The 72089-nt window shown below is 39.4% G+C and overlaps 1 protein-coding gene and 1 long non-coding RNA gene across 3 annotated transcripts; one reads left to right on the top strand and one right to left on the bottom strand.

Moving 5' to 3' along the window:
• Positions 1-22687: 22687 nt before the first annotated feature.
• On the bottom strand, positions 22688-26698 carry LOC112971013. 2 transcript variants are annotated; one of them, XR_003255223.1, is made up of 4 exons: positions 26545-26698; positions 25847-25954; positions 25323-25437; positions 22688-22872 (listed from the first exon to the last, which is right to left on the bottom strand). It is a non-coding gene; the product is annotated as an uncharacterized LOC112971013 (long non-coding RNA). The 2 variants fall into 2 exon arrangements; XR_003255224.1 differs by lacking the exon at positions 22688-22872 and adding an exon at positions 25080-25165.
• Positions 26699-30358: 3660 nt separating this feature from the next.
• SAMSN1 (SAM domain, SH3 domain and nuclear localization signals 1) lies at positions 30359-67893 on the top strand. Its single transcript, XM_026076018.1, has 8 exons — positions 30359-30550; positions 48699-48770; positions 49345-49500; positions 51629-51749; positions 53120-53271; positions 55651-55857; positions 56904-57054; positions 66648-67893. Exons 1-8 carry the CDS (start codon positions 30494-30496, stop codon positions 66851-66853), a joined length of 1122 nt encoding a protein of 373 aa, XP_025931803.1. The 5' UTR covers positions 30359-30493; the 3' UTR covers positions 66854-67893.
• Positions 67894-72089: the final 4196 nt, after the last annotated feature.

Below are 72089 nucleotides of genomic sequence, written 5' to 3'. Positions count from 1 at the left end.
ACAGTGTATTTCTTGTTTCCATTCAGTGTGGATTTGCCAAGGCTTGACTTCACACTCAACTTGCCTATATATTTGAGAAGCTAAGTTTGAAAGAAGACTCTGGTGACTACCTGGGTGTACATCATTTTCATTATGCAAACCATGTGGATTTTAATACTTAGAAACCTTTTTATTTTCATGAGCAAATGCAGTTAATCTTGCTAGATAAAATTCTAGCATATCTGTGCTGTTTAGATCAGTTTTGCATGATACGCATTGGCCAATGGATTCTAATGCTTTCTGAATTTATATAAACATTTACTGTGTCTCCTGACACTCCTCTTCRTAAGACTACATTAATTATCCCACTAGTATGAGCAATTAAGGAATTCTGACCCTTGGGTTTGCATAATAATAATAACATCAAAGTATTTAAGATCCCATCAGCTGGTGAGCACTGAGCAACAGAGAGGCAGAGGAGAAAGACAGTTGTAGCTGAGGATCTGGAGTGACTGGCATTTTCTTTTCACTTCCAGTCCAACGTTTGTCCTGGTAATATGTTACTTAAAGGGCCAGCTCTTATCTGTTGCAAATCAGCTTAGCTCTGCTGATTTTGGTGGCATGATACAGCAATTTACCCAGTTTGGGAGTCTGATTAAACATGCATAACCAACACCTATGTGTGTGTGTGAGGGGGGTGCCTAAATGAGGAATTAATAGAATAAATTATTTAAAAGCTGTAAATCTGGTAAATATTGCTTTATAGAAGTATATTATATTCAAGGTGAATATTAAACTTTATAAAAGGCTCCAAGCTGAGCTTCCTATGCTCTTTTTGTACAACGTCAGGAAGCCCTTTGGATGTCCAGGTTAAAAGCAAGAACAATTGTACACGCATTGTACTGAAGGCATCTGAGATGAGACAGAGCTGTGTAGGCCCAGGCTTTAGGCTGTGCTCAACTCCAGTGTAGGCCACAGATGCAATCTGGCATTAAAGAGAAAACATGTCAAAGCATTTGTGTTTTGAGAGCAGACAACAATATGGGAAACTGGTGACTGGAAAACCAGTATGTTCCTGGCTTCTGCTTTCCTTCAGGGTTTTATTAATTTTTGTCTTGTTAATTTATTCCCATTAGTGCCTCCTCTCCCTGCCCTCAAAAAGTAGGTGGGGAGAGAGAAGAAGAGGAAAGACCTCTTTTCTCTTCTGCCTCTCTTTTTCTTTCTCTGTTCTCTTCCTTTCCTGCTAAGTATCAAGAAGTCACATTTTTATCTGATTTCCCACAGCAGTGGAGAAGGATTTTGTCTTTGTTCCATGATTTTCCCCTGTTCCATGTGCTTCCTTTAATTTAAGTGATCTCTGGGAATGCCCCGTTCTGCCACAGCAGCCTTTGGGATGACTCTTGGTCAAGGTTCTGAAGGTTCTTCCTAGGCAGGGCAGAACAAGGGGGGAAAAGGAGGAGGGTATAATAAGGAATAAGGCCCATTATTGAAGGGATGTGAAGGGATTTCTTTAAAACCTCTTAAAGCATTTCCCCAGTAACTGTTGGCCCAACTTTAAAAGCAAAATTCTATTTTCAACTTCCCTAATTATTCAAAGACTTTCTTTTGGGCCACATCACTAAGAATCTGTAGAGACTTTGATACCTCTGAGCTTTGGTACCAGTTTAGGACTTACTGAGCCTAATTCTTACAGCTTTCTTTTTAGAAATGTCATTTCTTTATGATACTATTTTGGCTTTTGGCAATTATTGTCTTTGGCTTTTGTCATAATCAAGGTAACATTGATAAAATGGCCTTTTAAGCTTACAAAATATTCTGATTATTTTCACTTGCTCTACTGCATTATGCACAGAAATAAGGAAGTGCCTACAGGACAGCGTGGTGGAGGAAGCTTTCATACCTTTTCTGAGAAATCAGCATGACTGGATGCCCCTATAAATCGCTTGTACACTAATGCACACAGCATGGGTAACAAAGAGGAGAAATTAGAGGTCTCCACTGCAGAGCTGCAATCTCACAGAGATCACAGGGACATGATGGGCTAGCTCACATGACCAAATTGTAGCCATGGATGAATACAGTCTCTTTAGGAAGGACGGGCTGGGAAGGCAAGGGAGGAAGTTGCCCTTTATGCAAGAGAGCAGCGGGAATGCACAGAGTTCTGCCTAGGGGTGGATGACGAGCCAGTTGAGAGGTCCTGGGTCAGGATTGGTGGGCAGACCAAGATGGGAGACTTGTGGTGAGTGTCTGCTACAGACCCACCTGTTCAGGAAGATGTAGTAGATGAGGCCKYCTTCAGACAACTGGAAGAAGCCTCACATTTGCAGGACCTGGTCCTCATAGGGAACCACCCTGGTATCTGCTGGCAGGACAACACAGCAGGGCACAAGCAACCCAGGAGGTTTTGGGAGTGTGTTGATGACAACCTCCTGACACAGATGATCGAGGAACTGACGAGGGGAGATACTCCACTGGGCCTGATGCTTACAAACAAGGAAGGACTGATCAGGGTTGTTAATGTCAGGGGCAGCCTAGGCTGTAGTGACCATGAGAAGGTGGCAGTCAGGAGCCTGAGAGAAGGGAACAAGACAAAAAGCAGGATCACAACCCTGGACTTCAGGATAGCAGACTTTGGCCTGTTCGGGAACTTGTTTGGAAGGATCCCGTGGGATACAGGCCTGGAGAAAACGGGGTGCAGGAGAGGTGGTTGATTTTTCAAAGATCACCAAACTCAAGAACAGTCCATCTCCACATGCAGGAATCAAGCAAAGGTGGTAGGAGTCCTACATGGATAAACAAGGAGTTCCTGATGGAATTCAAACATTAAAAAAAAAAAGTATACAAGAGGTGGAAGCAGGTGGGACAGGTGGGCTGGGAGAAATATAGAGATGTTGTCCAAGAGTGCGAGGACGGGTTTAGGAAAGCCAAAGCCCACCTGGCATTGAATCTGGTGAGGGTGACATGAAGGGCAGCAAGAAGGACTTCCACAGGTACGTCAGCAGCAAAAAGAAGGCTAGAGAAAATGTGGACCCATGGCTGAATGGGGCAGGTGACAAAGGACATGGGAAAGGTCGAGGTACTCGATGCTTTCTTCACCTTAGTCTTTACTGGATGGATTTGCCCTCAGGAATCCCAGGCCCCTGAGACCTGTGGGGAAAGTCTGGAGCAAAGAAGACTTAGCCTCGGTGGAGGAGGATCAGGTTAGGGAACATTTAAACAACCTGGACATATACAAATCCATGAGACCTGACGGGATGCACCCACGAGTGCTGTGGGAGTTGGATGATGTTTTTGTGAAGACACTGTCAATATTTCTGAAAGATGGTGGCAATCAGGGAGGTTCTTGAGAACTAGAAGAAAACAAATGTCACCCCTAGGTGAGAGGGGAACTACAGGTTGACCGGCCTCACACTTATCCCTGGGAAGGTGATGGAACAAACCCTCCTGGAAACCATTTCCAAACATATGAAGGACAAGAATGTGATTGGGAGTAGTCAGGGTGGATTTATGAAGGCGAAGTCCTGCCTGACCAACCTCATAGCCTTCTATGATGAAACGACTAGCTCAGTGGAGCAGGGAAGAGGAGTGGATGTTGATTATCTTGCCTTTAGCAAGACTTTTCACACAGTCTCACATGACATCCTCGTAAACAAACTGATGAAGTTCAGCTTAGATAATGGATAGTGAGGTGGATTGTAAACTGGCAGAACTGTTGAGACTCAGAGGGTTGTGATTAGCAGCACAAAGTCCAGCTGGAGGCCAGTCACCAGTGGTTCACGCTGGGGGTCAATCCAATGGCCAATACTGTTTAACATTAATGAGCTGGGTGATAGGGCAGCTGGAGCTGGACATACTGGAGTGAGTCCAGCAAAGGATCATGGAGGTGATGAAGAGACTGAAACATCTCTGATATGAGGAGCAACTGGGAGAGCTGGGACTGCTCAGCCTCAAGCACAGAAGGCTCAGGGGGATCTTATCAATGTGTGTAAATACTTGATGGGGAGGGTGAAGGAGATGGAGCCAGACTCTTCTCAGTGGTGCCCAGTGACAGGATGAGAGGCAATAGGCACAAACTGAAACACAGGGACTCCTTTTTAAACATCAGAAAACACTTTTTTACTGTGAGGGTGGTCAATCCCTGGAACAGGTTGCCCAGAGAGGTTATGGAGTTTCCATTCTTGGAGATGCTCAAAACCCTGAGCACCTACTCTAGCTGACCATGCTCTGAGAAGGGGGATTGAACTAGATGACCTCCAGAAGTGCTTTCCAACCTCAACTGTTCTATGCTTCTGAGACATGGAAGAGCCAATCTCCAAGAAAAAGTCAATAGAATAAATGAAAATTTGGGTTTTTTTTCTCTCTCAAAATAAAAATATGTAAATAAGCTTCTTTGAATCCTTCAAGAAAATTTTAATCCCCCTCCATTTCCTAACCAGATGCTCATTTCATTCCATTCAGCCTATAAGTACTTGAAAACAGGGGCTTGGATTGGAAGTATAGCATTGGAACGGAAGTATAGTTTGAGGGACACAGCATAAGCAAACTGTAATAATTGTATGTTATCATAAAAAAATAGCTTTACTTTCCGCACTTATTTTCATATCCTTGTTCTTGTTTGTTCATCTCTAGCAGGGCTCTCTTGATGGCTCAAACCCTTTGTAACATATTGGGAAGGACATAAAATATGAAGTAATACAGTCTTTGGGCTAATATATTTTCAAAAATGTTTCATGCCTCATTTCTCACATAAATTCTTAGGTTGCATTCAGCCTTCCAAGTGTCATTCATATTCATGAAGAAAAAAGGCTGGTGTTCATTACTTTCATTGGTAAGCTATAAGCACTTGTCAGGCTTGCCCACCAGAGACTGCATCAGTGCCGCAGGGATTCTCATGGTGTTCCTACCACGAGGACATTGTGACCAAGAAATGGATTGTGGGCAAATGATGAAAGTGTATATAGCCTTGTCTTTGCTTAGTTTTGAGGATCCTCCCATTTTCTCTGCATTGTTAATCCAATTCAAACTCTCACCCTCGGGGCTCAACATCCCAAGCAAAATGAGGTGAACTGAACAAGGGCCTCTTTAGCAATCCATTAGTGACACTTGCTCCTCAGCTGGGCAGTCACTGCTGGGGAAAGACTTCTGTGGCTTTCCTGCTCACAGAGAGATGAAAACCTCTGTCTTTCAAGATCCAGGATGAGACCCAAGTATCCCCCCATATATGGTTCTGCCACTACACTATGTATGCTGTGATGCCTTCAGGATGTGACCAAGTCCCACACAACCAAAGTAATTAACACAGCATGATATCAAACTGATTTCTGATATATCAACGGGTGTCAGCTAGTATAYGACAGCCATTGCTTTTATATACACACAGTTCTGTGTTGAAAGATTGCTGAGCTCTCAAACTGTATTCAATGACATGCTGCTAATTATATTTATTCATCATGCTTATGTTGGGTTTTGCTTACTTTTCTTGCCATCTAGGTGATAAATTATGAGCAGTGTATTCCACCACAAGTTCAGAATCCAAGTGTGGCTGGTAATGGTGAAATGGTATGTTGCCATGAAAACTTCATTTTTTTCATCAGTGGCTAGCAGCCTGGAAGAACACACAGTTTTAATAGCATTTCCTTTACTATATGTTACTTCCCCAAAAACTGGTCTCTATCGAGGTCCATATTGAGGTATTCATCATGATATTTCTTTATCTCTTGTAGAATGTCTTATTATTTGCTGTGGGATTCCCAGGAGCAAATCTTCTTATAATCTTACCCTGGTTAGTTTGGCTCTGGAGTCATTTTTGAGTAGATGGACTACCAGACTAAAATAATGGCAACAGTGGAAGGTCAGACTAATATATATGGGCAGGAGCATGTGAAAGAAGTTTGCACAGTACTTGTCTACACACTGGTTGACTGTGGCTGTAGTGACATTTTTAACATAAAATTTATTCAAATTCAGTGCATTTTACAGAACTAACTCTCAGTATAAATAGAGCAGAAAGTTCTCTGTCCTATACTATTTTAATATATTCACAGTGTGCAAGAATATTACTGAAACTTTCTAAATATTTATGTGGTGCAATCATAATAGCACTATAGACCCAGTAAACATACAGTAATTTTTGTCTTCTCAGTATACACTGTAGTCTGAACTTAACTGCATAGCTAATCATGATAAAATCATTGCAGTTCTTTGGGACAGGCAAACCAGTTCAGGGAAAATCACAGAGATTAGACTCTGCCATGACTGAATTCTTTATGCTGAGAAGTGACATGCTGTGCAAGTACTTCTGTTGAAATTAATGCAGCTACACCCAGGAAAGGGAGTGCTCAACAGGAGTGAGATTGCTGGAAGCTGGCCAACAGTGTTTTACACTTATTTTTTGAATTCTTGTCTTTCTGTCACCAGATTAATCTTTGCAGTATCTCAGTGAGCAAGACTTCTAAGGTATTTGGAATATCTTAGAATAAACTGGAAACAGATCATCAGACATGATTTAACTCTCTTTTTCTGTTCATGCATTTTTGTAAGCACATTTCTTAAATGTGTATTTTTTTGCCCATAAGTATTCAAAGTCTTCATGCAAATTATTTGCAGCTAATGGACAGCCTGTGATTTATTTTCTTACACAATTCATTTTTTATTTGTGGTGTGTCACCATTTTGCATGACTATGACCCCTTAAAGCAGGGAAACAAAGAATACTCCTGTTTGTGAAGGAATTCTTTGCTCATTGATAGTAAAACAGAATCATACCTGTAATGTTAAAGTGAGCAAATTCTCATTCCCTGAAACAYAGAGATAAAAAAGTCTTTAAATGTGCTTGAAATGAACAGTTGTATGAGTGGAGACATATTGCTCTGTGCACTGGTTTTTAGTATTTCCACAGTGCTGCTTGTTCAGTAACATTCCTGTTCCACAGAGAGGAAAGATACTGGACAGTAGCATACTCCAAATTAGTGTACATTACTATTCCAAACAGTAGCACCGTGCACCTTCTATGTGTACCTCGTTCATACACAAGTGTACCACACTTCCTTCTGTCATATTCTGGACCGTGGCAACTAGAGGTACTAGCTCCCAGGTAACAGAAGCAGCAAGTAGAAAATTGCTTGAAACTAGAGCATAACATCTAACAGTTTTTCTCACTTTTATGCATGCTTTCAGTAGTTGTGGCTAAGGGTTGCAAGTACAATACAATCTATCTGATTTCTACACCAAAGAATGTTTTACCTCTGTTTGGATATGCAGCTAAACTTCTGGATTTGAATATTTAGGTAAACCAAAATAAAATGCTGTAAATTTAAAAGCTGTCCCATCACTAATTGATATTGCATGAGCTTTTTTTCTCCATAAAAGATGGTTACTGTATTTATTATTTAGGCACATATGACATTTAACTAACAATAGATTCTCCCCAATGAGTGCTTTTAAAGCAAAGAGGATTAGAGTTTACCATTAATAAAAATTATCTGAATAGATTATCTTCTGTTTCATCTTGATGTCTCCATGATGGAAATCCAGATTATAGCTCAAAGTCCTCCTGTTGCCTTTGTGTAGTTACTTATAAATGAACAAATGATTATTACTACAAGAGTTCTCATCTAACAGAGCAATGTTAGCATTTTTCACCCACTGTGATTCATTTTGCAATGGCATATCACAACAGGAGACTGAAAAAATTACACCTCCATTTCTGTCTTTAGATAAGCCAAAACTCTGCAGTCTTACTATCCTCAGTTTGGAGGGGAGGAGGACGAGCCTGAAATTTCAATCAGAACATGCCTAATTTACGGACATTTGGATTTGGCCCACAGTTGATGTTGAGCAGTCAGGTACAAGCTGTGAAAGGACCCTAAGCTGACTAGAGTTATAAGGTGGATCTGCTTAGACCTTAGCCTGCAGTAAGCTCCCCAAGAAGACTGAAAGGGTTTTAAACTCAAAAAAGCTATATCTTATTGGTTTATAAATCAAAATATTTAACTCTCCAAATGGCAAAAACTGAAAGCACCTATTTTTGTCTGCACTAGTAACTAGTGCAGAATAATATGTGAGGATCTGCACAGCAGAATGCTTGGTGCGTTATGGGAGGTCTACCTGTGTTCAAGTCCTCTGTACTAAGCACACATTAGTAGCTGGAGCTCATCAGTTGATGATCAGTTGACTTCTGGAGAGCATCTTTCATCTTAATTTCTTCTGAAAGGAATCCAGTTCGTGGCATTTTGAAACCAAATTGCACTGTATGGGGATGACTGTGAGATTTACTTCAAATACACACTCCTGATGATAGAAACTAAAATACTAACATTGCTATAACTTATGAAGGACAGCAGAGATGTATAAAGGTGTTTACATACAACTCTCCCACTTCCTGCTATTTCACTGTGGGAGAGTCCTTGTTTCCAGGAGAGTCTGCAGGCTGTCTTTTCTGGCCCCTAGGAAAGTCTACTCTCCTAGCATTGCTGGTGTTCACCACTCCTTACTGCAGTCACTGTCCCTCTGCTGAGTTGCAGGCTGCCAGCTGCTTCCCGGGACTCCCTTGTCTGCTTTTACTGCCCACAGCACCTATGGAGAGCAGGCTCAGCAGCCCCTCTTGAGAGGGTTATATCCCATCTGCTCTTCTTAAAGGAACGTAACATGCTGCTGAGAACAGGAGAGCGTAAGCCCAAGTGCTACACGCTGTGTGAGCTTCTGGATCATTCACTGTATTTATCATGGGGAGGATTTCTAAGGTCCTATCTTTAGCTAAGGAAGGAATCCAGAATAACTCCATCAAAATCAATGGAATAATGCTAATTTATTTCAGCCATGAAGGAGGCCAGTAATGGTGTATCTAGAGATAGATTAAAAATAAGATTTTACAAAGCTAAGAACATTTCATCAGAACAGGGCCTGAAAAATAAAAATAACTTCAAATTTTTTGTATGAAATTATAGAGATATGGGTATGTGTATATATTTATTTCACAAGGCCATGCTTGGTTCAACACAATTTCTCATATTCTGTTACACCTCAATATCCTTTCTACCTTGTAATCTTTATTCTGCTGTCTTCTTTTCACTCTTCTACCCTGTCCATTACCTATAAACTCCATACTGGTTTGCAGTGTAAGAAAGAGCTCTGTTTAAGCATGCAGATGATCCTCTGTTGTCAAAAAGTCCAAAATTTAACTGAGTATAAATGGTGCATTGGTCTTACATGAGGAAGACATACCAAAATCTGTAGGCTGTTAAATCCTGAGACCAGTTTATAGCTGGACCAAGAAGTTTTGGTCGTGCAAATACTTTGTTACAAATCCTTACAAGTTTTGAAATCAAACATCTGATTATGCGGGGGGACATCTCACCTATTCTTCCTTATCTTTCACTATAACTCTGCTTCACTTACTACAGTTTCAACAACTTACACAATTGTCTAGCAATGTAAAGCTAACTAAATACATATAAAAATGCCCTTTGCCTTTCTCCTGGACCTCTGTTTCTGCTTACAGAGCTCTTGTGTCTTTATAGAAAAATATCTGAACCTTTAGTATGCGCCCTCTCCCTTATCATTGTGACTGGGATGTATGTAACTTGCAGTACATGAATGCTGGGGCTTCAGAAGTGCTTCATGCTAAGACTTTGTGAAAAGCCTTTAACCCAACTAGCTGAGGAGTTCAGAATCTCTTGAGATCAAGCCCTGAGTAACCTACCCAGCATACATTAGGCTGTGCTGGCAAACCTTCCTGGTGACTTTGTTTCAAAGGATTATGCATATGAGGAAGCAGGGAAGATCTATGATGTGTGATCTAGTTGTTGGGGAGAGTGCAATGAAGGTCTTTGCACTTCTACCTTCACTACCCCTTAATCACTTTTAATATCACCAAAGATGCATTGCCACAATAGGCCAAATTCTTTACTGGTGTAAACAGGTGAACATCCATCAAAGCCAGACAGTATTGTGGCAAAAAGTAGCCATCGTGAAACAGAGTGAATGATGGTTTTACTCATCTCAGATATTTACCTCTGTTGGTTTTTAATGAAAATCAGTTATCCTATGTAAAACACAGCACATTACTATGGAGATAGCTGTTGAAGTTTGAAATGTYTCTCTGATGTTCACAGGGAAATTCAGAGTCAGACTGGAAGAGAACTCAAGAATTTCTGGACTGGTTTGCAATATAACTACTACTGGTTTGATGTAATTCAATGTGTGGGAGATGGCTGCATATTCATGAAGTTCTTAGCTCTAGGAGACAAAACCCAAGCCTTGAGTTTCTCTAATAGGCTATTACTGGAATGTATAATAACAGTTTTGAATTATCATTCACATTACTGTCATTCAATCTAGGAAAGAAAATAAGGCCTTGATTTAAGGAAAGYGTCACTATTTCAGAACGCAGTCCCATATACCTCACCACATCTGGGACTTCTGTGCATACTTAAAATGCTCCTGATTAGTGTGATGTATGCATATATTTAAATGTTTTGGGGGGATTAAGTCTGGCATTAAGTAATATTGGGGTATTAAAGTAAAGTAATACGTAAACCACAATGCAAACACTGATCTAAATCTGATGCTTCTTGTGACTTGCCTTTTTCCTTTTTCATATCTATTGGTCACAAGCAAGCAAGTCCCTAACTTTTAAAGAATTATAGAGATGATTGATTCTCATCATCTCTCAATCACTAATCCGAACTGCTTGTCTTTGACGCTGAGCTTTTCTACTTCTCAAAATAAGCAGCATGTTACCCTTGTTTTTTATTTATGAGTTTTTAATACTTACTTTTTGTGTCTCTGTTTTTTGCCAGGGTACAGAACCAGATGATAAAGCAGAGTCCATGGGAACATTAAAACGATTGCAGAAATTGGTCCGAACCAAAAAAACTAGTACACATAGTCTGGAGGATGTCAAACATGTTTTGATCCCCCTCAGTAAGTGAAGCACTGTATTAGCATTCTTTCCAACATTTGGCAAATGGCACTGTATTGAACATAACTATAAACAATCCTGTCCTGGTCTGTCATTCACCACCTACGAGCTCCAAACCCCGATCGAGATGTTACTGTGATACCACTTCAGTGCTGACTTCCTCATAGTGTGAAAACCTGTTTCCTGTCACGCTAGCTTGAGTTTTGTAATAGTATATCTTGCAAGTGGGGATTTTAGCTAAATAGAATTGTATAACAGTGGGGCCTATGTGCTGTGGACAATTTGTTTTTAGAGTGACTCCCAGTTTTGTATCACATTTCATATGAGGAAGGCAAAACTCACAAATGCAAAGATAACATTCAGTATTAATCATTGAGTCAGTAGCAGCTGGGAGTGCAAGAAGGTCTGTGGTATGATAAGCAAGTCAGCCTTTCATCATACCTGACTGCCTCAGGCCATAAGACACAGGTATTTTTAACTGATGCTGAACTCAGGTTATTTTCATGAATCTCCTATAGATCACTGATCTGACTGTGCAGCAGTTCTTCTTCTGAACTCATTTTGCCAACATTAATTTAGCAGTGCATGCGTTTGATGTACAATGTATTTGTGTATATGAGTATTTTTAAACTAATACCCACAAAATGAGTTTAGACTGCCTAATGAACTGCTACTCCAGCCAAATCATTGTTGGAGCTGAAACATGAGGAAATTCAGAGTTCAGCAACTGCTTTAAAACTTCCACATACAGATTGGGAAGGGGGAGGAATTATTCAGAAAAACTTCCTAAACTTTTCCGGTATTTAAACCAAACTCATGCTCTCTGCAAATATTGCAGGAGTATGACATTTACTTAGCAAAATTTCATGTTCATTGCAGAACCAATGCAGTCTTCCAGGCTTTTGCAGGAACAACACAAATTTACCAAATAGAGAATAAATCTTGCTTTTGGCTCAGGTATCTGATCCAATACAAAATTCTTTCCATCTCCCTGATTATGATTATTATTTGTTTTTTATGAAGTCCTTGACTGTTTCATTGTTTAGAATGCAACAGACTACATTTAAGAAAAAAAATTCAGCTATTTTTGTATGAATTGCACCATTATTATAACAGAAGTATTTGCATTTTTAAAGATACATTGGAAGATGCTTATCTTCCTGAAGAGGATGAGGAAGCACTAACTTCTTGCATGAAACTGACAAAGCCTCAGGAAAAAAAGATCTGGAAAGACAACGTGAGGAGAAAAGAAGAGACTGAGACTAGGTCAGATTTTATTTCTGCTTCTTTGGGCCGATCTTACACTTCTAGACTGAACAATTTAGGAATGATTTCAATCCATTCAGAAACTGAATTTCACTTGTGGAGTGACTGGAAGCCATTTCCAGATAACCAGCTCTGTCCTTGTGATTTCTTGATTTCAAAAATAGAAGAATGGGAAAACTGTACTTGTTCTTCTCGTCACCCACATCTTACATACTCCTTAACTGATATGAATCTACAGTACTCCTGGGTAAGTGGTTTCTTTTGTGCTCAAATGACTAAAAACTGGAAACTTTTTTTGCTCTGATTTAGCATTAAAGAGATGCTGTCATTTTCCAAGTGGTTAGGAAATGCAATAAACCAAATTTAGATTTCAGGTGAATGGATGTGACTGTTGTACAGGCTAACACAAGGACTAACATATAGTCCTAGACAGTTCATTTTCAACCATGTAGATGCCAACAGCATGGAGCTGGAAGACTTTACACCATTCTGTTTCTCGTCAGATGCACTGAATTTTTTAATCTGTACATTAAATACTCATTAAATACTTTTTAAGCCTTCCGGTCTTAGAAAACTTTCTGAAAGTCTGGGATAAGGTGAAGTCGGTAAAGGTCGATGAAACCAGTGGACTTTGAACAGGCCCCTAGAGGTCACTGCAATGCTAATAAAGGACACTAGAGTTATTYAGAGAAATGTCAGAGGTTGAAGAGGTATTGATGTTTCTGCCTTCTTGAATCAGCTCAGCTGGTAGAGCCTATTTTTGCAATTATCTTTGTGGCAGCAAGAAGTTCTTGGGGCCACGTGCAAAGGGGCAGAGTTCAGTCTCGATCTGAAGTTATTTTTCTGGATAGCTATCTGGAGAAGGCTTTTCTGTTTTAATTGCTGGCTTTTTTAAAGGGCTAATTAAAACTAGAAAAGCAAAAACAAGAAAAGCCTTAGTTGGAGAGAGACACAAAGAATGAACACTGTGATGAGACTCTCCTCACTGGACACAGCAGGTCTTCTGGCACTCCACATAGTGGTATCCACATGGAGAGTGACTGACTGACTGAAGAAAACCAGAAAAGAGGTAAATATTAGCCTCTTTTCCCTTTACACCTGTTCCCTCATACTCTGATAAGGGACAAAGCTGGTTCTCACTGAACAAAAAGCCCAAGTCCCAGAAAAGTGAATATAAATCACAGGAGGAGAGAAGTCTGCAGACATCTGCCAGCAGAAGGAAACCTGAGTAACCGGAACGTTAGAGCAAAGATTCTCCTGTCCTGTTTTGGTATATGCTGAAAACAGGGCAGTTTTTTCACATTTTCTCTAATATATGCGTTCATTAGGAAAGGTACACACACCTGGAGCATTGTTGCGATGAAGAGAGTCAATATAGCAACCACATTTTTGAATACATGGAGGTAGTCATTCAGCCTTATTAAATGACTAGGTAGCTGGCATAGCAGAAGGCAATACCTGAAACATGGGATTTGGCTAGCTGAATATAACCCAGCAAATTTTCCCAGGAGTGGATATAGAAAACAGAAAGGCTAAAGCATTGACTGGTGGAACTGTAACTGAGGAAAGAGAAAAAGTGAACTACCCTTAAGAAAACTTGAGAAGGGTGCAGCAGTGAAACCCTGGAGAGCCACAGCACTGCAGACACTGAGAAGTCGTCCTTGGAGAGAGACCTTTGGGGCAGAGCGTTGGCAGAAAGAAGTTGGGAGCCATGAACAAAAAGGCTGTGCTCTGTTGGCTGAATCCTCCTGTCTCCAGTAGATAGGATTCTCTATAGAAACAGGATTGTGCTGGGAACAACTGAGCTCTGTCACAAGCCTGCTCCTAATGAAAGCAACTTTTAGCATCCCAAACAAAGGCTGAAACCCCAGGGCAAAATAGTAATAATATGGATTTGTGGGTCAGATTTAGAGGAACATAAGTGTCAATTCAAATAAAATTATTTCATTTTGTCACAAACAGTCTGTTAACGTTCTCTACCCTGGTGAGATTTGTCCTACCCATGTTAGTATTAAGTGCCAGCAAGAGCTTTAGTGCTTTTTTTTCCTGCATTATTGTTTATTTTGCCATCTGCTTTCCTGGCGGGCAGTTTGCTTCCTGACTTTAATTTATCTCTGTGGGCTTAGTCTCTTTAGATGTAGATTATAGGCAATGGCAAGACATCTCATTCTTTGTATTTGCATTCTACTGAATGGCTCAATTGAAGATTACAAAGACTGGATTTTCAGTTTTGCTTTTTAAGAATCAACGAAAGCCAACACTGCTGGTTTTGCTGTGAGGGGATCAGGCATAGAGGATGATGCAGATGTTCATTCTGATGTTGATTCACTTATTAGAGAAAAAACAGTCTATTCCATAATACTCTTTCTGATTCTATAACTAAAGCGTGATTTCATTTTCTTGGCTGATCTTCGCTTGGCTGCTTTCTATTGTCTTTGCTGCAACATGATGTGGAGATAGCCTGAAGTAGATATAGTATTGAAATGTTAGTAGATATCTCATGAACTGAGGCAAATGGGCAAAACTGGTGTATGTAAGACTAAGGTCCAAGACTTTCCCATTCCATCAATAAACAAACTGGAGCTGATCTGGTTTGGGGGACAGAGAAATCTCTAGTTTGGATGCGTATTATTCAGACTCATCTCAGCAACATATGCAAAGCTGAATGTAGCCTTAATTAAAGCTCGAATTGCAGATAGTTAATTAAGTAGTGCTCTCCCATTAATCACAAAGAAAAAGACCTGGATCTCTTTGTCATAGCTTACTGTTTAGAGAGAGAAAAACGAATGATCCTAATTCCCTTCTCCCAGTTTCTTCCCCTGACTTCTTTCCCTTCTTCCTTTCTTCCTCCTCAGCACTTTACATGGCTTCCCTTATGGCATTTCATATTGCCATTATTTATCATACCTAAATGAATAAAAAGGCTGACAGCGTTCAAGCTGGTCACCAAGCAAGAACTGAGAATAGATGACAAAAGCCACCCGTCTTCAGCTACAACAGACTGACCAAATTCCTCCAGCTAGCCTTCCTCCAACCCGACCCCCCCCCCAGTTAAGTACATGTCAGGCATCTGTGTTATTCAGACTGTCTCTGGGAAAAGGACATTAGGGGCAATTAGAATCTTACCCATCCTGCCCCCCTGCTTGTATTAGAAACATTTTACAATTCCATATTTCTGTCCTGTAATTAAATACAGAACTGAATGTGCTGCGTTACCATTTTATAGCCACTGTGCCACTGTTAGCAGCTCTGTGCAAAGTTAACTTAGACATAGGTCATACTTTTCTGCATTGCTCAGCTGTTTACAATATGATTAGTGGTTGGCCAAAGCTTTGCTAGGGGCAACACAAAGCATTGCTTTTTTTTTTTTTGGTCCGTCAAGATTGCCATGTGAAATTATTGTTACTGATATTCTTCCTAAGGAGATGTAATTTGTAGATAGTTTTTCCTTAGAAAATGGAATAATATGTGTAAGGAAATACTGACTACTTTAGCAAAAAAAAACCCAAAACAATTGCTCCTGGATAAAGAAACTACTCTGATGCATATAGCTGCATATTACCACAAAGAACACTGGGGAGAGAAATGAGTGATCCAGGTGTTTGTAATGTTATGAATCAGCTGAAAGTCGGGCAGGGGATGCATGAAAAAACTGTCCAGACACCACTTTGACAAGCACTTGACTATAATGTGAAAGGTTATTGGTTTTTATACTTCTTTTATTCCTCAAGCTATGCCCTGCAGAAAATAGGTCAGTTGTCTATGTCTCAGATTTCCTTTTTTTTTTTTAATTGTGGTTACTAGAAGCTGCTGTTTTGTTAATCGTATGCTAAGAGCATCACTACTCTAACAAAGTAGTATACTTAGAAATGCCACATCCATTTGACTTTTATACAAGCCATTTCAGCCTTCTGTTGCTTTTCTCAGTCTCTGCGATGAATAAGACTTTTGCATCCTTATGTAAGGCATTGAAATCTAGGGTTGGACACTTGGAAAGTACAGGAGCTTGACTGGGCTTGCCTGACCCTGAAAGAGGCACACAGTGGAGCACACAGTGGGGGTCCCAGCTGAGGGTTTCTCCTCAAAGAAAGGATTTCCACACTATCTTGGACAGGCTTGAGACGAAGCTAATTAGCCCTTACTCCTCTCCCTTAATATTTTAAACATTTAGGAACATGTTACTTCACTAGCTGATCCATCCACTCTCCCTATAACTGTGTAATATGGAAGTTGTGATTGTAGGATGCCACAATCATCCTTTAAAGGGAGGGAGGAAGAGAGGACTTGGGAAACACTTTCCTGTTGGAGACAGATAGGCAGAGATCTATAGGAAGTAGGTTTCTCTCTTCTCACAGTATCTTAGAAGCATGGTTAGGTTTAACAGAAGAAGGATTTAGTCATTAATACCATAAGAAWGTCTAGCTGTTGCAGCCTGTGTTTGGTATTCAGTGAGAATGAAAAGCTGAGTGTCATTTCCCAGAATTAGAGGAGATTTGGGATTTTGATGAGGAGGAAGAAAGGTCTTAGGGTGCTGCAGATCAAGGTACCTTTTTTCTCCCATTTGCAGGTAAGAGGAGAGTAGAAAGCTTCAAAAGATTGATCTGAATCCTATATGAATGAATTACATAGTAGTGGAATGGACAAAAAGTTGAGAAAATTGCAGGTGACTATCTRTGCCAAAGCCTGTGTTCATTTGCCCTATGTTCCTGTAAAGAATATATTATGGTCCTCTGATGGTTACATGAGCCCTGCTATTATGGCTATGGTTCTCTGCAGTTTCAGTGACCATGGRACATTTTGCTCTCCTCCTGGACTCACTTGCTTTCTTGCTGGACAAGCCATCTCTCAGTGTCTGCCTTTGACCGCTTAGTAGATGCATGTAGTTTGACACTTAGTTCTTTGTCAAAATGCTCTTCCCCTCAGCTCTTTTTATGGACATTTTTTTGTCCCAGCTTTTCCAGACATACTCTATATAATAGGTTCTGCTTCCCAGCTGCCCCACAACAGTCTTGTTTGATTGCTATGATTGCTTATATCCTACACTCTATATTGCCACTTGCTGTTCCTGATCATCTTGGTTCTCAGTTTAAGTGCTGTATATCGCCTAGAGGTTTGTGTGGGTTATTGAAGCTATTGTGGCACCAGTGATCAGTCACTGTTCTCTAGGTTAGCGGAGTGGGGATGGAAGCCTGTAATGAACAAACAGGATGGAGAATGCTCTTCTTCAGCAAAAGGTACTGCAAAACTGAAAGCTGCATTTGTCCAGTTCTGCTTTTTGCTCAGCCCAGAGAATGGTTAAGGGAAGATTTCTACATCATTTCAGATGGCAGTTGCTCGTGCACACTAGAATACACTGTGGGGTTTAATGGGCTTTCTGGCTGCTCAGTTTTCTTAAGCTGTTTGACTGTTTTCTGCATTTTTTTTCTTTCCTCAGCCTATGTCTTTCTGTTGAGAGAACCATGCACATGCTTTAAAAGAGCTTTGCCAATTATATGTAGAATTCTTATTTGGCACAAATATAGCACTAATAAGAAAGTTTGGAAATCCCCAGATTGGTTTTCTGAAACACCAATTTTCAAATGCTCTAATCACTCTAGCAGAGTTTCAGTAATAAGTGGTGCTTTTCAAAGCTGTAGCTGTTAGTTATTCCTATTTCAGTGACAGGATAGGGAGCTGGATCCTCACCTTGTATAAAACTCTTGTTCTACTGGTGTTAAGGAAGCCCTGCTCACCCATACCCAAGCTGAGGCCCAAAGTCTTTCCCCACAGAAGCAAAAGTCTGAAAAACATCCGATGTGAGGGGAAGAGCAGCTGAAAGGATGGCAGTAAACAAAGTAGTCAGGACCATGATGATGGGTATTCAGGTGATAAGCTGTGGCTGAGACATGAAGACAGGATTTGTTTTCTAAGAAATGAAAGCATCCCCAGCTGCCCCTCTGTCTCATCATATCTTGATTTACAAGCCCCAAAAGGGTTTCCTGTTGCTTTTTATAATATTCTAGCTAAGTTCACCTGTTGGTTGGATCTCCCCATGAGTCCACCAGCTCAGTCTTTCACCTTGCAGACTGACCACCTCTCCTGAGTGCAAGGAGATCACTATAAACCCCTTGATTGTTCCCCAGACTGCAGAGTGTGAAGCTACATGGATGGATAGGCAAGAAGGATCAGCAGTGTAGTTAAATCTAACATAAAGTTAAATTCAAAGGCACTCACTATTTCCCAGTTCAAACCCTGTCCTAGATCTTGTGAAAGCTTATTAAGAATTTTAAGCCCTGTGAGGGGATGGGGATTGAGATAAATTCATAAGCATTGTCTGTTGCAGACAAATGCTGTTGAAATTTGAATGGCTTTGGTTCTCAAACGGGTGAAAAGCCAAGAGCCATGACTGAACGTTCAGAGTTTACTCTCCCTTGAAATACCAAGCAAGGTATGAACTCAGCCAGACACATATGAAAACTAGTGAACTTAAGCTACAGAGCTCTCACTTTCCTGATGCTTCAGTGTCTGTAGAGTCTTACTTTGTCTCCTGTCACTGGGACCTTTATTTAAGAAACTATTATAGAAGGAAGTTGCTGACTGTTGTGTGGCTTGCTGCAGTTGAGTACATGAAACGAGTAAAAACCACCTCTTAAAGCACAAGCCCTCATCCCTCAAGTTTAATGCTTGGAAGAGAGGCACCTGGGAGGGTCTGATTCAATCTCCACTCTTCCAACCTCGCTGTTGTTGCACTGTTGAACTGTGTTGATACGGAATTCCCACCACTGCCCTTCTGTATCATGCAATGATTTTAGCTGCCTTCTGGCATCTTGTGGGCTGGATTTACATATCTCCACAAAAATTTATGTGATGCCGCTATTCTTCACCMTGCTAACTCTTGCCCTATAGTGTATTTTAACACCTCATTGGAATTTTTATAGCTGTCTAGGGAGTGGTATCACATTTTCTGTTAATCTTAGTGGCACACATACTGAACTCTACTAAACAGCTTAACAATTCCAAACTTTTCCTTCCAAACATTGCAGGACTGTTCTATACAGTTGGATTGCTAGTATTTGCTAGTATATATAAGGAAGAACAATATTTAAGGGAATTTATTTACAGTACAAGATATTTTAAAATGCAGCAGCAGCATTAATATGATTTCAGATAGCTGTAGAAGGACATTTCAGTTCCTCTAAGAAGATTTCATGGTTTTGTTTCTGACATAGTTGTTTGGTACTGCTGAGCTACAGATGGAAAGAGAAATGAATGGTTATTTTGCATTGCTGTTGTGAATGCAGTATGAAGGGATGCAACTGTTGAAAGCACAGAGAGAACTGTGCATTTCATATACTTACTCTTTGTAAATGGCATGTGAATTTGTAATAGAAAAAAGGAATCTACCTGCTTCACAAAACTTGACTAAGAGTCAAAATATAATTAAACTAAGTGCAGTTGTTGATAACAAGCTGTCTAATGGAAGGATGACTTCCTGTTAGCATCCTTTAGAATTGCCAAGATGATGCACTTTTGCATACCAAAAGAATATTAAATTGTATTGTCTGTCTGCTACTTTAGATACCTAATGCTTTGAAAATGCTACCCTTCAGGGGAATCTGTTGTCAGTCCAGTATTTTATAATTGACATTTTTCTTCTTTGTTTTTAATATTAACAAATTTATAAAATTTATAAATATATATTGTTTCTTCCCATACATCATGGAAAGCAACATGAAGTATCTGTAACTTTGGTTGAGCAGTGATCCCAATGAATGATTCAACTGTAACATAGCTGTGTTTTGATGCTGTGTGGCACTAGCATGTTAGCTCCTGGTGCTGCCAGGAAAGTTTTGACCAATTAAGCCATCATCAATGGCTTGAGATCTGCCTATCTGGGACTGCAACATTTTAAGTGCAATTTATCTCTGTACACAGAGTAATGCAGTTTTTCTTCTCTATAGATTCACTTTTGAAACTTAAATTTTGGCCTCATCTTATGCTTGTTGAGTCGGTGACAAGCTTTCCATTTATAGTCAAAATGTTTAATCTTCATTTTGCTTGCGTTAGCTCAGTATACCTTTTATGCGTGCTCATCTTTATTCAGGGATATAATTAAGCCCAGCTTCAGATTTCTTCAGTGTCCCTGATGATGCTGAAATTGAAGTGCTACCTACATTACTAATTCAGTAAGGATTTGATTGAATGTAGGGTTAAGGAAGCCACAGCCTAAAATGACTCAAGGATCCTTATTGCCAACCCTCTTAATTTACAGGAATATATAGGTGGTAGGTAGCAGGGCATACATCGAAGCCTTATATTCCTTGTCTTCTCCAAGTAATTTAAATTACTTTTCATTGAAGGAACATTCATTTTCTTGAGCTTCTGAGTTGGCTCAGGAGCCGTGTGTGCTTGCTTGTTTTGTGAGTGTAGATTGGGCTAACTATTCTCTCTGGTAAGTCATTTCTGTATGCTTTAAAGTGTTCCTGTAAAGCCTGTTCGTGAACTAAGTCTTTCATAAATCAGAAGAAATTAAAGTAGTGTTGTTTTCCTCTCCCTCACATAGAAATGTAGGAAAAGTCACATCGTATCAGTGCTCAGCAATGACATAAATGGAAGAGTGTGGATTTTCAGTGCCAGAAAGACATTAAGATTTTCAGCGCTGGAACATTATTATAATCAATGTGTTTTAAAGTCCAGTAAAAGAAGTACTTCTGTTATGACATTCTCCAAAAACAGGGCAAATATATTTTAAGCTAGAAGTGGGTGGGCATGTTTTGCATAATTTCAAACTTGTTTTTAGAAATTGGAAATTTAATTTGAATAGTGGGTTTTCATCCAGCTTTGAAAGAAGAATTGTAGACAAAATGAACAAGAATAGTGCTTGAAAAATAAGGTTATAAGTGAAACAATGGACGCACACCCTAATTCTGCTAGTTAAATACTTTCAAGTACATGAACAGATCATTAGAAGTCAGAGACCAGGGCTTTTCAGTAAGAACTGGGCAATGACTTGTGCCTTATTCCCTTTTGTTTTGAAAAAAATTCACCTATGGTAATGAAATTTCTGGACTGACTTTCTGTAGACATTTAACTGATTGAAAAAATTCACCTTCCCTAATACATGATCAAAGCAAATTGGAAACCTGAATGTAATTCTTGTTGGAAGTGCTTACACTGTAATCCATTTGAAGAAGTCTGGCTGAATATTTTTCATGAAGGAACCAAATTAATTAGGTTAAATGACATGAAACTTCTTGTTCACTTCCACTTACAACCTGCAGTTAAAAGTATACTACAAGAAATGACGACAAACAGTGCGTGGGAAGTGGGAAAATCGAAAGTTCAGATAGTTTAAGATCATGAGACAGACTTTATTGCGGATATTTTTGTGTCTTCTATATTTAGTTCTGGATTGTGTAGGTGTTTTAATAATACATGAATTTCCTTTCTCACAGATCATCCTTGCTTTCACATGACCCACCTAAAAATTAATCAGCATAGCAATGCAGCAGTACATGTGCCCTCAGTTATGACAGGAGACTAGGGCATTAGCTGCTATGCCAGCTGTGACAGTTCTTGTCCCCAGATACATACAGCTTATGTCCTACAGCTGGAAATGTACAAGTGGAAAAGGTCAAAATCAATTCATTTTGGATGACCATTTTAAAGTAGGCAGGATGTTCTTTTTTAGTCTGAAAGCCTTGAAAATGTTTAGAGTCCAGCTCCCCAAACTTCACTTGCAGCTACATGCACTCAAATTTTCTGCACATCTAACCGTGGGGTCAAAAACTGAGGAATACCTGCAGTCAGTGGTCAGCTGCAAAGCAAATATGTTTAAACACACTTTCTTAGTGTGCATTGACCATAACGAAGAAATACATCCTTATTCCCATACTCCGTAGCAGCAATCTGCTATCTTAACACTGCAAATCATGAACCAGTGATTAAGGATGTAGATAATGCAGATTCAATTCCCTACACTTTTGTAGACCTCCTATGTGATACTAGACAAATCACTTAACTTGTCTGCCTCAGGCCCCATTTGCAAGATGGGGATAGTGTGTTATTTTGCACATCAGATGGTTGTTGCAAGAACAAGAACACACGTTCCCGTTTGTGCCACAGGAGAGCAGGAGTTCAAACAGCTTATTTGCAGGCTCTGATGCCTCCATTCAGATTCATCCTTCACATTGAATGAATCAGAGATTCAGTGGATAAAATGTAGTAAATAATCACATAATTAAAACTGCATCATAAAACATACATGCAAAGGGGTGAGATTCAGGTTGCACAGATAGATAACATTAATTCTGCTTTCCCTAAGTCCTCGATCCTTGGTTTTAAAACTTTTTTTTTTTTTAATCTAATGAGTTTGTGTGTGTATGCTGCCTGAGAGTGATTTTATTTTATCATTTGAGTTTACAGGGGTGTTTGATCCCAAAGATGGTTCAAAGATTTTTGTGAACCTTGACCTCACAAACTAGAGGAGCTACCTCACAGATTTACCAGTCTTTACTTGTTTTTATGCATATAAACATTTTTATTTGCTGTAAACTAACAGATCTAAAGCTAACTTTCAGAGTTTTGCTACTCCTTGATGTGAGACTGTGTTCTCCAGTTTGCTCTTCCAGTCTGTAGCTCAGTAGAAGATCATGGAGCAGTTGGAGGGAAAAGCTTTGCAGCTTTTTCATCTACCTCTGCTTTCCTTGGCAGCAGCAAGGCAAGGACCTAGAAGAAACACAAGATAATGTGTGCGAAAGAAGTAACAARGATTAGATACGTAAGAGTAAGGTAATAAAAAATTCTCTAGAGAAGTGGTATGCAAGGACTGAGCCAAAACGCTCATATACTTTGTGGGGAAAAGAAAGGGAAAAGAGTTAGATAATACATTGCAAGTAATCAAGATTGGCAGAGGGGATTTAAGACAAAAGTAGAGTGTTTGTGAAGAGGCAAAGCATGCATCTGTCCTTCCACACAATGCAGATTTTGGATATAGGGGAGGCCCTTCCCATTCTACCCTCTCTGCCCCCCAAGACAGGTTACTGAAACATGGTTAATTATCTTAAACCTATTAAGTACTGTGACTGTCCCTGTGAGTGCTTTTAGCCCACAGTGAGCCTGAGATAAAACACGTTATCTTAAATCCTTAATGAAATAAATTTATTTGAATGTGTTTTACTTCATCTTTGTGATGGACTAAGGGCATGTTCCCAGTCAGTTAGTGAGGCACAGCTGACTTGAGGCAATTTATTCAATTCTGATTAGTCAGCCTGAGCCTGAAGCATCCCAGTGAAGCCCAAGGAGCCTGTTACCGTCAAGGTAAATGCTTCCTTTGAGCATAGCTAACCCTAAGGGCTTTTTTTTCAGGCCTGGATCTATCTTGATTCTTCCAAATCCCCTGAACCAAAGAGCTGCTCCCAGCTAGCTTCCATGTCGGGGAGCAGCAAAGACAGGCTGCCCCAAAAGGGGAGGCCAGCTGGGAGAAAAAAGTGATAGCGAGGCCAGCAGGGCAGCATCCTCACCGAGCAGGGCACGAACAGGGGCAGGACCCATGATCAGCGATGGGTGCAGTGACTGCCGGGCCAGCCCATGACAGCTAGGCTGCTGCATGATCAAACTGAGAAGTCAAGTCAGAGGACCAGGACCAGCAAGGTGCAAGACTAGCACAGGTAGAGCTGCCAAGTAGCTCAGGCAAAGGCCAAGGGTGAGAGCCTGAGCTTAAAAACAGCTCCTGAGTGAAGGAGGGGCAGGCTGCTGCTGAGCTCTCTTGCATCCAGATGCCTGCACCACCCTGAGCCCAGGCAGCCAGATCCAAACCCAAACATCAGGGCCCCAACGCTGCCTTCCTGCAGGCTGGGCAGGCGTCCCCCCTCCTGGCACGTCACGTGCGGGGAGCAGAGTCAGGGGAGGACTGGGTGCTGCACTCTGGTGGGCAATGCGCCTCCCCTTCTACATGAGGGAGCTCAGCACCACCTGCAGTCTGTCCATCCTCTGCGGCCTCATTCCCCGGCAGATCACAGGTTGGGCCAACCAGCTACATGTGCCAAGCGACTCAGCTCAGGAGAGAGACCTTCATACAGTGAGATTCAGGCCTAGAAATGCGCAAGTGTGAGATGCAGTTCAAATGCGTGAGTCCCGTTCTCAGTGTGTGCAATTTGGCAGGTCTGTTGATGGAACTAGTTTGATTCACATTATTGCTTGATTTTGAAGATACTGTCATTAATGTTAGTACCTGAATCAAGTGTTGCAGCTGGTGAGCCCAAAGCTTCTATACAGAGCATTTCAAGAAAAAGAAAATCAAATGTAAGATTGAAGCTAATCACGTGTGTTTGTCAATGAAGCATTTTTGTGTTTCTGCTGGCTATCAATCGACAATCACATCAACTAGATGGGTAGAAAGAAAATAAACAACTACAAATAAAGGCATCCTGTCCCCCCTCTGTCACTTCCCAATTTTGATTTTTACCCACTTGAAACCATGTTGAAGGAGAAAGGAAGAATAGCCTTTTCCACTATACGCAAAATGAAATTTTGGAGCCCTGCAAGTGAATACAGAGTGTACTACCCTTTATTCCTTTTCAAGTTAGCCTTTAAACAGCAGTTCTAATGCTACAGTGGTGCAGCAACTTGACATTCTGACATCAATGAAGAAATTCAGCAGGAGATGTTTACTGGTAAAAGATGGCTCAAACTAAAAAGAGTTTCCTGACAGCAGGCTGTGCATTAGAGTTAATCAAAATTTAGTTTTGTTGATCTTGATTCTAATCAGAGATAGGCAGGCAGACATCATGTAGAAAAAAATCCCTTGCTGTGTTGCCAGTGCTTGTGCGATCTTCAAAATGTCAAATGAAGCATGTCATGTTTTGCATGTAAGATTAACACAGAGAGCCTAAATATGTTTTTATATGAGTTCCCTTTATTGAAAATCTCATATTTGGGCTTTCTGAATAGATGTGCAAGGCAGCAATCACTCTTTATTTGTAAATGCATTTCAGGGAGGCTGAGCTGCAGCTGTATAAACCTGCAAATTAAATGGATAAAATGCTCTTGTTGCTGATTAGTAATCCCAGTGCTCACTAACAGAATCCAGTGAGATGTTCTAGGCATGAACATTGCAATGCAGCTTTTAACTACGTTTTAACATTCAGTCAGAGAAAGAGTGCTGTTCACATACATACCTGAACCCACAGCAGATTCATCCTGCCAGTTACTTTCTGTTATTCGTCACAGACAGTAAAATGTGTTCTGCTTACAATAAATTGTGCAGGAAAACCACCAGTGACGCACGTATATCTGTTGGAAATTATAACACAGATGCTGGATAAGCCTGTGGCTGTGTTTTACAGGACACCAACCTTGCTGACTTTGAGTTTTCCCAACAGGAATATCTAGAAGATATAAATACAACTTTGGCTCTTACTCTTCAAGGTAATAAGAAAGGGATTTGTTCAATAGGTGAAAGCCAATCTCCTTGAGAATCCTTCTGTCACAATAATATAGATTTTTATTAGTGTTAGTGCTAACCTGACATAGTGTAGGCATGACTGATCTGTTCATCTAAAGTTAATACAAGAGAATGAGTTGGGATCAAAGTTTGAGATAACTTTTTCGTACTTCATTTCCCCTTTAGGCCAGGAGATGTTGGAAGCATGCCAAGGACATATTCTGAGGGCCTGGCAAAGAGACACTTTTTCTTACTCACCCAGTAGCAACTGCTGTTTGTACCAGACATGCCTTTAAATTCAGTGGGAGCTTTGGTAGTACTGCTCAGTAGCCTGTCCCTGCTATATTTCACTGCAATTCCGTTGACCTTAGTGGCAAAGGATTAGCATAAAAGAAGAAAGAAACACAAAATTATTTTTTCAGGAAGAGAAGGAAGACTGAGAGTCTCTGAGAGGCTGAATCCAGAATTCCAGGGACTCTGCACAATGAGGGTATTCCTGCCACTCTGTGCCCTGACTGTGGCCTAAACAAGCTTAGACTCTACTCTGTTGTTGTTCCCTGATGATGTTTCAGTGAATGTATGACATGATTTTAAATTATTTAGAGAAGGTCAAATTTTTGATGCAAACTTGAGATATTTAGTTATTAGCTTTGCTGAATAGCCGGTTTCTGCAGGCTTTGTAAGAATTATACTTTGTACAAGAAAGGAGTCTTCTTGATATAGGGTGCAGACAAAGATGATTTTCAACTCTCAACTAAATCAAGGGTGTAGGCTTAAAATATTCTTTAATCCAGTCTTGCCTCTCAAAGATTCTGAGTTTCTGTAGCTTCTTCATTTTTTCTTCTGATAAAAAGTATATGGGTGCCTATTCAATAGGAAATTACACACTTTGGTGCATGAAAAAAAGCCCCTAAGCATTACAGACCAATCTGAAGTGCTAAGTACTGAATGCTTACCGTTTGCAGTGAGTTTGAAAGATGGGACCTTAAGCATCCAGCTCTGTTCCCCAGAAGCTTCATGGAAAATCACAGCCTCAGTCTCTGGAGTTGAAAGAGAAGAGTCAATGTTTAGTCTAAGTAGTTATAAGGACAGCCCAGCCTGCAATATCTGCTTCTTTCATGGGCTGCTGCAGGGGAGGAAGGGCTTAACTTCACTTTTTCACACTTGTTCCTTTTAGTTTCTGCAGTGTCTTTGCAATGGTCATTTGTGGAGAGAACAGAATCTGTGCTGGCAAGTAACAGCGACTGTAACTGTGGCTGACCCTTGCACAGATTAGACCAGGAGAGGGAAGTATCTAGCTATGTTCTGACCCATAATTAATACATTTGAGAAAATTGTGTTCTGCTCATGATCATTCCTTGAGGAAATAAGGACTGAATTTGTTGAGTAAATTATTCACTGCAAATTATTCACTTAGCTGTACTTGCTGTTCTGAGACTTCTGCAATATCTAAGCAAGCTAGATCACACAGTGAGAGGCATGGCTGTAAAAGTAGTGATTCCTTCTCCACTACAAAATGCAATTCTTACTTAGCTAAAGAAAAAAATAGAGCAACACAGTTTGGGACTGCCTAACATAAAGGAAAGCAATGTGCAGCCCCAAGGTATCTCTGAGTATCTGTTTAAACTATGGGCCAGATTTGTGTGATGGGCTATGAAAAAAATGAGTTGCTAATATGAAAAGAGTCTCATTTCATTTGCTTTTTGACAGGTGAGCACTGTGCTAAATCATTCCTTTTACTTTGCATTCTACTTTTAGTTTTATCAGAATATCCTTTTGAGTATATAAGTTTACAAGTTGATAAGTTTACACTTTCATTCCTGGAAGTGGCCTCTCCATTCAAGGCAAGGTAACTGGATGGAGCCACTGAGGCGATATGACACTGTTGCTGCATTTGATATTATGTGGGAGACACATAAAGCACTCAAGTGTCCAGGGCCATCCATGCACCATCTTTTAAAACAGAATACATGATAATAAATTATAATATATGTTGCCTCTTATAAATCTATTGACAGTGAGAATAATTCTCATGGGTTCTTCTTAATTATTTTTAAGTGGAAAACCTTTTTCCCCATAAGACTTTCCCGAGTGAAGAGTAGCATTGTCTGGGTATTTTAGGATGGAATTCAAGCCCCATCAAATTCAGCTGAAAAGCTTCTATTGATTTCACTGGGATTTGGATCAGGCTCAAAGAGCAGCAAGGAAAAGGAGCAAGTTCCATGTAATCATGTTCAACAGAAAACAGAATATGAGAATTTTTATTTTAATTTTACACAGACATTCATTCTTCTTTGAAAATCAGCTTGAAATACAGAGGATATAAGCACCAAGCTTATTATTAATTTTTAATTCAGAAGAGCCATCTTTGAAATGTGTTGGTTAACTAAATTAAGTGAACTTAGTGTTATATATGTTTGATTTTTCTTCACTTTGTTACTTTTTAAAACTAGTGTGTGGGTCAGCTTTTCAAGGGCAAGAACATAATCAGGTCAGCTTTCAAGCTGCTATAATTTTTCTGATATGTGGATGAGGAAAGGAAATAGATATGGGTGGGTACTATATCTCTTGAAATGGCCTCTTTCTTCCTGTTTAACAATAAATATTCTACAGAAAGGAAGCTCATATATTACTCTTCAGATGAGTTCCCATTTTATTAACCATGAAGATTTTAACAGTGGCCTGAGACAGGAAATCACAGTCTAATGATCAGCACAGTCTGATATAATCCCGATGTTTGGATCAGATTATAAAGAAAAGCAATATACTGCATTGTACATCTATGTAGATAAATAATCAGGTTTAATTACTATAAACATACATACAGCTTTTACAACAACATATGGCCCTGCTGAATTACCAAGGTTGATTAAATATCCATGGTAAAACCTCCTTATGGTATGAAATTTAAATGGACTTTTCAAATGTTATTATCAGATACATGAAAGAAACATACCCCTCACAGTTTTATTATTTTTATTATTATTATTATTAACAGAGCTGATTTTTATTATTATTATTAGTAATAATATTATTAGTAATAATTTATTATTAGTAATAATAATAATAATAATAAACCAACTCTGTTTTAAATGACTATAGCTCTGATTAAAATGTGAAATGAAACGTCTTGGTTGAAGGGTTAAGCTTCAACATGCACTCCATTGCAATCCAGCYAACCCAAAGAATAATCTTGCATTATATTTGGCAGTCTTTTTCCTTAACCCCAGTTTCTCCTCCCCTTACTACCCACGCAGTTCTTAGAAGGTCTGGGAAAGAAAACCTCATAATAATTATTTTTTCATTAGTCGGTCTCAGTCCATTCAGTTGCCCATCCATCAGAATCTAAGAAGGCCTCCAAAACTTTGCTTAAACATATAAATAGTAGTCCAAATAGCAAATTGGTATGGGAATTCATCTGATGAGTAGTGTCTTTTCCCTAGACTATTCAYATGGCAGAGGAAGAGAACTTTTCAGCAGAGGGACTATCTGCCTATCTAGCATTGTCACCTTCATTCATGTTTCAAAAAGTTAAAAGTGTTTATGGGACTGAGAAAGGCAACTTTAAGAAATAAGATCTGTGCATTTCTCACCATCTTTCAACTATCAATTCTTTTGGTTTTCAGTTCATATGGTTTTTTGTTTTAGCTTCCCTTGAAGTTTGATCTCACCCAGATCTAATATTAAAAGGATGACATGCAGATGAGTTTTACTAAGATACGTGCACTGAGTATTTGGACTCAGAACAGCTCGTGAGTCTTCATTCGGTGCAAGAGACCTCCACCGTGACTTTTTATAAAGAGTTTTTACCTGTCTGAAATTTATGAGTAAAAGATGCTTAAAGTAGATTTAGTCGAAAAAAATATGTATTTTCATTTTGGAAAAATGTTACCAGAATTTTGAAAAAAAAAAAGAAAGTTTACCAAAGATTTTCTTTTATTTTTTTCAGTAGCTCTTTCTACAGCTTACTTTGAAATCACTTTCTTCGTCCATTTGTAGAACATTAACTAATATTTAACTGAAGCTGTATGTGTGACTCAAAAGTTTTGGGTTTGAAATTGAGAATTCATCTCCCTCTTTCAGCAAAATGTAGGGAATTTTGGATGGTTTCAGGTTTTGTGGGCAACAGTTCACAATCAGATAAGTTATATTTAGGATATTCAAGACTTTTTTTGTTTGTTTGATTTTGGCAAATAATATCAAACAAAATGAAGCAGGAATTCAAAGCTAAGTAAATCTTAATACCTCCACTTTTTGTTTAGCCTCTTGGCTGTGTTTAAAGGCAGTATAAAGGACTTAAATTTGTTGTTCTCCTCTGACTCTTTGTTGTAAGTGCTCTGTAATACTGCCTGCTTCTCCCTCTAACTTTGCCATCAAATCGATGACAGTGGAGGACTGAGAAGTGCCATTTCAGGGTGTCCAAATTTTGTGATAAAAGGCCAAAAATTATTCCACTGTGGGAAAAAAAAAAAAAGATGGCTTTAGAAAGCATCCTTTCTCTCCCAAATAGTGTCCTTTAATCTCTTTGCAGTTAGGGCACTGAGGGGAAAAAATKAGAGAGGAGAAAAGGTGGATTTTCTTGAGATTGTGCAAAGTCTGAGTGAGGCCTGTTGGTGACACAGAAGGGAATACCCTTAGAGCATTTCTCACTCTGAACCCTGTCTCCATTTTCAACGAATCTCCTTAGTGCACTTTTCTTTTTCCTCGTCACTTCCTTCCTAACTCCCTCCCCGAACAAACATTTCAGCTTGCTCACCAGTTCTGCAAAGCAGCTGGTGAAGTCACATCCTGACAGAATAAGGAACTGCCGCAACTGATGTACACTTGTGCAGTACGTGTTGTTGTACTCAGTTTGGTTACAATCTAGAGGCAGTTGCCCATCAGTTGGATAAACCTGAATTAAACATGTTGAAAAGAAAACCATCCAACGTGTCTGATAAGGAGAAGAGTCAAAAGCCAAAGGTAGGAACGTTTGAGTTATATTAACAATAAAGGGAATTCTTCACAGTTATTAAGAGGAGTGTTTAAAAGGTGTTTGAAAGGGTCCAAGACTGGTCTTAATGCAGTGGAGTAGCTCTGAAGATTTTGCAGCCTCTACAGAAATGTGGAGCTGGAAAGTATGACCATGAGTACTTCAGGATTTCCTGATATGCTGGACAGTGCCTCACTGGTATAATATCAAGAATCTATTTGTATATACTCTGTTTAGAAATGTAATGATCCAATTCAAGGAATTATTTTTGTGAAGCTGCTATTGTTGTATTAAAGAGTCCTGGTAGTGGTCTTTGTCCATTGCGATATGCTCTGCGTCAGTGTTTTAACAGAGAGGCTCACAGAAATCCCCTATCTCCCTTTTCACCTGTGATAAACTGAGGATGTCCCAAGAAAGCTTGTGAGAATTAGTGAAGGATAAGAGACACTATTAAGTTTGTACCTTATTTTAATAAATTTGCTTTTTCATCATCWTAACAAAAAGAGGAGAGGGCCCTTGGCAATCAGTGTTCGTCATCTTCACTTTTCTGGAAATGCTTCTACTTTCAGCCTGAAAGAAATACTCTGAATAAATTGATAATGTGCTACAGTGGGCACTTTCTACAATCCAAGGTTGCAAGACAGAAAGTAAGGGTTTTCCAAGATGCATGAGGATGTGTCCTGCCTTGGGAATTTATCAAAATCCCTGGGACTAGGTGCAGAATGGCCTTTAAAAGTGTATTGTGAGCATGGAGAGAAATGACTACTGCTAGATCCAAACCCTTCAGTTTTCATTTCTATTTTGATTTGCCAGTGCTGAAAATTTAACTAAGATTAGAAAGCCCCTTTCAGCATCTCTCTGCTTTTAGTAACTCAGTGTTGCCTAGTTTATAGACCTATCTTCTCCTTGTCTGGGAATACACCTCACTTTTTGACTTCTGGGTACTGAAAGATTACTGCAGACTATTTCATCAAGAATCTTTTCTGATTTTAGCCAGCATTGGCTTTTATGTATCACACTTGCAGTTTTAGACTATGATTCATTAATGATTACAATTAATGTTTTTTTCCATGGATTTGAAACAGCTCTAGATTATTCTCTTGTATGTTTTTTAAGCATTTAAATTGTTTATATGGTATGTATTTTCTTCTGTTCAATTATCATGCTATATTTTATAAGTGGGGAAGCAGTATAAGTACTAGCTAATGAAACTATAGGTTAAGCAAGAAATGAGCATGAGACACTGTGTGGATGGGCTTTATTTTCTTTTCTGTTAAATATTTGCAAAATCCAGATTTGGTCATTCTCGTATTCCAGAGTAATACTTTCCTTAACAAACAGCCGATATTTTTTTTCCCACGGCTGGTTATTCATTCATGAATGCATGCCATGCTATTAAAATGCTGGCATTGTGGCTTCTCAAAAAATATATATATCAGGTTCACAGATTTGATTCACCATATGTGTAAAGCAGGGATAAAACGTGTCTAAACAGAATGCTGGATTGTCAAACCTGCTGACTTTGCTGTGCTGACTTTGTCTTATTGTAAATGTTTACAAAACATGAAAGGTCCCGGTGAAGTGGYTCAGGATTGAAACACTTCACCTCCTGTATGCCCACTTTTGCACAGAATTGTGTGAACTTTCCACAATGAGAATGTTTTGCTGAAGGTGCTATTCACAAAAAAGGTGTGGGAGGAGGGAGCCCCCGCCATCGCATAAAATATGTTATCTTAGTTCATTGAAGCATGTTTTGAAACATGCATCATTTAAGCAAGGCAAATACCTAACTTACTCAATGTAGAATTGGGTAACATGGGGTGCAGGTCTTTACCTCATGGCAGAAGTTACAGAATTTCACAAGTGACTTCCTTAGGTAATTTCCTGGCTACCCTGCCTTTACATAGGCAAAATCAGGTATCTCCTTATACTCCCAGGGCAGGATGTTGTTGTCACAGTGGGGGCCTTGGGATATCTTGCCTTGCCTTGCCTTTAGGTGGCCGTCTTAGGCGCCCTAGTGTATCCAAGACATCCACAGGGGGCTGGCAGATAGGACAGAAGACCTGTGGGAGAGCCATGGTCTGGAGTGTTGGATGAAAGTCAGGTTTGCTACCTTAGGCCCTCTAAGATGACCCCCAAACTATCTTTTTAGGCAACTGAATCTTACCCACAGTGACCAGCTGTGTTTACCATAATTGCATGAACTTCTGTGAATTAATTTAAGTGTTTCACCAGGTTTTTCTTTTTAAGCCTTTATTTTTGTATTACTTTCTAATGTGAAATTTAGATGTCCCGTGTATGTACCTGATGTCCATGAAGAGTGTCTGGCATCCAGTTATGCCCTTTGATGGGGATGAAGGAAAACCATGCAAGGCTGGTGTCAAAACCCCTCTTTAGGCAATCTGCTGTCCTTGTCTGTATAAAGTTTTTCGTAGTGGTGGGCAAGTCAATGGGCAGTGCAGGAGTAGTATAGATTTTCAGTATCTAGGTGCCAGTTCTCAGTGTGAAATGCATTTACTTTACCTTGTTTATTTCTGTAGTGCTTAAGGGACTTCTGCAGATGTGTTAGATGCTGGTTAGATAAAAAGTAGCATCTTGCAACTCAGTTTCTGCTATTGAAAGGTTGATACTTGTCCACTGCTATAAAATATCAATGTTCATAGTTATTACTGATAGAGTAATTATTCCTTATAGAGTATTTCTATAGTACCTCAGTAATAACCATTTCACATTTATGGCAGCTTATGCATATGCAGGGATATATATTATAGAACTAGTATATGTTTTATATAAAAACTAAATTTAAAAAAAATCATTTTTGAGCAAAAATTTTCTACACATGGCGTCATCCCAAAAGCATACTGTCTCATAAAATGTAAAGAAAAATTGTGTGTTTGCAGGGAGAGGGTTGTGACAATTTTTTATTTTTTAATCCATCTGGTTAAATTGACTACCAGGTTGTGCGAGATGTGTTTTCAAAAGAGGTTCTGGAGGGATTCTGACCTTTTGCTAATGTTTAACATTGTAGCTGCACTTCCTGCTGTGGAATTATCCATTTGTACCTTACACATCAGCTGAGGACCCAGACAGTTGAAATGTAAAGGAAAAGTCCTAAGGCTTAAAAATACCATGCATGTTATTGGAGAAATGCAATTTGACTGTAGGGTTCAGCTGTCTCTTTCAAGGCTGCCCTCTTTCTAATCTAACCTCTCTCTCTGTCCAGGTCCATAAGTGACTTTTCTATCCTGATGGAGCCTGAGCACCTCCCATCAATGCATCCAGCAAGAGGCAGCTCTTTCAGCACTTCCTTTCCTTCCTCTCCGGCCCCCCTTTCTTTGCAGTCAGATGGGACAGGACTTGGTTTACTTGGCGTAGTTCTTCTGAGCTGTGCTATTATTTGTGGGTTGGTGAGGTCAAACAAACTAGGTCTTGCACCTAGCCCTACGGTTCGTGGTCACACCGATCTCCCCGAGTCAGCTTCAGACCCGGCAGCTCGCTGCAGAGAGAGCCTGTGGCTCCTGTAAATGTGGAGCTTTAGTTGCAGAGTAGGAGATTGTTATAGCAAGCGGGGGGATGGATGCTTTTTCTAGATGTATTTCAGCTATGGGTTTGTGCAGTCTGTCCCACTGCTTCTTAGAGAGTAGAGGAGGAGAAGAGCAGTTGATTGAGAGAAGGAAACAACATCCTCTGAAATCACCTGAATTTTAGCCTTTGGTCCTTATGACATTACAGATTTCCATGTATCTATCTGGGGAGCAGCATGAAGCGGATTTAGAAAGGCGGTAAGAAAACCATTCTAAGAAACAGTACAGGATCAGGTCCTCTCTTTTATATCCTTTGGGTAGCACCATACCTTGGCACCACAAGAACAAAAAAGGTTAGTCCTCTTGTTAAAGCACTTTGCAGCTACTCTGCATTCCACTTTGCACTGTTTTACACCTTTGACCAGGTGTAAATGACAGTGGGAGGTGCAAATAATCTGTAAAACATTCGCTGCATTGGTCTTGCACACTTCACACAATGTAATGTGCTGAACAGGACCTATTCCTTTCTTTCTCTCTCTGAAACTTGAGAACTGCGTGATGATTCTCAACTTTAGTTCAAGCTGAAGCAAAGACAACTTTATGCCATTTTTTCCCGGCTCGATTGAAGAAAGTCTTGTGTCATTATTTTACGTGACAGCTGAGCTATGTTTATGTTAAAGGTTTGAGATGTTTTGGTTCTCTTAATCTGCTTCCAGATATGCTTAGTGCTTGACACTCAGCTTAGTTTGGGTGTTCAACAATTCAGGGTCAGTGTCAATGCATTTTGTTGAGGCAAAAATATGTTCAAGCTTCTAGTTACATCCATGTTAGTTTATTTAGGTATTAAACTATTGTTTATTTTCAGGGTTATGAGAATAAAGAGGCAATTCTGATGCAAGAAAATATTTTACTGTGCAGCTTTATTCCCTAGTACTATTTTATACCAATAATTTTACTTTTTATAAGCTTTAAATTAAACCTGCCTCCATAGAAATCATTGCACATTTTGCCATAGATGTAATAAGGCCAGGATTTCCCCTTTGCATATATTCTTCACAGAAGGCCTGATCCTGAAGACACTTAAATGAATAAATTAGCTGTGATCCCATTGATTTCAATGGGATTTGTCATCTGAGTAAAGTTTATCACTTGCCTAAGTGCTTGGAGCCTGTAGCACAGACAGATTCTATAAGCAAGTTTTCTGGTGCTGCTTTTTTCTCAGACTGTGGTTTGTGCAGCATTCTCTAATGGGGAATACATATTAAAGAAAAGAAACTAGAAAATAGGTACAGCAAACCTAAACACCAAAAATAATTCATGACATAATTAGATCTTCTGTAGGACAAGATCTGCACTGAAGAGATTGCTCAGTGTTAATGAATATTAAATAGGATTTATCCTTGAGTGGGGAAAGCTGAGGTTTTARTTTTATTTCAAAGTTATAGACTGGTACAGTTCTGAAAATAGCAAGTTTTATATTCTTTTCTTTCCCCCTGAAATTTTGAGTGCATAATAAATGAGCCACTGTTAATGTCACAGATGCTAATTTTCACAACCATGACTGAAGTGATGTTCGCTTCCATTTGCATTTCATTCTAACAATGATGAGAGGTGATGAGTTGATGATAAGCTGTTTTCACCGTACTGCCCGCTGTGCAAATTTATGCTCATAGGCAAAGATCACACATAGTTCTGTCAAAGGTCTTTACTGCATTGCCTCTTGAAGAAAGACTGTTTGTCAAAATACATTTGAACTCTGTTAAAATAACCAGACACAGATGACAACATCTGGGAAGTAGTTTTAAGAATCTGGTTTATAGTGGAAATACCTGTGGGCCTTTATCTGAAAAGATTTGGAGAAAGAAAAAAAGTGATACTAGAAATAACCATGTATGTGTAGATGGGGAAAAAAGGGATTGCAGGTGACTCTTCAGAAGCTGTTTCCTGTCTCCCTCAGGCTTCATAAAAAACTAGAACAAGGTTAGAGTTAACCTTGGATTATTTTTCTTGTGTGAGTGGAAGGCTTCACATCATACTACTGCTCCTCTTACATCTCTTTTTTCATTTGTATTAGGATGTTGTTTCTAACTATTGATCATCAGCCAAAATATATTAATTTTTGTTTTTTTCGTCAACAGCAGGCTCAGAAAGTTTCTTTTTCAGGCTATTTGTGTCTCAATATATATRTTAATGTATATCTTATAAAAGGTTCTAAAATTCCAGGTTTTTTGTGGTCTTGGGGGGAAAGAACAGTCTTCTGCCCCTTGCCAGTAGGTGGATGAGGATGTCCAGACTCCCCATTTTAGTGTTCAGATTGATACGTAGGTACATTGAGGGCCCACACAACTATTGACTACCTCACCTGTCAGAGGAAAAAGCCTGTGGCCTGGTCCAGTCCTTGCCTCTTTTGTGGCAGAGAATTCCCTTGATTATAGCACCTTCYAAATGTTGACCAACTTTATGGAAAAAATAATTCCTTGCCTTGATTCTGCGTCACTAGCCAGGCTTAAATCCTTAGATATTTGAGTATTTTAAAACAAGTGAAAGCAAATTTCCTGGAGGAAATATTTTCACAGAAATATAACTTTTGCTTACAGTAACAATCCCAGTTAAGTTTGTTGTTTGTTTCTCTAAGCAAGCAAAAGCATTTCAAGGAGCATGCCTGAACTCCCTTCTAGGGCCATTTTTGAAAACTGGACTATCAACCACACCAGCGTGTAACTGCACTCTCTGATAAATACTGCAACACATAATAAGGTGAAATAAATCAGCATGCATCCACTGAAACCTATTTATCTCCTAATTCTTTAAGTAGTTTTATAGAGCATTTGACTTGCTTCAGTATCATCTTTCTAGGAAACCAGAAAGACCCCAAATCAAACACTGGCCAGGAGACCCATCATTGCTTGAAAAACAGCAGTAGCTGTATAGGGACAGGAAAGGCAGAGGATGTGGCCTACAGTTCTTGGTAGGTTTTAAACATTCTTCTAGTAATCTATGTCAGAGTGTAAATCCATCTTTAAGTCATTATAAGGTAATTGTTGTCCAGCAGGTATAAGCAATTTGTGGATGGCTGCAAACACTTTAGCCAGAAGAATCACCCATTTGATGTGGGCTGGAATCACAGGTGTTAACTATTCTGGGAAAAGAAAACAAAAGTATTCTGGGCCTCTGTCCTCACAATATCCCTTGACCTTTATCTTCTGAAAGCTTGCAGCAGAGACATCAGAGTTACTTTCGATATTAGGAACAGTTGCACTGTTTTCCACAAATTAGCAATGTCAGTGTTTTTGCTCTGGATATTTTGCTGCTTTGCACGAGGCTGCAGATTACATACTCTCTGAATATTTAGTCATGTGCCATTTAAATAATTATAATGGAAAGCTGTGTTTCACACATCAGATGAAGGAGATGGTGTGCATGTGTGTTGGTATTCTAAAGAAAGATGAGTCATCAACAAACTTTTTCCAAGTGAAATCTCTCATGTATATCCACCTACTGTTACCTTTCTAGGGTTTTATATCTTCCTCCACTTACAGTGTGCCCAAGAGCGTATTCTTACTTTTTTTCCTCTTCCCAAATCTGAGGCTGAAATTCCAGCCTAGGGAAAAGTCTGGAGATTTTGAACTGCTTCAGCAAGCTTCTTCTTTGACTATACATATACACACCATACTGCCATTTTTTTCCTTGTATCTCTTTGGTTTATTCCATGGATATACAGAAAGATGGATAACGACTTCACCCATACACAGTCTTTAGGGTGCTTGGTTGCCAGTCCTAACAAGCACTGACATCTTTTTGGTAAGGTGAATGTCAACAGTGAAGAGTTTGCCATCTTTAACCATCATCCAGCATTGAGGCTGACAAGAAAGCCCTCCTCTGGGAAAAAGATCTGGAGATGCAACTGATGTTCTGCACCATTATGTCTTCTTTATGAATTCTTAGTCCCTTTTCTACCCTTTTATGCCTTCATCTCTTTTATCATCTCTTCACAAGAAAATCGATGTAATCTCACTCTCCTGACCTCAATTTCCATTGGATGCTGAATAGTTATTTGCTTGAGAACTGTAGAAAGTAGTAAGTTCCTCTACTTGGTTATACTGACTTCATTCAAAGGGTGTTGTGGGATTGCTCTTCTAGTATGTTGAAAGGTAAGTGAGATCTGGGGCTACTGAAATACCTGAGTACTTGGTTTGGGGTTTTTCTGTAGGGTTTCTCATGGCATCTTCAGGCAGAAGAATTACCACAGGAGTGTTGTTCAACCAGAAAGCAAGGAAAAACGATGGTGCATTGTCTTGTTTTCCCTTGTTTTCCCTCTTTCATTATGTTTGAGACTGAGATGGAGCTTTATCGCAGATAGCCTGCWGCAGTGAGATAAAGGAATCGGCTTTGCTTAGCAACAGCACAGCCAAAAGCAGATGTGCGAAGATGAGATGACGAGGTGGCCGAGACAGCTGAAAGAACTCACGAAGCTCAATTCTCTGCTGTCTTCACCTGTGCAAAGCGGATGTTGAGCTTTACCACTCATGAATTGCTTTCACTCTCCACAGCTGAGCTGTTTTTCTCTCATTATTCTGTCTGTCTGTCTCCTTTTCAAGGTCAGATGTGAAGCCCAGAAAGGGCTTTGTAGAGTCAAAGAGGGCATATGGTTCACTGATGGATGAACAGCTCAGAGCCTGTGAAGTGGGTGTGTAAAATGACTGTTGACAGTTGAGCAGGCAGTCAGTTGTAATCATAAGTATGAAGCAAGGCTGTTTTGATACTGTCTGGTGGGATATTTCCATGGTTTTCTTCCCTTCTCTGTAGTGGCTCTTACATTTGCTTGATGAATGTCCTTTTGTAGCGCTGGAGGATATTTTTGTCTATGTGGGTAAAGTATGTGAAAACCATGTGTATGGGATATTGGTTAGCATCTGAGGGTATGAGAAGAATGGAAGGCTTCCTATCTGGTCATAAAGGCTTAAAACCTTGTCGCTGGTGTAACTACCTTCGCAATCCCAGACCTGATCTGAATCCCTGTAGGGTTTGGAGTATGGCCTTGAGTGTGGACTTCACATATCAGCTAAAAGTGCTTACTGGTGTCTGTGCCTTGGTAGAATCATCTCATTTGTGTGGCTCTCTCAGTTACGCATGTTTTTCATGGAGGCTGGAGGAGCAGGAGGGGAAGAAAAGCTTAGTTTCAGTTTTGTCCTGCATCACAATGAAAATACAGTTCAAGTGTCTGGTTCTTTTGTCTTCCATGAAATGAAACTGTAGTTTTCCACTGAGCTGCAATCACAATAACCCCACTGCCACAGAGATAATTGAATGGCGAGAGGGGAGCTGATGCGCCAGTACTAGACTTATACCATTTGCTGTATCCAGCACCCCTGGGGAGCTGTTGCTTGTATTCATTCATTTCTGGTATAAAAATGTCCTGAACAGAATTAGGATGCTATCTTGTCTTCAGAAGACTAGATTTTTTTCTCCTGGAACTGAAGTTATGGAACTTATGTTAGAAAAGCAATAAACCCAGAATTTAACTTGTCATATCTCCTGTACTAAGAAGTATTTTTAGGCATTGTTAAATCACTAAGAAAGTCTGAGCTGGAAGCCTTCTTTCAGCTTAGTGGTCCCAATGCCAAAAGCTTATCAAATTTATTTTATGAATTCAAATTTCCAGTGAGCATGTTTTAGATTCTCAGGCATATGTTGTGCATGTATGTGCAGTTGGGAGGCTGCAATGAAGTGACAAGTGTGCCAGTACCTTCAACGGGATGGTGAGGACAACTTTGGCCTATTGATGGCAATAAGCAAACACAGGAAGTCAGCCTTTCTGACAGGGGAGCATAGATGAAGGAAAAAAAAAAGACAGTGACATTGGTCATCACTGTAAAGGAGTCAAGGATTAACCCACTGTAATAAGAGTAGTCTTTTGTTTTTGTTTTTTTTTAATTGTTCTCCAAGATAAAAATAATGTAAATAAATGGCAATATAAATTTGATGAAACGCTAAAATTCACAGTGACTAATGGCAGATAGTGTTCTGAATTTTGCTTCTCCACTATAGTGCATCTCCATTAAGGCAATTTCAGCTAATCTCGCTACAGATTCATTAATCAAAGGTAGTCAGGATGTCTGAAGGGAGATAATGAGGGGGAAAAATTGGCCTATTGTTTAGATCTTATTCTTCAGTTAGTTCTTGTTTATCATGCTCTGCAATATTTGTATTCCAATAAATAAGTTCCAGTTGCAATTAGCCATCATAACAGATGACTAACACGTCTTTATTTACTTACATTTTAAAATGATTCTATAAATACCTCAATTAACTTTGTGTTCTTGTTTACATTATGTGCTTATACATATTTCCAGCCTCCAGTATCAGYTGACAATAAAACGAAAACAAGATGAACCAGTAATATTTTAAGTAAATTTTCACAGCTTTTAGCCAAAGGTGGAAACGCATGGAGACAAAGTCCTTAATCCTACATCTTCTTCCCTAAGCACTAACATCTTAAATGCAAACTACAGTATCAGCAGTATCTTAATGGCTTCCAAAATTTCTCCTCTAAAGAGCCTAAGAAAAGATTTGTTCTTTTATTTTTACTCATTTAGGATTACATACAGTATATCTGTCCCAGATAAAACTGTCATTATATTACCCCCCCCCAAAAAAAAAAAAAAAAAAAAAGAATTTAGGTTCCAAAAGCTCAGTGGGGTTGGAGACTGCTGCAGATAGGAGTGTTTATAAGCTCTGCGATATTAACTGCAGCACTTGACCTCAGGTGACATAAAGCATGCAAAAAAGAACTTTCTGTCAGTTTTATTATTTCTAAAAAGGTTCTCCTTGAAAGAGAAGAGTGACCTTGCTCTGCTGAGCTGACATATGCCACTGAATTAATGGCTAAGCTTTGGTGTAGGGAAGCTTGCAGAAACATCACAACTCCAATGGCTGAGTTTGCTGTGAGCATTAATCAGGGGAACCAACATGATGTATCAAATACTCATTTAAAAGTAATAAAAACTAACTCTCCCTCTCCCCAATTTTCTTAAAATTAGCTTATTGTTGGTCATTACCTGTTGTCAAGGATAAGTCTGTAGGACTGCAGTAAAACTTGTGTAAGGGTTTTCCAAAGTTTGCTTACTCTTCAAAAACCAAACGAGCTTTCAGGACGGTCAGATTTAACGGTGACTTAGAGGTTACCTTTTAATCTTGGTTCCCTTTGCAAGGTCATTCAAAGGAGTATCTGGGCCTCTCCCTACCAAGGAATGTAGAAGCTGCATTTCATTCTCAGTGACCTCCCTGGGAGCAGGACCAGCTCCCATGTTGTGTGTGAATGGAGCATGAGATATGCAAGGAGGCTCACCCTGCCATGGAAATAACCTCTGTGAAGGGTCTTGTATGGCTGTGGTAAAACAGCCTCAGAGCTGCTGATCAAAACACTGTCATACCAGGCAGGAGGATTTTCTGCCTATCCCTTGCTGCTTTGCTCCGGGGTTGGCAGGCAAGTACACCGCAATTGGCAGCTGCGGCCACTTTTCAGCCTTGCAGAAGGGAACAGCAAAGCCCTCTGACATGCTGTGTTTCCCTGGACTATTCTGTGTACGGTCTAGCTATAGCACAACAAGGTGGTAGGTTCCTTATCGCTGCTTCTATTCTAGTGTGGGAGTATTCAGTAACAAACACATATAAGTGATTTCTGCCTTGGCTAGGAGAGTGCATTGGGCACAAACCCTGTCCTGCTCTGTGTGTGCTGGACAGGCCCTGGGTTCCCTTTAAAATGGAGTACTTTGGGAGTGCAATCTTCTTGGCTTCTCTTGGGTATACACATCTTCTTTTTGTGAAGCCTGTCCCGCAAACGTGCACGTGAGCGATTTTTCTCACATGAGAAATCCAATTGCACTCTGCAAGATCAGGGCCTAGATAACACACAGCACTAACAAAATCATGCTGTATAAGTAAGTAGTGGAAGGACTTTAATTAAAACAAGGTGATTCATTTAAAATATGGGAATTTGCATGTGAATTACTCTGGTTCAGGGAGGGGGACATTTCAGGAGAGAAAAGATGTTGGTATTTAAGGGGTTAAAGATCAAAGCCTGCAATTCTTATGTAGTGTTTAATCAGTCCTTACTCAGACAACATTCCCCTTTACTGAGTCATGGTTTTGTGGAGGGTGGATTTCAAGGTTTGTCCCTAGCTGTTTCTGCCCACGTGTAAATGAAGGGTAAAAAAGGATAACAGTGCAGTAGAAGTGCACATCATGCCAAGTCCTTAACTGTCACTTTCATAGCTCCTCGGAGTTTGTCACACATCCTTAACCTTCTTTTAAAGTCATTTTCTTTTCATGGTTTTGTGTGCTACTGAAAGTCACTTTTAATTAAATRTCATATAAATAAAGTCTTAATTACATAATTATTGCAAATACCTGTGTGCACACTCCCAGAATTGGACAGATTGCCAAAAGAGCACTTGCAGTGCCTTTTCTCACAGGGAGCTGCGAGTGCTCTGCAGTAACCAGGCAGGTGTTTAAAATCCAGGGTCAATGTGCATTTAAAGAATGAGGAGTCAAATCCCTCCCCGCTTCCACATTTTGTAAAATGCAGTTGTAAAAACCATTCTTAGTGGTAAGATCACTGTTTTTTAAATTACCTCTTTTAGTTTCTCACCACTACGTTAAACCAATACAAGCATTTTTTGCTGGGTGAAATTGCTGTTTTTGCTCAAGCTTCCTATGGGCTTCGTGCCTTCAAGAGGGTGATGTACAGAAACAGGCTCAGCACCTGCAAGCCGTCGTGTCCCTGTCTGCCTTTATAAACTCCAGCTTCTCTCTCGCTCTCGGCTGAGCCAGTCCCCTGTACAAAGCATCTTCAGGATGGGGCCACAGTTTCCCTGTCTGCCTTTATAAACTCCAGCTTCTCTCTCGCTCTCGGCTGAGCCAGTCCCCTGTACAAAGCATCTTCAGGATGGGGCCACAGTTTCAAAAGTGCTGGAGAAACCGAATTTCTAGGGGAAATGGTGACATGCAGAGTGAGTTATCAGGAGCCACGAGTTTTATGCAAGCATCGGTTATGGCTTGAGAGGAGGCTGCGGCTGGTAACAGATAGAGAGTCTGATAAATCAGCTGCTCAGTGTTTACTTCAAAGCGTGGTGTTTGTTGACCTGGAGGAGTGTTAACTATGATTAACTCATTTTTTTTATTCACCTTTCTATTTTCCTGTCATTCTCCATCATTAAAATCAGGGTATTTGCTCTGATGCTTCATGGTGGCAGTTTTGTTCCAAGACCTCTCTGCTTCTGTCTCCCCACCTCCATACAGTTACTGAATACCAGGCCACGTTAACAACTGGAGTCTTTTATAGAGTCATTTTTAAGCCAGTTAAAAATGCCATTTCAGTAGATTGCCCTATTTGAGTTAGCAAGAACAAGGTGTATCTTTTTTATTGCTTTTGACTGGTGAAGTACAAGGTTTAGGCCACATTTTGTGTGGGCTATAAAGTAATATTAATAGCTTGTTTAGTGGTCAGATGTCTATATGTGTAACTAATGTGTAAATAGGAAAAATCTCTAAGGTAGGGGGGTCATGATGTCTTTTTTTTTTTCTCACTTCTTCATTACACTTTTGAGAGTTACTGAATCGTGTATGCAAATAGTAATCTTTATACATAAGTGAGGGTTTTTTTTTTCTCCCCACAGTACATCCCAAAACTTAAAATTTGCTATCTTTCCTTCTGGGAAAGTAGGAGACAATTTTCTTTGATGCAAAAGGTAAAATAAGCTAGCAGAGTCACAATATTCATGCATACTTTGGTAACTCTTAATTTCATTCCCAGAATGGTCCCCTCATTTTGAAGGGACTAGAAATATCGGAGAATAGATGAAATGAATCAAATACTGAGCCTTTCCTACCTCCCCTTATCTCCGTAGATCAGAGTAGTGGGCACACTTTGTCCTCTTGGGAGCTGCTGGGGCTTCTTCTGTGCAGAGAGGAACGAGTAAAAGTGTCTGTGGCAGGCGAGGAAGCTGGACAGCCTGCTGAGCTCCCTTATTATTGCTCTTGCATTTGCCCCTGTACAGTTTACATGGTCTGGGCAGTCGAGGGATGAATGGAAGCTAAAAATGAAAAATGTATGGAGGAATTTCAGGAGATTCGCTAGTGTGAGAGGGTCAGTATGAAGCCATTGTGTCACACTGGACTTAAACACTATTTTGAATAGGACTGAAGCAAAACGTAATGGGCCAGCATTTCTCACAGCAGGGAAACAGATTTGTGAGTAGTGTAAATTATCCAAATATGATTATTTAGCAGGATGACTGCTGTCAGTTTTGGCTAAAAGACCTGGAGAAGCTCTGACTAGTTTATCATAAGAACTATCCTATGATTTGCTCTACAAGGGAAGCATATTTTATAATAGCAAGGCAAGGATTGCAGAGCCTTTTGTTGTTGCTGCTTTTCTGTTTGTATACTATGCCATTTTCTGAGGAAAATGATAGGCTATTTGCAGACAAGCCAGATCACAAACGGTAGAATATCCAAATTAAAATAAACAACAATTACATGCCATTTACCTCCTTAAAATGATTATTTAGAGTTCCTGGTTTTCAGGGAATTGTAGATACAAGAAAAGATGGAAGAAGGAGTTAAAATACTGAAATGTCTTTGATATTTTCCATTATGCTAATTTGGAATACCAGAAAGGAAAGGATGAAAGTTAATGCATTGATTTGTAGGCATCATTTGATCAGTTCTTTTGTTGAAAAATGTGTGGTTTTTTGATTTGTTTTTTTTTCCCATGCCTGCATTAGATTTTACTGAGCAAATTCATATTTGCTTAATGTGTCCATCAGTAGGTCTTGCATGAATTTAGCTAGCAAAATCACTTAATTTTATAGAACACTGGTATCAAAAATCAATAGCATTATTTTCTCCTAGTAGTTTTGCATTTACTTTAAAAGCTTCCCTTCACCTGGGAGTAAGGCCTGCCTTATCTTCACAAAATAGGTGTTCCCTGACACTAATGCAGTGACTGACACTGCTGAAAGTAATAGTCCTGTTCCCTTTGTAGCCCATGGCTTCTAAATCTACTTTTCGTTATCAGTATAATGGGGTTGAATACATTTTTAAAAGGTGGTAGCTATTGATTATTTAATGGAAAAAGTTCGTATAAGGAATTGCTGAAGCAGCCCTATTTAGTGCTCTCTAGTGCAAGAAGACCATTATCTAGAATAGTGGAAATCATCCTGTAACCCTTATTAATATTTAATAGGTATGAAGCAACACTGAGGTACACTACAAAGTAGCCCAAGGCTTCTGCCCATGCAGGATATAAGGTTGTTTCAAGGGTTGAAAAAGAATAACTGATTTCCCCGTGCTCAAGCTGTTCATGAGCAAGACCAACAATAAACAGTGTTTTTCCTCTTATTCCTTCTAAAGTATTTGCAGCATATCTGCACTTTAATATACAATTATTCCCACTAGACATCTTGAAATGATTCAATGAAATAGAAAGGTCAGTGTATGTTTAGAGATTGCTGCGTGAAACTATTTTATACTTTCCCGATGTTGTTGTGAATCCCAGCCCAGCCTCCCTCTGTCTGTCCCTCCTGCTCCGTGCTTCAGGGCACATTTGGCTGGGTTGACAAACCAGGGAAAGGTGTTAATCCTGTCTAATAGAACCATAATCCTCAGGGCTATGTTTTTATATCATACTATTGAGCTAACCCCCTGTCACAGGATATTGTTCAGCTAGTTAATAGCAAAGGTCTTTCTGGGAATTTAAGATAAAATTAAAGTGTACAGGCTAAATTGTCCTTTTTCAATTTCATAATGAAAAAACAAACAAATAAACCACAGTGTTTAGCCAACAGAGATTTTCTGAGAGATTACAATCAATTAAGAGGAGAGCTGTGTGATTTTTTTTTTCTTTTTTCTTTTCTCCCTAGTGAATAGTATACGTCATTTTACTTGCCCAAAAATATTCACAAATCTGGGTCAGCTTCTCCAAATAACCTTTGGCTGGAAAGATTTTTTCAGGTTGGATATGCACAGAAATGTTAGTGGAAAAAATGTAATCTCAGTCTCTCTTAAGTTACAATGGTTAGAACATGGACCCCAAATGTGGATACACCTTCCTTTTCTTTCTGATTTCAGGTCTCTCCCACTGCTGTGTCCACATTATTTTTTTTTGGGGGGGGGTGGGGCTAGTTAGTAAACAAGTGTGGGGAAAACAGGGAAAAGAAACAGCAGGGAGCTTTTCTTTTCAGTTTTGTTCAGGGGATGCTGATTTTTTTTCTTTTCAAATGGAGACTTTAAGACCAAATGTTTTCATATGGTTTCCCACAGCTTTTCTTTGTCTTATTTTTTGCCCTCTCTGCCAACTATTTTTAGTTTAACGACAACTGTATGTAAGAGCTAAAGGAACTAGTACGTATAGTAACCCTGTGATTTATGAGCAGGGACAGAATAAGATGGGGTCCTTCAGGGACGGAAATACCCGGGGGAGGTGTGTGTGTACTCTGCATAGTTGGGATCACTCTGATGAGCTCCTTCCTTAACACCACAAGTGCTAAGCCCGAATGCCAACTTCTCACCCTGTGCACCATCAGGAGTACAACGGTTTTACTGATGAGTCCCTCAGAGGACTAACTGTAGCCAGAAAAGGAGAGTGTAAGGAAAGAACAGCTAGGTAACCGTGGGCAGAACAGGTGCGGTACCGTATTAGCAATCAGAAATTTGCCAGAGGCTGAAATTGTTACTTAGCTCTCAGCTCTAGAAGRGATTTGGTTTTGCAGCTTTTCAGAGCATGGCAGCTCCACAGCATGCCCCGTCACTGAATGGGGAACTGAGGATGGATGTGGCAAGGGATGTCTTCAGGAGCACTCAGTGTTCGTGTAATTAGAGTTCACAGAGCGATTTCTCATTAGCGTCACTGGAAGCTGGTTCATGCCAGTGTTAAACACATCTGACGACATGAACTCGGGCAATGCACCAGCTATGAAACCAGTCCTTTCCTCCTCCTCATCTGTCTCCCAAAGGATGATCTACCTCGGTCACATCTGGGACTAACTCATGAAAACTGTCAGATATTCAGGCTCTGACCTGACAGAGAAGACTCAAAAGCTTCTTGAAACAGGTGACCAGGCCAAAGAGCTAGCAGGCCCTTCTCAGTCTTGTGCAGTTAATTCCCAGGTGGAAAGCTGAAGGAGTTAGCGGAGATGCCAGGGGAAAGGSGCATGCCGGACACTGTAGAAACCTGGGGCAGATGAGGAGAGTGCTTGTACGGCTGGGTGGGAAGAGAGCAATGGAGCAAGGAAGCACTTTGGCTGAAATCACATGGGTGAGATAAATGGAAGAATCCATACAGGGAAATCTTGTAACCAGGTAGTTTTGAATCATTGCTTATTAAATCATTCAAGATGCATTTAGTTTAGTGTTCTTTCCTCCAGAGAGGATTTTGGATACTGAGATATATACTGAGATGATATTGCATAGTATAAGATAATAAATCCCGTTCAAGGAATCTGATACTGTATTAAAAGACTTCCATTTACTATACAAGACTGAAAATTAAAGGAAGGAGTTGGTCTTGACTTAGTATTGAGTACTAGTGAAAATGTAAAACAAGCCCTTAAAAGATACTGTATTGTTGATAAACGTCAGAATTTTGGCTGTGGTTTAGTTCCAGACGTTCACCAGGGACTTCTGACTTGTCGTCGATGCCAGCTTTGTGCAGCTTGCCCACCCGGCAGGGGGCAGTGCCAGGGGATTCTGCCTGGGGATGCCCAGCAGGTAGCTCTGTGTGAGAAACAACTCTCCCTGTTGCAAAAATGTGCTGTGCCATCCTTACCGTGCCGATTGTCCACGTCGGAAAGAGCCCAGATCAGAAGGAAATAAGAGCAATCCATTCACGGTCTTAATGCACAGCTCAGGTAGTACAGCCTTTCTTATGTTAAGCACAGCTGCGGCACAGGGGAAAGAATTGTACCCTTTATGTTTAAGAATCAGATTTTCAAATTGGAGGATTGGATAAAAAGCATAGGCCCTGCCGGATTATTCTGTTACATAGCTTATTTCACATAATAACCCAAAGTTCCCTCCCCAAATTAGGTATTTCAGACAAAATATATTCAGAATTCTCAAAGGTCCCAGCCAATTCCTGCTGACAGAGACCTTCAACAGTCTCCAGCAGCTGTCCCCAGCTGAGAAAGAAAACTGTATAAAACTGAATTGCAGCAGTTTACAGCGCCATAGCCAGCTCTCTAGCTCGCTTGTTGCTTACGCAAATAGTTTTATCCTGCCCTCCCAGAGAGCAATGTAACCTAGAAGTAACTCACTGATGTCAGTGTGTAACTGCTGTGGAGCTGATGCAGAAGAACTCAGATCATAGCCATTATCTAATTCGTATATGAAGCAGTGTTATTTCTCTTACTCATTTTCGTGTTTCCAGCTGTACAGGCATAATCTGTCCCTCTAGTCACCTCCTAGCTTTTTTCCAGTTAACTGTAGTTGTTCATGGTCTACTAATCTGCAAGGAATTTTTAACAGAAACAGGTGACTTTCAGTTGTATTTAAGTCTTCATAATGTAACAAAATACCGTCACTAAGTTAAGTTTTGTCTTTTGTTTCTTTGCAGCGCACAAGCAGTTTTGGAAGCTTTGACCGTTTCAGACATCACTCGATATCAAAGGCAGATGATTCAGCTGAGGTCTGTACCACCACTTCTTCACTTTGTTCAGTTCTTTCCCATGACAGTTATGCAAAAACATGAGAGAACCTGTGGGTAAATTTTACACTGGTGAAAACTTCAGTGATGTACCTGGCTCTTATTTGGGTGATTGAGTCCTTGTGAAAATGAACAAGAGAACTGCATGTAAATTTTGTTACTTTGATGTGAAGATTAGAAACAATTTTTCAAAAAGACAAAAGTACACCTCAGGTTGGCATGTTCCCAAAGTAACTTATATATTTACGCAATCCAGAGATGTTTCTTGTTTGTTTTCAAGTACCTTACATAAATTCCCTCAACTCTTGTTTGGGTTAAGGACCATAGACAAAGGGAAACAACTTTTTCTAGCATAATACCCATTTTCTTTCTCTCATTCACACACACAGTGGTTTGTTGCAAAACTGTTTAGGTACACAATTCCCCAGAAAAATGGCTATGACTTTAGTCATCCTAATGGCATTGGTGTCCTAAGTATTTTTCTGTAATTCTTACTACAGGACACCAGATTTTATTTTCATGGCGAGCTGTTGCTTACTTTTCTATTTCAAACCAGATATCTGAACTGGAGACTATAAGTGATGCTGGAGAAACAGTACAAAGTAAAGCAGCAAGTAGTGGAGGAAGCTTGGGTAAGAAGATGAGAGCCATTTCCCTAACCATGAAGAAAAAGATGGGTAAAAAGTACATCAAGGCACTCTCTGAGGAGATGGTAAATACAGCTCAAGAATATCGTATTTGATGATAATGCATGTGAAGTGAAAATGTTATGTGCTTTTTCCTTTTTCATGTTTCAAGCAGCTATGAGTTGTGAGAATCCATAAAAACATGGTTACATATACTGAATTAAAACGGTTTTTAATATGCACTCTTTCTTTCCTGTGTGTATATGCACATGCACATATACACTTACAACATCACACCATAAAGGCCCAAGATAGACATAAGAGTTTTATATCATTGAAGATTTTGCTTTGTCATCAATAAGTGGAAGCGTGTCTTACAAAATCAGTAATTACACATCTGTACAAACATTACAAGAAAACCTCTTGATGTGAACACTCGGGAGTGCTGGATGAACCCAGGGGCCAGTCTAGTCTGATACTCAACCTATACAAAAAGCTTTATTAGGAGAATTTATCAAATGTTTTGAATACATGAATTTTTTCCGAAGCCCATTCTGTAGAGGGTAGCCAGCAGCCTAGAGCATGACAACTCCTGTGCCTTATCTGCTTTTACCTTATCTAATCAAAGTGATCTTCAAGGTATTATCTTTATTAAACATAAAAACATCCAATCCTTTATACACCCTGCAAGCCCTGTTTTCTCAAAGGCTTGGGTCAATGAGTTCCAAATTTTAAAACACATAAAGAAAAAGGACTGGTCATCCTGACTTAGCCTAAAAATTACCTAGGCCTGCATCCTATCTCATACATGGGTCAATATCAAATAATTAGGAAAAATGAAGAAGAAACTTTGCAACCGTAATATAGTGTTTTACAGGCTACCATATTTCCCTGTTAGTAGCTTAGTTTGTACTTTGTGCTAAAATTCAGGAGGATGCAATCCATGATTTTTGGAGAGAAAAATCAAAAGTTCAGCATTTACATTCTGCACATTTACTGCAACCATTCACGTGACAGGAATTCAATGAAGTATCTGGCTGGGCACACATATGGTGCAATCTTCATTCCTGCAGTAGCTGATGACAATCAGTACTGGTCCACTGATTAATCAATGGGTCGTGCTCCTGATGGGTGTAACTAGCACTGTCCTTGTTGAAAACCAATCTAATCTTTCATTTTGGTGATATGCCTTATATGTACCTGTACGGGTCTTGACTTCATATATGCACTGTCACCTTTGCTTGACTTCATCACTTGACTGGTGAATGATTAACATTTTTCCGAATAGTAACCGTGTTCCGAATAGAACCGGATGTTCCAATGTAACATCCTAAGTACTAGAGGACGTCTCAATTGCATCAGGATATCACGCACATTGACAATGTGATGCAATTTGCTGAAGAAATTGCTTCCTTTGAAAGCTCATTGTAATTCATTTAGCTATTACATCATCTCTAACTTAGCTGTGACTGAAGTATGGATCTTATTGTTTTGAATTTATTATGTCATAAGCTTTGATTTCTGTGGTGTGATTTAATGTTATAACCTCAGTGGGTTGATTCGATACACCACACCATTAGATTTTGTGAGAGACAGGCTTCTGTTAATTCTGAAATGCACTGGGTTTTGAAGCTAATGTTCTGTGGGTTGGGCAACTTACTGAGCATGGTGCTAAAATGCATTGATGCTGTTCACGTGTGCACGCTGTCTCTGGAATGCTCTCACTTGGGATCCAGTGTGCCTCTAAGTGCCCATGTTTTTCAGAAGTTCAATGCAAAACATAGCTGTGTCAGCTTGTACTTCACCATGTGCTTTGAGAATTAAACTTTGTGCTTCCTCCTCAGAGATAACCAGAAAAAACATCTTATCTGGTTACCTCTGAAATTCTCATTTTAAGCCTTTGTTGCTGCTGTGGTATATTTACTATTGCAATCTTTTAAGATGGAGAATCAGTTTAGCTACTTGAACAAGAATAGAATGAAATGAGTGGGGCAGAGAGGAGACAAGTGATTTCTCCAAGATCAGTGTGTTAATGGTGGTGTTGGGCAGCCTTAATGCCATGCATCAACTTCTAAAATGCTTTCTGTCTCAGACTGGTTCTTAATAAAGGAACCCAACTTAAACTGCAAGGGCAATGATAATAACCCCCCCCACACACAAATGTTTGTATAATATACATCTCATGGTGGTTAACATCTGAATTTTGCATTAAAGAATGAAGAAGGAAAAGATGACGGTGATCCTGGTGGTGGAATACACACAGAGAAGGTCTCCCTAAAAAACAGTGACTCTATGGACAGTCTCTACAGTCTGAACAGTGGCCAAAGCTCATCTAGTAAGTATAAGATATCCATACTTCTATTCAGTCACTGGTTCAATATTATTTTTGTTTAAGTCTGAGGTGTCAGAGCTGGTGATCCAAAATGTGATAGTAGAGAGATCTGCAGTCTGGCAGAAAAAAAGTGTAATTTGATCAAATGGGTGGCAGCTAGACTAGATTTCTCTCTCTCTAGAAATAAGCTGAGTGTTTTTAAGAGTGGAGATATCAACAGCAGTTAAAAACAAACAAACCCCCCAAGGACTGTGGGGAATGTAGCTGCTATATATGCCATACATGTGTTTTGTGGCTAGCACTGCTGTGGCACTGGCACCTGTGGAGTTGTGGTTACTGGGTCCAGCTGCACAAGCTGGGGATGGTGGCCGTGAGCTTGTTCTTCACTCTGCAGACAGGCAATGTGAGAAGCCTGTCTGAAATGCTGGGTGGCTGGGGAGCTCTGTAAACCCACCAAAAAGCCTCACCCAACAAGGTAGTCTCCTTTGGAGTGCAGATGAATCTCTGATGAGAAGTGGCATTCGTATTCACATATCTGTCAGTTGCTCTGCTGTGGCAGCAGGTCACAGCTGTCCATGATGACGTTGCTGTGCCGTCACTGCAGGCATCACATGAGCCGTAATCGGGGACTCAAGTTGCAGCGCAGGCCATTTGCAGGTAGCTGTTAATCTGGCCCTCAGACGGAGCTGTGCACTTAAGCAATCACCTCAAACAAAACCATTTTTATGATCATTTTCTACGATGTGATTTGTGAAAATTGTATATGGGAGTTTACTTCCAACACACTGCTTCTGTTATCTAAAAACATATTTGGATGGGATATTGCAGAGCTTGCTCAAATTTGCTTGAAGTACTGTGCCGATATTTTATTGCTCGACTTGGATAAAATGACAGGCAGAAATGTTGATAAGATTAAAATCTCCCTCTGCAATGCAGGTTCCTTTGATGTTTTAGCTAGCTCTGTAATGAAATAAAACAATTTCTACAGTACTTGTTTTCATTTCTCTGAATAAACAGGAGAAGTTCAGCAGAATTAATTCCCTAAATTGCACTTTTAGAGTACATATTATTAATCTGCAGAGGTAATATTTCAAAAAGTCTGTAAGTAAAATATGTAGTCTATTAGTATCACCACCAGAAAAAGATTATTGTAGGGAAGATGTTAATGAAAGATCTCCAACCTATTTTGCTCAGTCTCTTGTAGTATGTTTTTTGTGGAATGTATTTTTCCTGGGATATGTCAAAACCATATAGAACACACTCTTTCTTTCTTAATTCTATGCTTTTGTACATTTTCTCTTTGCTGCTGTGCAGAATTGGATATCTGGGCATCTAGTGCAGGAGATCTAAATTTTCACTTGAATCTCTGTCAGGTGGGGTCACCAGCTGCTCTGATGGAACCAGCAACAGGGATAGCCTGAGGTTTGATGACGAAGTCCCTTACAGTGGGCCGTTCTGTGGCCGAGCCAAAGTACACACCGACTTCACACCAAGTCCCTATGACACCGACTCTCTGAAAATTAAGGTAAGACAACCATCAGGATATCTTTTCCAGTAAGCATACCGGAGGGGTATTTTTGCATGTGAAGAATATGTTTACAGCATTTTTAAGTGTTAAGGATGTGCACTTTAAAAGCAACACAGATCTGTTTCAGCAATGTTTCTGTAAGGACTTAGTTCAGACAGTGCCACCAACCCAACAGCTGCAAAAGGCTCTTAGGTCATGGACTCCGTGTAGTAGGTATCTCGTCACAGTGTATCATGCAGCTTTCTTCAGAGTAAAACACAAGATGCTTCCTACGCACTGCGAGGTCTGGAGTAAGAATAACGTGAGTCTCATGAGACATGCAAGTTACCCCCCTAGTTTTTCAGTCTCAGGTGGGGAATATCAGAAACTCAGTGGCACTCATTGTCCTTAAAGGAAAAGCTTGCCATTCCTTTAAGCCTCTCTGTAAGCATACTTTTGAATTATTCCCTGGCCCTGATATCTTGGCAGGGATGTCTGGGCTGTGTCAGTGAGAAAAAGGAACTCCTGAGGTGCCCAATTAAACAGTGCTAAAAAGGCCCAGTCCTTTTCTTCTCCCTCCTTGCACAGGTACTGGTGATATCACTGCCCTTCAGATCAGTCACATCTGTAAGCTGAACTTCATTCTCCTCCCTCTTTTTAAACACTTTCATATCCAGATTATAGCCATACTTCAGCATCTTTTCTTCTTCATAGCCTTTTCTTGTCAAAATCCTTAGCCACATCTCATTGCAGTCTCTCTCTCCTCTCTGGCCTGGATAACAGCTATTGCTCTGCCAGTACTTGCAGTCTTCACCACTTGCCCTCCACTTCCACACACGGGCCATTTCTTTCAAAAACGTTTAACTAGTCCAGAAATGGCAAACTTCTGCTGGATCATATAGGTGGTGTCTTTTAAAATTATAAGATAATATACTTAGGACTGAAATCCCCTAAGAATATCTCACAAAATTTCAATACCCCAAATCTGAATTCAAACTGCATTTGTAACTTGGCTTGGAGCCATTGCCTAATCCTGATTTTCATCCACATCTAAATGTCTTGAGCTCACCATAAGTGCGTAGAATATGTGTGCTTATAGAACTTTAAAAAATGTTTTAGTTTCCATTTCAAACATTTTCATAGCTTTAAGCTTCATATTCTAACAAAATCAAGCAACTTGAACACTGAATTTCATACTTGGATTTGCACCAAAGTAGGGCGGTGGCTTTACTTACTTGCAATTTCTTGGCCAGAAAACATTTGAAAGTTTTGAGTTGATAACAGATATTTTAACAAAAATGAGTCTGAATTTTAAGTTTGTAACAGAATGCCAAATGAAATGTGTACATGGGGATTTGTTATATAACTCAGAGAAGACTTTAATCTTTTTTTAATGTATAATTTTTTGCTTTTAGGAAAGAAAAAGATATCATAACTTTATCATAACCTTATCATAACATTAAGGTGTAGATTATATATGTAGTTCCTGCCCAGAAAAAAGGGCTGAATAGTCTACTGTCATGGGAGCAAATTGTGTAGGAGGTGTGATTTTAAGAGTCTTTTTGCTACCAGAATTACTCAGAATGACTGTTGTGCTGATCTAAGACCTTGATTCCCACAGCTTGGCTGTGAACATTTTTACCAAAAAGCCTTCTTGAAGTTGCTGTGTTCTCACTTTTTTTGGCACTCATCTTTGAGTGCATGCACAAGTGTGGAGCTATAGCCTTCAGTTCTCTCTGCTGAGGTGCCTGACACTATTTTCCCAGCCATTTGGGTTAATAACTATTATTAGTTATTATTCGTCAGCCCTTTGGGAAGGGGATAGCAGAAAGGTATTAAGGGAGTTAAATGTCCTTTAGTGCCTTTCAGAAATATAGAACAGTGTTTCTTCCTGTAAAATGGGTAAACTCCACTTTTCACATAGCTCAGTATCAGTCTTTGGAGACCCTTGAGATGCTGGATCATAAGATTGTTGTGTAAATGGTTTCAGGTGAAGGAGCCAGCTGAGAACCTGTATAAAGCATGTATTTGGAAAATACCCAGTGCTCTCTTGCTTTTTTGGCAAAGCTATTCCTACTATCCATGGCAATAGTTGCTTGCTGGATGTAACCCTACCCCCTTTCAAGGACCAAGTAGGGCATACAAGCAGTGGAAGGTGCTGTTCATCCTCACCTCTCCTTTGCAAAGTTTGGAGATAAGAACTAACACCATTATCTGTAATTCTGTTTGCTGGGATTTTAYAAAAGCAGAGGACCTTGATCTGGGTTATTTTAAAAAGTTACTTTGCTCTGGCTAGTTATGATTCTGTGCTGTCTGTGCTATTTTTGCTCCATAAAGGAAAAGTCACATATCACAAACCAGATGTGTAAGCAGTGGTGTTCTTTTTTATTGTTCTAGAAAGGAGATATTATAGACATCATCTGTAAAACCCCCATGGGCATCTGGACAGGCATGCTGAACAACAAAGTAGGAAACTTTAAGTTCATTTACGTGGATATTATTTTGGAAGAGGAAACCGCACCCAGAAAGATAAAGCTGCACAGAGGAAGCAAAAGGACCAAGCCTAAAACTTTGCAAGAACTCTTGGAATGTGTCCATCTGCAGGTCAGCAAACATGTTTCCCTGTCATATTTGAAATATTTGATTTGAGTGCACTTGGGCTTGGATGTAATTTACAGACAGAACTAGAAAGGCAGGTTTCAGCAGTTTTGAAGTCAGTAAAGTAAAGAAGCTTCATTTCTGTCTTTTGTCTTATGTGAGTGGTCTGTATAACTGCATTTTACCACATGATCTGGTTAAGCTAAAAGAGTCCATGCAAAGAGGCACTCAGCTGAGGAGTGGTGACTTGTCAAGTCACCATAACTCGAACGTGACTGTCTGCCTAAGGGTAGGAGGTGTGTGAATACATGGAAATCTTGGGGGCAGAACTGCAGTCTGACTCCATTGCCAACATTGTAATTCTTTTTTTTCTAATTTTTATGATCTTTAGGGAGAAATATTCTTTCTGCACTATGGTTGTGTTGTGCCTCTCTCCCTCTCTGGAACCCTAGTTCTTGACTGGTGTTCAAAGCATTCTTACATCATGATTTACAAGCAACATTCCTAATAATGGTTATTGCTTTTGTGCTGAGGTGAACACTCCTTTTCCTGGAGTACACAGAGTTTCATACCACATCGATACACAGCTGAAGGAGGACCGTGTGCAATGAAGCACAGCTGAGGGCTCTCTAGCTTCTCACTCCCTCATATATCAAAGGGCTCCTTCTTTGCAAAGGCAGAACAGACCTTGTTTCAGAGGCCCTCCTGGACCCAGCATGGAAAGTAGTCTATGAGGTGACCCCAAGAACATTCAGAAGCTGGGCAGATTATATCATTTACAGCAGAGCTCTGTCCTGATCCAATTTGCTGCCAGACTCTAGGTTGAAAACTGGGCCACAGACTCTGGGATGGCCAAACAGACTCCAGGGCATCTCTGCCTCTGTCCCCTCATGCTTGCAGTCTCTGGTTTTATGCCAAAGGCAGATCAATTGGACTGGAGAATGGAACCCATCTTTCTTAATCTGACAAAAAAAAAGAAATAGARTTTGTGTTTATTCCTTTACTAAACATAGTGCTTGTTTATAAGAGGATTTACTTGCTTCTTTTTGTAGGATTATGCCTCAACTCTCTTGCTAAATGGCTACGAAACTCTAGAAGACTTAAAGGATCTACAAGAGAGCCATTTGATTGAATTAAATATTTCAGACCCAGAAGACAGGGCAAGATTATTATCAGCAATTGAAAATCTACAGGACTATGACAGTAAGTGTTTAAGCTTTAAGAGCACATTTTAATTGAAGAAACATGTTTAAAGAAATAGTGATTCCTACATTGATTTATTAAATGATTCTTCTTTTAAATACAAAATGGGGAGTTAGGTGGTGTTCTTATTTTTTTAGATGACTAACTATACATCTCTTCTAGCTATGTACATGATTACTGTGCTAGTTACACCTGAATGCTTTAAAATTTCTCATTTATAGATCCTAAACTACAGGCAAATAGCAACTAAGCATCATTATCTCCTATTTATGGTTGGGTAACCAACACCCAGAGAGGTTGAGTGACTTGCCAAAAGTCACAAGGTCTGTGGCAGAGMAGATATTCAAACGCCCCAAACTCTGGGCTAGCATCTTAACCAAAATAGAGCCATTTTCAAAAAGTACAGTGAAGATTTTTCTTTATTTTTGTGCAGTTATGTCTGCAGAAGAATAGTCTTCCTTCTCGCGCATCACCCCCCCCACTTAAATCCCTAGCCCAATCAGTGTCACTTGTAGGAAGGGTTGGAAAAAAACCAAACAAACAGAAAAAACAGACTCAAGCTTCCTGTGAGCTTCAGAAAACTGATTTTACTCTGTGTGTGTGTGTGTACATGGATGTGTATTGGTTGCTATTATGTTTTCTTCACTTGTCCCTTTTATTGGGAATGGGGGTGCCAGAATACAGAACAGGAAATGCTGTCCTCTTGATATTTTCATGATATTTCCAGCTTAGCTTCTAGTTTGAAACAATTTGTGTCAAGTTCCTAGAAACTTCAGTTAAGCATCTATATAATTAGATATTCAATCTAAACAGGAGAGATTTTCCTCTTCATTACTATTCATGCACAGTCATCCCTATCCTGAGTAGCTGCTTGATCAAAAGTATCTCCATTGTGAAGCATCTGAAATATAAAAAGAGACTTAGAAAAGCAATGCCTTCCTGGGATATTTTAATATCAGTTGATCTTCAGCTGTCCAGTTTTTCTCTCCTCAATACATAGGTGAATTTCTATTCCTTATTCCAACACATGTACATACATACAGACATACCTGCATGTACACATAGGCTTTCAGTACATAAATTTCTCTGAGTTTATAAGCATATCTTTGGCTACCTCATCCATTCAATTTTTGCTGCAGATTCTGGACTGCATTTATACATGCAGTCTTTCCTGTTCTCTTAAATAGATACCAGAAAGAAGGTAAGGTCCTTGCAAACATGTTGGAGAAGCATTTAAATCATTTTCTTTGCCTACCAGGATCACTACTTCTTTTTGGTCTATAGCTTTGTGAGGCGAAGGGCTAGGAGAGAACTGTTGAAGGACTCTATACAGAGGTAGTGATTGAAAGAGTTAATATGGGTAAGAAAGAGTTAGATTCTCCAAGAATTGTGCTGCAGAGATCTAGCTGGGAGTCACATGAAAATATGCTCGCTTCCTTGCTTTGCCCTTGAATTGAGTATCTGTGTGTCTATATCTTGGTAACTAGCCTTGTTGTATTTCCTGGACATTTTATGGCATTTGTTTTTCTATATCAATATTTAACATGAAAAAACTTTAATGGAAAATGCTACATTATAGTTCTTGCAGAGTTTTGCATCAATGTGAAGAACAAGACCAAAATATAGTGGTTTTTAACAGGCCATGCAAGCGTCAGACTATTCTGAGATAGTATAGCTATGGTTTACTATTTATGCTCCTTGTGTAATCAAAAGCATAGCAAGAAGCCTTAGACTCTTAACCATTTAAGATGACACCACAAAGAATTTTTTTTTCAAGGTGTCTTAATCACTTAATACTCTACATATTCCTGTGCAAGGAGCAAACCTGAGAAGTATACATGACCTGTATACTGAACATTAACAAGTTTATCCTAATTATCCAAATAGGGTTTTTCCTGATTGGCAGCATCGGGCAAGCCACTTTTCTCCAGGCAGAACGGTATTCCTAATGATATCTGTATGGTAGTTTAACAGTTTAAATTCTTCTAACAGTTCTGGAAATAATAATATTAAATSCTATAAAGTGGTCCATGCATCAAACCCAGCAATATTGCATTCTGAGATCAAGAAATGTAATGAATATTTGSTTCACATCCAACTTAGATAGGTATAGCCAACTTTTCTAGTATCTGAATTCAATAAAATAATGTTCCTAGAAATGATGAATACTCACAGGGACCAGTATCTAAGACAGCTCTTTAGATACAGTCCTAGCTATACACGGTCATTTAAGTGTAATTGAGTTTCAAAATACTCATGTATATCTTAAGGCAAGCCACACAAATAATTTCTTTGTTTGGGATGCTCTCTTGATTCAGGGCTGAATTAAGTCCTTGCCTTATCTAGTTGCCAAAGGTTCATGTTTGTCACATGACTGGTAGTGCAAGAACAGGATTTACCAACCTGCTCTGAAAAGGAAGATATTAAAGACTAAAACTGATAGAAGCCATCTGTTAAGCAGTTATAATGAAAGATGGGGAGTCAAGATGATCTTGGGGATAAGCTCAGCATTTGCCTGACCTTGCCCCAATCATTTGACCTCCATGTGCTTCTGTCAATCCAATTGGAAAATTGGGTTGAAAGAATTGGGTGCCACTGTATAAGTGAATTCTGCATCTGAACTGAACTTTCCTAGGTCAATATTCCCCCCCACACACACCCCTGAGTACGCATGACTCAGTCCAGCATAAATGATTTCTTAATTAAAATTGATTTTTTGCATTGCTTAGAAGTGAGCAGCAAAATTACCCAGAGCTACAAGGTAATCTGTTTACTGACCAAGAATACACTGACATATTCCAGATGTAAGTCAGCGTTCTTCCAGTTAAAAGTTCATTCTTTTTATAAGATTYGTAGAAAAAAAATACTAATGCCATAGGTCACATTTACTGTTCTAAGTCCATCTTTCTCACAGAACTTGGCACAGTTCCACATTTTTGCATTATATTCATATTTCCRTGAAGCATGTGTTTGATTCATGGATGGAGTCTAAGGTACTGTCCAGAGTTAAAAAGCAGGAGCTTCTGAATTTTTGTGACTCTAATATTATTCATAATAGCCAAGTATCCTGGAGCATAGCTTCTATTTAGTTGATTTTACGATTTAATATTTCTTTAATGTGAAATCTGCCACTGTGAAATGTCCAGATGTTTTTACTGGGCTTTTCTTCTCTTTTCTTGGATTTTTTTTGACATATATTATATGTTATGCTGAGTGATTTCTCTATACTGTATACTTGAGACTATATAATTCATGTTGCAGAAAAAAACTGTTATTGAGTTTTCTCACCAAAAGACCTGCAGCAATCATCTCCAAATGATATGTTCCTTAAAGCTCATGCCAGGTATTAAAAACTAAGTTTTACTTAGGAAATACTACCACAAAGTGTTTTTTAAGCAAATTTTGCTTCCTGGAACTGCACTGCACTTTTACCTTTGGGAGCTGAGAAGGCTCAAATTCACCACGTGAAAGTACTTGAGGAGCAAGATTATCCTGGAATGAGAAGGTCTTGTAAACTTCTCACAACCTTCCCCACAAACCTCTTTTGTTTTAGAGGTTTAGTTGCTATAAGTTGATCAGACCTACATATTTGGCACAGAATGAGTGGGTTCCATGAATTCATGGCTGGGGAGGAAAAAAAAAAAAAGCTCTTTTCAGAAAGTATTTCTTAATAGCCTTCCATTCTTCTCCCAGATGGCTTCTAGACAGGAGATGGATGTCTGTGCTTTCTAGGATGCTATTTTTAAAGTGAAGCTGTTGCTGGATGGTTAATGAATAAAGTAATAAAAGAAGTTTGTAAGTTCTTTCCAGACCGCTACCTGGGACATACGTGTGTGTGTGTGTGCGCACATGTATAAAATAGGCTTGATTCTCTTCTCACTTACATGCTGCAAGTCAAGAGGTTAATTCCTGAAGTCTAATGGGTTACGTTATTCTGAAGCTTCTGAAAAAACAGTGAAAGAAGAATTAGACTTTACTGAGTACGTGCATATAGTTAATTATACAGAAAAAAAGGTGCATTGGTGTAATCTTTGAGATAATCATTCTATCCATATCCCCCAAATCCATTCCTTCCTTAGCATACTTTTCATATCTGAGTAAGAGCCAGATCCTAAATCCCCACTGCTGGTAGCACAGAAAGTTGTTTTTTTATTTACTGCACTTGGACAGCAGGATAGTAGATAGCTGTAAGGACATGGCTTTGAGTTTTAGTTGCATTCCTTATGTAAGGACCTAGCACCAAGTGTAAATTAACATACCACTTTACACTGTTCAATCCTTTTAAATAAGTGGAATTACACAGACATCATGTCAAAATCAAATAGCACTTAAAGTAGCRCTCCCTTCCTGAACTATGGTAGTTGCAATTCATTGATCTGTAAGTAATATTTTCAGATTTCCCCAGGAACCTACACCAAAAGTTACTTTTCTGAGGGATATGCATCTAGTGGAAAAGAGTGCTGCTAATGAACAAATCTTCCTTGCTTGAGTATTAGTATTTTTCACCTTTTCTCAGGTATATCTGTTTGCTTCCTGGTTTTAGAAAAAAGGAGCTTCTCACCTCTCTATTTTCACCATAGAGCTCCTCTCATATCAGTTCAGTATCCCACCATTTGTAATCTGCTCTGAGAGCTGGAGAATCTTTGCCATTGGGATGAGATGGCCCCACTGAAGTCAATGCAACCTCTGCTACTGAAATCATAAGAAGCTGTGCAGCTGACTTCAGCAAGTGCAATTTTTTTTTATTTTGCATGTCTGTAAATATGCATAGAAGACTTACTCCTTTGATTCCCTAAAGTATTGCATGCGTCTACAGACCCACTTCAGGTTTCTCTGCTTCTTTTTCAAGGAGTGTCACCATTTACTGCTTTAAAATGATTCTTTATGAGGTTTTGTTTCATTTTAATGGTTAGAAAGTCTGACTGGTACCAGCACTACAGGTTGATACGCAGCTTTCATATCTACTTAGGAGCTCTAACATCAGCCTTGAAGATGCATTTTGTTCTATTTGGGCCCTCTATTACGCTGATCAGTATGATACCAAAGCACCTCTCAGGAAGGCACAGAAGTGGCTCAGCTAAAGGATCGGTAACAGATAATCTCCCAGCCCCTTTTGCCTTCTGGGATCTGGCAAAACTCAGAGAACACATTCAAGAAGTATGGCTCAATGCTGGGTATTTTTTTTTTTTTTTAAGACAATAACTAAGCCTTCTACCACTCATCTGGTTTAAACTGCCATAAGTGCACCAGTGTCACTGTGACCTCAGTATGTTCTCAAGCAGAATTGCTTTAAACCTAAGCTTAAAGTGTTCTCCTAATGAGGACTTTGAACTGATTAAAGAAGAAGAAAAAGAAGAAGAAAACTGGAGAAGAAAAAAGAGATCCCTCCCTTTATGTGCCAGAGCACATCTATGCCACTGCATCAAAAAAGTTCATTTCCAAGATCTAAATAACGAGGAAAATGCATATGTATCACACAGCTATTGCCAAGGCTAAAAGCCTAACGTTTTTTTCAGTACTCTGAATATAATCCTACAGTGTAAAGTAGTATTAGAATATACGTGTCAAAATAATGCATATCTTGGACTCTTCTGGCTATATCGTAGACAACAGTGACTGAAAGCTATTTATCTTATATGAAACTGCTTTACCATAGAAAAATGATAGGGCTTCCATTTGTTGATAAGATAGTGATTTCTGATGATTCTGCAACATCTAACGGCAGTTTAATTTTATCAATTCCTGTTTCCTGTGAATTGTATCTTTCTTCTGCTCAAGCTGAAAGATTACACCAGCAAATTTACCTTTACTAACGTAGAACTTGAACATGTATTTTTTAGATGAAGGAATTAACAACAACTGAATGTAAAAACCAAAAGCTAAAAAAAAGCAGTTTCTTTTTCTGTGAAGCAACAGCCAAAGCTGTATGCTACACATTTTTAATACTCAGTATCCTGTTCAAGTGGTTTAGTAGTTACTGCATAATACTTAAGGATGCCTTAAAAAAAAAAGTTTGCTTTCCATCTTTTCTTCTTAAACATGTTTTTTCCTCAACTTTTTCTGTTCACAGTGAAAATGTTATATTTTCTATTTTTTATTTTCTCAAATATCTGAACATTTTTGGTTTTCAGATTTTCATGTAAAAAATTCTCCTAATGTTATGGGAGAAGGTAGAAGTTTTACATTTCCATATATGTTTTCATTATAAAAATTTGTTATTTTTCTACTGGATCTGAAATATTTCTGTTACTATGTGAAGTCACTTGCTGCATGAGCTCAAAGCCTTGCTGTATATCACTTACAAGTTAAATTAGCAGGGACATATGGTAGCTTTGTTACAAAGATCTGCACAAAGATACCCTCCTTCCAGAAGGTTACAGATAGTTTTGCCTATAGCTACTGAATATCAGAGTTTATAGCTATTTAAAAATAGCTGATCTATTTGAAAGCTAAATTCAGATTTAAAAAAAAAATCCCAGTTCCTGGCTTTTTTGCATCTCTGACATTGAAACACACAGTGGGAAGGCATTGCTRTGAAAGAACATAAGCTATGTTTGTCACATAGGAACTACCTGGATTATCGCAACTAGTTTTAGGGCTCTAATATATTGACCAAAATTGGACTTTTTTTTTAAATCCACTAGTTACTTGGTCTTCTTTCCCACTGTAAAAGAAACAAAGTGGATGGAGATTCCTCTCTGACTTTGAAAACGTAAACAGGATTAACACTTTTTAGGTCATTGCTTGACAGGACAGCAGATGATTGCACAGAAGCTGATAAAAGTACTAGCAAGCAGTATTATGGCTGATCAGAGGATTAGGGGGGAGGAAGTGGGAGACCTGCATGCTGCAGAGAAGGAGGTGTTTGTACGRGTGCAGGCTGAGCTTGGTTGGCTCGCAGTGACTGGGCAGACGCTGGGCGTCCTGGCGCTGCCGGGATGGGCGCAATGAGCTAATGAGACAGTTTAGGCAAGGCTTTACTTGGGCATCTGCTGTTATTTGTGCTAAACTGCTTCTGCTGCTACTGATAGCAGCAGTAATACCTTCACTGGGTGTAATTCCTTCAGTAATTCCTTTCTGACTTAAATCAGAAATCAGTTTGACCCTTCCTGATCAAATATTTTCCCTGCAAGGAGAGATAACATTTGACATGGCAAACTATGTTCTGTAAAGTGAGAAGGAGATCAAACAGTTATAGGAATCAATTAAATCTGCTGAAAGGTGTACTTTTTCATGCAAGTGCAATTAACCATTAATTTATCTAGGAACAAGGTGGGACTTCTATTCCTTGGAATAGAAGTTTAGAAAAGAATGTTTAAAGTAATCCTAGATCTCCTGCTAAATACAGAAGGTTATGCCTATAACATCAGGCTTTATGCAGAAATCATTGAGTTGAGACCCTGGATTCTTTTCTTCAAAAATCAGATTATTTTATTAACTTAATTAAAAGTTCAAAAATATTAAACAGTACTAATCAGTCCAAGCAAATCTACAAGACTTCCATGAGGACCTAAAAATGTTTAGGTTGTTTCTAATCTAAAAGGTTGTTTCTAATCTAAAAATGTTTCTAAATTTATCAAAATGCTCTGTGAAATAAGTGTATTGAAATCCCATTTATAAAATGAAAAAGGTCCTGAGTATCACACTTTTCCAGTTCAATATTTTCAGAGTAAAACATTTCAGTTTTTCATTTCTAAATTCTTTTTAGTTGTACAACATTACATGAGTAGAAACAAATCCAAATTGAAAATATTTCCCATGTTGCCAAAGCTTACAGTTTCCAACAGCTGAAAAAAATTTTGGTAGGAAATTTCCTTGTGAAAATTTTATAATTTTGGGGTTCCACCTGGAACTAAGCTAGATTTCAAAATAAAATTCTTTGTGAACTAGGACTTCCCTTCTGCCTTACTTGAGTTGGGACAATATAAATCAGAGTCAACAGTGAAGATCTGAATCTCACTATTTTACAATGGAGTAACAATAAGCGTAATTTTGTTTAGCCTGGAGAAGAGAAGGCTGAGAGGAGATCTTATCAATGWGTACAAGTATCTGAAGGGAGGGTGTCAAGAGGATGGGACCAGACTCTTTTCAGTGGTGCCCAGTGACAGGACGCGAGGCAACGGGCACAAACTGAAACACAGACACTTCCATCTGAACATGAGGAAAAACTTTTTCACTGTGAGGGTGACCGAGCACTGGAACAGGTTGCCCCGAGAGGTGGTGGAGTCTCCTTCTCTGGAGATATTCAAAACGYGCCTGGATGCAATCCTGTGCAATGTGCTCTAGGTGACCCTGCTTGAKCAGGGGGGTTGGACTAGATGATCTCCAGAGGTCCCTTCCAACCTCAGCGATTCTGTGATTCTGTGAATTATGGAGTAATAATGGAGTAAACAAGTGAAATAATGGAACATTCACTCTAAAAGAAAGGCACCATTTTTCTGAAGGATTAAAATCTGGGGTAGAAGCATCTGTTTTCTGTGAGACCTGTTCCTCATGCTTTGTTTGGAAAGCAAGCCAAAGTTTGAAGTAAAAATACAGTTACAAGAARGCAGTAAGAAAAAAAGAACAAATGAATGAGAAAGATTTTATATTTTATAGCTTGTTTTCTGAAGAAAGTTATTGTGAGTAAAAATCATGTATTTCATGGCCAAAAAATAGAAACACGAATTTTATCTACAAGATATATCAGATTCATGATACACAGGTATGTCCCATCTACAAGACACCAGGCTGTTTAATGTTTTTGAGAGGTCTGTTGATACTCTTTCTGAGCTGCAGATTTTTGAGTTTGAACAGACTGGTCACATAACAGCAAAACAAGGACAAATTATTAGCAAGAGAATTTGCTTCTACGTAATTGTGGAGGGGTTTTCAAAGGTATAGCAGGAGTTAGGCATCTAGCTCTCTGAGGCCTTGGCATTTTGGAAAATGTCCTTTTTGGGTATCAAGCTAAGTTTAGGAAGTTTCATTCAGTCAGCAACTCCCACTGAAAAGTCAAGTGCTTTAGGAAATCTAATTACTTCATTTTGATGCTGAGCACTTCTGAGGATCAGCCAACTAAACGTTGCTATGCAGTGCAGGAATTAGATAAAATAGCGGGGGATACATTCAAAAGACACAACATCTCGAATATAGGATGAAGAAGGCACAGAAGGCTACATCATTAATTACAATGCTGAATGAGCATTGAGGGTGTCTTACAAGTCCTTGGGATATATGTGCGTAGGAGGGGGAAGACTGCTACCTAAATCTGTTGTTTCTGGGCGTTGTGACCATGCAAACTGTTGCACTTATGCGCAGTCTAAAGGACTTCACTGGATGAGGCCAAAGTCTTAGGCATTCATCTCTGAACAACATAGCACGGGACCAAAGCCAGTCTGAACAGGAACTTAGATGTCATTATACTCATGTAATGATATTTTTAGTTCTTCGATGCTGAGGTTTCTGTTTCTGATAGACAAAAGTTAATGATCTAGTCATGTGTATACTACCAACTTTGTTTCTACAGTTCTTCAAGATCTGCTACACTGCTATCTCAAACTCTTTCCCAGAGTACTTGTTTTGACACTTCTTTCTCTTTTTGTTCTTTATAGCTGAACAACAGCATGAAAGTGAAGGTGGTCAAGAGTCCCGGAGCTTAAGCCCTCACCACAGTTTTGACAAATCACAGTTAAATGACTGTCCAAGAGATTCTGGCTGTTACATCTCATCAGAAAATTCAGATAATGGTAAAGAAGAAGTAGATCCAGAAACCCTGTCTGACATGGTACAGTCAATAGTGATCACTGAGTCAAACTGATCCCATCCTGGTGCTTTTCTGCAGATTTTCAGAAAGGACGATCAGATAAGTTAATGTGCTGGTATGACAACACAGAAGCAGAGCACAAAGTATTCTCAACACCAGAAAACTGCTTCCCTCTGAAGTATGATGCTCTAGACTGTTTAAAATGTGGACATTAGATAGCTAAATCTTAGTTGATAATAAGAATATCTCATGCTTTTCTTTTTAATGAATCCACAGATGTTTGACTGCAAACATTTTTTATCTATATATTTATATTTGTACAGCAAATGCATTTTTTATAATAATGGGGAATTGTTTTAGGTAGTGGTATAGAATCAGGACATGTTTATTTCTGAACCAGTCCAAAATGTTGTAAATATTGTACATCTTCATTATTTTAAAAAGATAAAGATAAACCATACTGTCGTTATTTTCAGACATGTTTCACTGCTATTTGTACAGAACATATTTTCATTAATATCATAATAAAAATATGGATACATTCATGTCCTACTTTGAAAAGTACCAAGCTAATTCTCATTAATATTAAAGCTGTTTCATACTGTTCTTCTCCAAAATGGGCTCTAAAGCAGACAATCTTCTACACTTTGTCCTAAAGGTACAAAAGAACTTTAGCATGAATCTGAATCAAACTCTACGTGTTCAGTATCTTTTAGGAGTACGTAGCCATCCAAATTTCTTATACTCTGGCAATTTCTGTACTGTTATTTTCACAACTTCTCATACTTTCCAAACATTGTAAAAATAATGCAAGCTTGGAGCAGAAGACCAGTATTAATGCTATGCTTTTATGATATTTTTTGTGAAGCTCTTGCCCTTCGCGTGTCATGTGAAATTTGTTAATAGAAATATTTGTTTGTGAACAAATCTCAGAAGCTAATAAGGTTATTGTACATTATTGTCTTTCATATGAGATTTAATTGTCATTTCTCAGCATATTTTGCACTGGAATACACATTGTATCTGCCTGTCTTCTTTTAAAGTACTTCCTTTGAAAATAAACAGAATCATGTGTTTGAGCCCTTTAAAAACTAGTTGATTTTTAATGTGGTCATTATATTTCAAAGACCGCTCTGTTCAAACATTAACACAATAAATGGCAAATGCACTGAACATTTTTATCATGCATAACCATCTGTGTATCAAATCAATATAGAAACTTTCTGTTCACTAATTAGTCACACAGTTTTCATAATTTAAGGCATTTTGTATTTATGTTAAATAATTTCCACAGATTGCTAACTTAAAATCACTTTCAGAACGGCCCAAACACGGAAAGTTTCACCCAAAAATGTATTTCTGAAGAAGCTATAAACAAGTGGAAAACTTCTCTCTCTTTTTTTTTTCTTTTGGATGGAAATGCTTTCTGTAGTTTTCATGGCACCTCACACGGCTGCTGTTGTCAGATTCCTAATTCACAGATCTGCTTTGAAAGTTATAGTATGAAAGTGACAATTATAAAAAATTACATACACTAAATTTCAAAGTTCTTGATTAAAAATTAATATACTCAGGTTAGAAAATAACCATGGGAGATGCTGAGATTTGTTTCTGTTTTTTTAACTTCTTACATTGTAAGCTTCAGCTGGCAGCAATCATCATCATTTAACAGCAATGACCCCATATTGCCAGGTGTGCTGGTGATGCAGCGCCAGAATTTAATCCCTTGAAGGGATGAAGTACACGCAAACTTGTACCAAGCAGCTATGTTTGTTTCTTAATGAATTCCTAACCAGTAATGTGTCCTCACACATAGTACTGACTCTAGTAAACTTTTCTGAAGTAATGCTCTTGGATTGGCATGTATCATCTCCTCATTCTAGAGAATGACTAAAGTCTGCTTGAATTCCTCTAAGAGTGGGTTATTTTTTGGCTTTTGCAATAGAGGTGCTTACTCTTTGGGTTACTTCTATCTGTGCAAATGCTGAACATGGAAAAATATGTTGAGGTGAGTTTAAATATGATTATGACTGTCAAGAAACTGTGTCAAGGGCTAACAACCGCAAAGACCAGAGATATGCCGTGATACAAACACACTAAGAAATGTTTATTTGCATAGATTTAGAAATGAAAATATGTCTCCTTAACTAGTTACAGTCAGGCAGTCAAGGCTGACTTTCAGTGGACTAAAATACCTAGCTGCTATTACTATTTTACAAGAATCAACCCCCCCACAAACTTAGATAGATGGCAAGAGCATAAACATGTAAGATTAACTAATTGGTAACTATGGCCGTGAGCTGTGGTTTACCCACTTCTGCCTGTAATYAGTAAGGCTTTGTCCAAAGGGTTTCTTGTTTAGAAAAATGTGTCAACTGAAAGCTTCTTCAAGACATTTGTAACTTCCTGTGAAGGCAGCATAGATTAGATCTCAAACTGAGAAACTTCCGTTCTCTCAAGCTATTCTGAGAAAAGAATGAGGAAATTTCACACCACAAAGAGTAAAAAATGCAGGTTTCCTACAAGAAGCATGCCCAACTGTCTTTCGTCTCACAGTGGTCTTGCTAACCGCGCTGCTCATGGATCAAACTGTTTGTCTCTGCATAAACAGTTCTCTGACTGGCTTTAGTGCTGGCTAATCTGAATAAGAGGTGTAACTGTTTTTTCCTCTTTTTAAGCAATTTTTATAGCAATTATTAGAAATTTAGAGAAAGTCTGGTGGGGACCGAGCTGCCTGTAAGGAAGCTCAAAAGGTCCCAGAGGCAAGGAAGAGAAGCAAGCAGCAGAGGTTTTGGTCCTCTCTACTACTTGTTCCATGCTGTCATGTCCCTTCTCATTTTTAATCACCTTCCTCTATAAGGGTGGTGGTGAGCCATAAGGTTTGTAATTCTCTGACTGGGAGATAGCTGCAAGTCCACCATTCTCCATGGTTATAAAGTATATAAAAAGGCACAAAACCACCCAGTAGAGGCTAAACTAACATGAGTAATCTTGCTGAAGCTAGCGGTGGCTCTGCTGGGCTTTGGTCAATGGGGATTTCCCTCCACCACTGAAGGCTGCAGTGCAGGTGCAGCATACTTCCCCCTCCACACCTGGGGTGCTGGGCTCACTGCCAGCATGCGTGCTGCCAGCAGTGCTTAGCAGAAAGCTAGTAACTGAGAAAGGCTTACCCAAAGTGACCCTCAGTAAAGCTCACATGGTGGCAGAGGCCCCCTTGTCCACCTTGAAGAACCACCTCTGGGGGCAGTTAGTGTTGCTTTTAGCAGCATCTCCTCATGCTCAGCCCCAGTGGGCTGCCGCTCACAGCTGGAATCACTTTAGCAGAGGGCTCCTCTGGTAAAAGGGTAGCAGCAAGTGGGGAGCAGTATGTCAGACTGAGGGTCTGTGATCCATGTGGACTAGCCTGCAAACACCAGGAATCTGCATCCTGTTCTCCAGGTTTTGTCTTAAAGCTTCTGAAATTCAGTGGGTATAAATGCATTGGTATAGAGGTTAGAAACAGGAGGGTTTAGCATTCCTTTTGCTTTGGTATGAATGAGTGCAGGAAGTATAAGGCAGAACATGGGTATGTCTGTGGGAAAGCTGGAGGAGATTTTTTTGCCTTTATCCTTTTTTCTTTTTAACACTGCCAGCAGCACATAAAGGAAAATAAGCTACAAAAAAAGAAAGGATGGAGAGGAAAACTTGAAGCTTCATGGATATATTTCCGCTCACTCCTAAGGTGGAGTAAGGAAGGCCAAGAACTGTGAAATGATTAAGGCTATTCTCAGGCTTGAAATTAAGTGAAATGCACTTGAAATTAGGTGAAATATAAGATGATGCACTTGTATAAATCATACTGGATTGCAATTCAGCACCTTCCTCTCCCCATGTATAAAATACAGAATAAATGTTTGTATTTTGTTGGTGCTCAAGACTGGGGGGAGACTGATTTTAAAAACAAATGACAGAAGACTTTCTTTAGTGTAATTATTCATGAAAACAAATGCATATAAATGTTGATGACTGCTTTATTGTAGTTGAACTCTTGGGTCAAATGTAAGAACAATTCTGTACTCTTGTATTAATGTCATTCATGTTTGGCCCAAGCTCTGTGTTCATCACCTGCTTTTTCTAGCTGCTGAGAAAGTTTCTGGCTGCAGAGAAAGTGAGTGTATTGGCAGATGCCATTGCTGTATTGTCAGAGCACTGGACTTAAAGGCCGATTTTGTTTCCAGAGCTTGCTCTGACACGCTTTGTGATGTTGAGCAAATCATTTTTCTAATACTGTCTTTGTTGTTCATATGGAAACCTGAACCAGGTTTTCAGTGTCAAGAAGCATATACACTACATCTTGGCTCCCACTGTGTTTTTGTTAGAAGAAAACTTGCTCTAACCAACTATCCTCTGCATGCTTGCACTCCGCTGCAATAAGCCCATATTTTCTACTCCTCCTCCATGCATCACTTGCCCTGTGGTCCTCCAGGACTTCCTGTACAAGTAGCTGTGCACACAGTGTCTTGCTGTCCAACAGCATGTTGCTTGTTACAGCTGCTATGGGGCTGTACAAGGTCCCCCGTGACAAAAAGGAATTTGCACTGGGGGACAGAGATGAATGTGACCCCTCAGTCTCTAATGTACCTTTGAGATTAACTACTGCCACAAATGCTCCTCTACAGAGATTGCCTATATCTTCATTCACATCGCAGAATCACAGTATCACTAAAGGTGGAAGGGACCTCTGGAGGTCTCTAGTCAAACCCCAGACCTGCTCAAAGCAGGTCTAATTAGATGTGATTGCTCAAGGCCGTGTCCAGTCGAGTCTTGATCTCCCCCAAGGACAGAAATTCCACAACATCTCTGGTCAACATGTGCCCTTTCTTGACCACCCCCCATCACCCTCCTTGACCTCCTGGCTGCACTCTTCCTAATGCAGCCTAGGATGCTGTTGGCCTTCTTTGCCACAAGGGCATATCCATTAGATCCTCGATCCATTAGATCAAGGTTGTATAGCTCTTTCTGCCCACAGAAACACACACACACACACACACAGAGCTCAGTGAGGTGTGCATGCAATGGAAGAGGTGCCATAGACTGTTTCAGTGCCTTGGGTCATGTTAGCAGCATGGTGTCTGTGCTAAAATGGATTCGATGGCAGTTTCCCAACTGGTTCATATGTCATCATGGATGGCTGAGCCTTCTTTAACATTAGTGAGAAATAGTTCCATCAGACTTAGTAACAGCATGGCAAAAAAAATGCTCTGCTCTCTTTTCACAGCCTGAAGCTGAGATTTTGGGTTATATTAGCTAC

The sequence above is a fragment of the Apteryx rowi genome, unplaced genomic scaffold (genome assembly GCF_003343035.1).
Source record: "Apteryx rowi isolate R43461 unplaced genomic scaffold, aptRow1 scaffold_42, whole genome shotgun sequence".
Lineage (NCBI taxonomy): Eukaryota > Metazoa > Chordata > Aves > Apterygiformes > Apterygidae > Apteryx > Apteryx rowi.
Note: the sequence above shows the minus strand (reverse complement) of the source record. Positions and strands in the feature narration are given on the sequence as shown.

Coding starts and splice junctions, on each gene's coding strand:
- SAMSN1 (XM_026076018.1), top strand. CDS start 30,494: ATGTTGAAAAGAAAACCATCCAACGTGTCTGATAAGGAGAAGAGTCAA. Junction 30,551..48,698: donor AGAAGAGTCAAAAGCCAAAG/GTAGGAACGTTT, acceptor GTTTCTTTGCAG/CGCACAAGCAGTTTTGGAAG. Junction 48,771..49,344: donor AGGCAGATGATTCAGCTGAG/GTCTGTACCACC, acceptor ATTTCAAACCAG/ATATCTGAACTGGAGACTAT.